Consider the following 71021-nt stretch of genomic DNA (forward strand, 5'->3'; position numbering starts at 1 on the left):
CACACTTTCAGGTTCCCCTGCGAGCAATAGCCTGAAGGATCCGTCTACTGTGGTTACTACTGCGCACACACTATTCAGCAGTTCATCAACGACTTCCAGCCGAAAGGGAAGAAGACCTTCGAAGAAGTGAGGAATTGGTTTCTGGCCAACGCCGAGTTAGGGCGCAACTCAAAAATTCTCGTGTACGAGATCCAGAAGGACATCAGCGAAATCCTCAATAAGGAGGTCCTTAAATTGAGCGGGGATTGTCGCCAAAAGTGGTTAAATTGTGTGGAACACTTCTATTTGTGCCTCATTATTTTAAACACTTTGTATACATGCATGTGACTGGAATGTTTAACTCATGTGAAACTTTGTAATATATTTGCTGCTATTCTGTTTCTTTGGTGCTGTATACTGTGCTGTTGTATTCCTTCTATTGTCTGTGCTGTGCTGTATTTCTGCTATTTCTGTGCTACAGGAATATTTATTTTTATAAATAATTCATTTATTTTTTTCGAAAAAAAATAGTACTAGCGGCGGTTATAAACCACCGCCACTGAACATATAGTAGCGGCGGTTAGACACCACCGCCACTGGAAAAGGTTCCAGTGACGGTGGCCACAGACCACCACTGGAAATGTCGAGTGGCGGGTATTTTGCCCCCCACTGATGTACTCCACGCACTTTTCAGGTGGTGCCAGAGGGATTTACAGTGGCGGTTTGTAGGTCTTCGGTGAAATACCCGCCATTGGTGATATCAGTGCAGTAATGGCAGGTATTTTACCTGCCACCGGTGCTAAAACCTCCAGTGACGTAGAATTGGTGGCGGGCGTGATCACCGCCACCAACCCCATTTTTTGACCGCCACTGGAGGGGTTTTCTGGAGTAATGAACTTTAAAAGAATTAGGATCCAAATATGCACTTTAATACAACTAGGACTGCACACCTCACATAGTTATAGGATTTGCAATGCATTTTGCTTCAAATGAAATTATTTTTAACAAGATTAGAGTCGCTCGTTCTTTTTTCGTGTTATCTATGTCTTACCTCCTAGTTCTGCAGACCAGCGGGAGAATATGAAATCCGAAGGCAATCCTCTAAAGATGGTTTCACGAGATATCTGATGTTTGTCCACTAATAGATTGCACAATGAAGACAATTATTATTTTTGTATAGCGAAGACAATTTATATTTGATTCTGTTTCGCTGGTTGATTTTCATATCAACGTTCTGCGATCTATGAATTGTTTGAACTTGAACTTTAAAATGAAGATGATCGTCTGCATCAACTATACACTTTTTCAAAGAACAAAAAAATATTTGGGAACTTACCCAGATGTGTCCCTGGCGAGCCGAGGAAGCAGCTGGGGTGGACACGGGGTTTGGCAGGACAGGAGAGCCTGCTGCCCTGCCTCTGCCCTGCTCGGTTCGTTTCCATAGCGGCCAAAGCTCGGTTAGCTGCCTAGAGACCAGGGCGACAAACGCCACAACAGGTGTTGACGGCAAGCTGGGTACGGGGCTACCGAGTAGAGCACGTCATCAATCAATATGGTTTTGCAAGTACACATAATCAATCAATACAATTTGGCATCATTCAGAAGAGATGGACCAAAATTTTGAGGAGTAAAGGGGGCAAAATTTTCTTGACGCGGAGTTCAGGGAGTATACAATATGCTTGGCAGGTGAGAACCATAATATGCAGCGCGCATTTCATCTTTGAACTGAAACTATTACGTACGCATGCAAGGGATAAGCTATACCCACACCGGCACACCGTCAACTATCTTTACAAGCAAATGTGCTCATGGAGTGATACAGAGAACGCGATGTCATTACATACAGCGGTTGCATTCATCCTGTACGTACTGGAGGCCATCTTCAGATGATGACGATCCATGAGAACTTGAGAAGCTTCACTCACCATTTTTGTGGCAAATATGGACATGGATGTGTATGTTCGAATGGGAAAGAATCACCCAGTGGAAGCGTATGTTCTAGTGCAGTTTAGGTTTTCTTTGCCTGTACCTGTGAAATGAACAAATGCAAAATATTCAGGTCAGAAGCCACAGAAAGTGCATGAAATAAATAGTTTTGTAGTACTACATCGGGATAAATAATACTATATATCTAATCATATGCCACTACACTTATTCGATTTATTACTAAGGAAACTAAGAAGAATGGCTAGTTGCTTGTACCTTTTTGAGGTATTTCTTGTGAAGTTTCAGAGCTCCAGCACAAGCTTTTTTCGCATCTAAATTCCCATTTACATCATTCAATATCTGAAAGGGAACAAATGCAGGAGTTATGCTACAGCTTTGCGGATGGACGACACGTGCATATATACATATGACAATGCAAGTCCTAACACAAGATTGACTAATTTAATTTGAATTGAGATTTTTGGTCAAAATTGGCTTTGTTTGACTTGAGCGAGTTCAAGTCAATGACTAGTTGCTTGTGAACATTTTCGCCCCTAACATGACGTCTCTAAATTTAATTTGAATTGGCATTCTTGGTGCTAGTAAAAGAAATTAGAAAGTGGACTAGTTTTTTGTGGTTAGGGTTTCAGCCAATGAAAGATTGAGCCTTCTGAAAAAAAGGACAAAATTTCAGATTTAGTCTTTACCCTAATAAGATCATCCAGCCCTCTAGCTTCTTGTAATAGCTTTTCTCTCTTTTCCTTGAGCACACTTGCAACCATGAAAACAGAAATTGGAACAGGACCATCACCATCTTCAGAGACATTCTTTGTATCCTTATCCTTATCCCACTTGGCAAAGTGGCGTACTCCTTTTAATTTCGATTTGGATACCTTTTTTTGTGCACCACTTGCTTCCTCACATGCTGCAAAGAAGATATCGGGATCGTATTCTAGAGCCCACATCATCTGTTTATATGTTTTAAATCAGACAAAAGAATCAGAAGGAACGAAACAAAGACTTGCTAAAATATAAAGGTATTACTGAATGTTTTACTAATACCAAAAAATATACTCCTTCCGTCCCATATTAAGTGACTCAAGTTTGCCCAAATATGGATGTATCTATACTCAAAAAGCGTCTAGATACATGTAATATTTCGTCACTTAATATGGGATGGAGGGACTATACGTATTAAACCTAATACTTCTTAAAATTTTGTGAGACAAGTGTTCATACAAGCACACAAACAACACCACTATGCAAATAAATGGAAATATGTTGCTCTAAAGTTTTCGGTTTTGAGTAAAGCTATTGTAACACCTATTTTAATAAAGTACTTTCAGCAAACGAGAGATATCAAAAGGAAAGAATCCAAAACAAGTTATAGTTGTACACTATAGTCCTCAGTTTACAAAAACAAGTGTAATATTGGAGCTCGAATCGAATTCAATATATGTCAAGAGTAATAGAAATGAGAAAGTTCTGACTAAGTTATAATTGAAAGGAAATATGATAAAATAACAAAAGTTACTATTCAGGGGGAAACAGTCTCTTTTGTTTTTTTACACATTTTCATTTCAAGTTGAAATTTAACAGGATGCCACAACCAGAACATTCCACAGAATAGAACTTCCAAAAACTAAGTATCTGTGTGATTCCTCCAAGAGAAACTTTCCACTAGATGTGTCCCGTTCTGTAGAGTAGTATGACTTGCAATAATTTAGACTAAGCATCAATCAAAAAAATGAGATGCCAAAATCAATGTTCTGGTTCTAGCAATATCCACCATATTCTGTTGTTAGGGTATTTACATACCTCCCAGAGGTACAAGGAGTCCCCAAATGACACTTCACGTCGAAATAATACCATGAACATACGGAATGCAAACAGATAGTCACCTCCACCAAGCGTTTCTGTGTTTAGGATTCGGACAAAATTAAAACTGTTCATTGATCTAAAAAATTAAAACTGCACGTAAAATTTTACAAAAGAAGATCGAATGTTTGACAATATGGCTGGTCTTCAAACTTTTACCTAGGTGGTCATGTAGCTTTGGGTCTAGCACCTGAATAATAGATGCAAGGTGCTGAAGCTGGTTAGCTACCCCAACTGATTGATCCGTGCATCTGAAATTTCCTCGCTTTAAATGTCAAAAATCAGAGTAGTTGTTAATAGGATGTCAAAGATAAACAAGAAAGTAATACTCCCTCTGGCCAGAATTACTTGTCACTGATTTAGTACAACTTTGTACTAAATCCGGGACAAGTAATATGGGTCGGAGGGAGTAGTAGGAAATTTGCAGCACAACGGATGTACGATTGTGCTTTTATGATTAGAAGAAAGACATCATGAAAAAAAATAAAGTATACCAGTCTACGCATCAATTTCTCAAAGCACCAGAATGCATCCGCTTCATCGTTGAGTAACACTATCATTGGTGAACATAAATCACTCATTCCTGTTTCATATACAAAAGTTACATCTGTAAGCTTATGGACGGTAAATAAGGTTTGTCTCTAAGTCAGGTGTCACCCACCTTGACAGTAACCAACATCTTTGTCAATCCATGCATACACGGCTAGAATATCCCATAACTTGGAAAGATTTTCTTTGTTCTCATAAAATACCATGGTGCGGTCAGTACGTAGCACGTCAAGTCCTAACATTATTTCAGAATTTCATAAGCAATGATATGAAAACAGTCAACATAGAAACCAGAAGGAAAGGTAAAATATACCAATTTGATGTAACGTAAGCTTCCAGTCAATAATCTGCTTGTCAGTAATTCGATCTGCAGAATCATCTACATTGTTTCCACTGTTGCTGCTTGTTGAAGCAGCGTCTGAAGTGTTTTGGTTTGCAGTAGCCTCAAGTAAAACCAAAGGATCTTTAATTGGTCTTCCATCCTCAGTGATAAGTGGCGCTGTGATAACTTTACCACTACCAACATGAGAATCCATCTCTCGGCATTCTTCCTTCCATCTAGCATATTGTAGTCTACATAGTTCATCGGGTAAAATACTTCAGATTAAGTTGATATATATTTACAAATATATTTTTGGAAATCATAAGAATAATATATATAATGTTATATTTACGGTTATTAGAGACGTCATGGGTAATGGAATTGTAAAGTTTGGACACTGCAAGGGGATTGCCACTACATGATTACCATTTATGGGTACTCTTGTTACCAACCCAATGGGTAAGAAACACTGACATGCTTCTGATGATACCCATAATTGCCTCCCTTTTCCTTACAATATAATAAGCTTGTGATTGTTTCCCGAAGGTGGTAAAGTTTTCACAACAATGTGACCGAATTAGACAAGGAAGAACTTCATGCTTACTTTTGAAAACATCTATAGGAATCCAACTTGTAGCATGTGATAGAAGAATAAAAGTGAGTTACACACCAATATGGTAAAATGAGTAGTAAACTTCCCATGTGGTGCTCTAATATTTATTAGAGAAATCAAGAAAACGAAAAGCTATGGCCGAATATGAATGTTCGCACGTGAAAGATTGGATCGGAACAGAGTGATAAGGTGCAAGTAAAAGAGGCTAGATACCAACTAAATTCAGAATAAATAGTTTGAGGGGACAATTGTATAACTGATGTCGGATCTATGATTAAGATGTCGGCATTGCTCTTGAATGTAGTAAATAACTAAGTACTGATATATTTATTTAGGAGAAGCAATAATGCACACCAGATGCTCTTAGGAAGACAAGTACCTTCTTATTTCCCTGATCTCCTCCCTCTCATCAAAGGTACTCCTTGGATCAAAACAGCCAAGTAAGAACTCCCAAACCTCTCCCCTAACTGTCGGATGAACACCCTAAAAGAACAAGATAAACCATTATAATTTGTACATTATTAGCTTCACACAACACATATAGGAGAAACAACGAAAGGACAAAGAACATGTTTCAAAATTGCAATATTCGACCATAGGAGAATCTTACTCCTTTTTGTATCCGGCTTAGGACTGAGGCAATGTCAAGGATGCCATCTGGGTTAAATGCAGCCTGCCATTTCCGAACACTTAGTGTTTTGCCAGCCTGAAACAAAGAGACAAAACATCTTGCTCAGAACAAAAAAGGTATGCTTTCTAAAAAACTCTAGAAAGGTACATATTGTGTACGTAAGCAACAAGAGTGGCATAACCACCTTTCAAATCATGATAGGGATGTTCCTCAATGATCTTGCAAGAAGTGAAAAAACTGAAAACACAAAATTTAAAGCACATCGATGCGCTGGTTCACAACCACCAACCACTCAACTACTCCCTCCGTTCCATATTAATTGGCACGGATTTAGTACAACGTGCCAATTAATATGGAACGGAGGGACTACATATAGTGTAGAAAATTAGTAAAACTGAGTTTGAAGGATAGTAGAAGCACTAGCCAATTAAAACATATATGAGCTTCCAAAGCAACTATGATTATAAGAATAATTAACCCAAGCGCCAATTTCTATTCTCTTTGATTTAACCTGATGATTAATGCTTCAGGAATTGCATTCATTTCATCCAAATTAGAATGGACGAATGCCACAGAACAAATGCACCACACATTTTTCATTGATAAAGTTGAGCAAGTTAACTGCTGCGGCAGAAAGTAACCTACAAAACAAATATGACCAGAAAATTGCTCAAAATAGTTCACTTCTTAGCTGCTAGGCTTCGAAACAAAATATGGGGTTTTTCTGACAAGTATCCAGCACTGAGATGCAGAAGTTTACCTCTATCTGTCAACATTGAGATATGCATAATAGACTACATGCACATACAAAAAGAAGTTATTCTGTTAATTTATAGCTCAACACAAACACAATAGATAAATGCGCTGCAAAAATATGCTTGTCTGAAAATTTCTTGTCTCAGTCACCTCAAGTTGCATGCTCAAGTCCTTGTCACAAAGTTGCAGGTCACCCAAAGTTTTCTTAATCGTCAGTACCTAATTTCCATGGTACTGCAATTTTAACAGTTTATTCTACATTTTTGTTTACTTGCTATTCTGTAGGTTTGGCTAAACATAACATAATTTTTGTAGATCATATGAAGATTGATCATCATAAAATCACAAGGATACACATTTTTAGATTCCAGGTCCCCAATTTAAATTTTGAGTAAACCATCGTAGATTTATGCATTCATATATAAAAAATATGGCAGTTTGACAGGTTCAAACGTATCACCACATTTAACATAAATCAGCATATGCTCACCAAAAAACGAGGAAAATTAAATTGTGGACAATGTATTTGTAAAAGAAATGAATGGTTGAACCAGATTGGAAAGTATCACCACATTCAGCAGGTGAAAATTCCACAATTTGACAGGCTCTACCAGATTCAAATAAAGATGCTAGCTGTAAAATTTGGTGCAATGTGGGTGAATTTTTATGAAGTGCAGTTCAGCCTGTCATTTAAGAAATTAGTGATCCAGAAAGGAATATTCCTAAAGTTATTAGGTATATGGAAAATATATTGTTCTTGCACACCCATAGATTCTCCATATTTACGGTAAAACAGTGTTCTTACTCAAGAGTCGTTTCCATTTTCCTTCATGTCATCAATACTATAATTCCAATGCCAACGATATACAATTTTATCTACAACCACTACATTACGTACAGTAGACCCATAAGTATGCATGTTACTATGTTAGACAACAATCACCAAACATAGAAAGCAAAATGAAACAAAAGGAAATAAAAGCAAACCTTGATCTTGAACTTGCTCTTGGGCACATCATCCGTGCAATCTGACCGGACCTCGTAGTACGAATCCGCGGGCGTCCCGCTGCTGATACCCCACTTGATCATCTTCCAAGTCAATCAAGAACGCACCAGCAGCCGGAACCCAACCAAGAAGCCAAGAAAGGCAGCAGCACCTTTAGGGAGAAGAGGACGCGGGCTCTATTTGACCTCAAGAACCAAGAAATGGCAAAAGCAAACCGCAAAGAGAAAATTGAATCACCCGCAATGGAGCCGATCCCCCCTTGGACCTTCTCCTCCTGAAGGAAAGGATGCGAGTGGAATCGCAGGAGGAGGGGAGGTTAAGGGGGGATGAGGTCAGGGAAAATCGGGGAGGCCCGGTGGGGTTAAATTAGAGAAGTCGGAGGCGAGGGGCGTGGGAGGGCGAGGACGACCGGTTCCAAAGCTCTGCCGAGCTCGAGCTTGCCGGCTTCTCCGGGCATTTTCGCCCTTCTTGGTGGTGATTTGTGTGGCTGCTCGAGTACTCGCGCCTTCCTTGTGCTTTAATTAGTAAAGATCGGCGAGGGAGCAGGGGGCAGCTGCTACTAAAGCGACTGCGAGGGCGACCTGAGCGGCCGGGGGCGAGGTCATCGTGAGCGGCACCCGCCCGACGTGCGCCTTGAGAAGACGGCATCTGCTCTCTCCTGACGGCGCAGCGGGGGACCCAGGAAGTGGCCGGAGAAGAAGGTCCCTGTTTCTCTTTTTTACTCTCTCCGTTTTGTTTATTGAAGTATCCCCTCATTTTTCAGTTTGTAAAGCCTCTCCTCCCTCTCCAACGAGGACGTCTCTGTAGAAGTACCTTAAAAACCAAAGAGCATAATGCAATATCCGTTGACATTTTATTTCCTTCATTGTCTCTGTTCTTTAAGTTTAAGTTAGGACGTATATCGTTTTTCTTTGACAGATTCTTGACCAAATTTTAGTATATGTCCCAAATTAAGTGACTTAAATTTGTCCAAATATGCATGTATCTATACCGAAAAACCGTCTAAATACATGTAATATTTCGCATTTGATATGGGACGGAGAGAGTATATTTAAATAAAACTGGTACCATTTCATTTGTATTCTAAAGTACTTGTCTATAGTTACGATTTGGATCGCTATTGATGGAATAATCCTTGCTCAAAGGTTCGGTCAAAGAAAAGCAATATACGTTCTAATTTAACAAACGGAGAGAGTATGTTTGTTGATTGCACATTAAAAACTAAAATTACACATCATTCAATGTAGATATAATCAATTTTACTATTCCCAAAGTAAATATACTTGGGTGCTGATATTTTATTTTTATATAGACCTTCTTGCAAACTGAAAAAAGAATAACTCCTATAGATCATAAGAAATCGGTGGAGGCGTCTTTCCCTTTTTTGCTTTCTTAAGGAAGGGACGGCTATTCCCACAGGTTGAACTCGATAAAATCTGCAGCTGTAGGCAACTAATACAGCATGCATATAACTGCCTCTCACCTATGCTTACTCATCTATTCCAAGTTTAGGAATCTAGGTTATAGTATCCCTATCAAAGAGCTGATGAAGGGAATGAGCGGAAGAGTGGACACGGTTCAACTAGCGAAAACATGTTAAACCATTTTTCTTAATTATCTATGCATAGAACTCCGAAGCATGACAAATTATTTTATTTTATAATTATTCATGTTTATTTTTCTATGCAAAGTTTAACGGAGCCACGAAATCTTATATATCTAAGAGAGAGAAACCCACTACCCGATTTCTTGGACTTCCGGTGAAGCCAGGTCACCTCCTTTCCTTTCCTCGTGCGCAGCTTCGTCGTTCGATCCCTTTGGTCCTGCGCATGGCTAGCCCACGTTGTGTCCGATCCTGTTCGTCTCCCCCATATAATGCCAACGCCTGAGTCTTTCTTTTTCCCTTGGGCCGCACGCCCACACCAGCTGGCCCATCTTAGCGAGACACCCAGTTCAGCACGAGCGCGCCTGGCCATCTTCCCTCCTCCGTTCGGTCGCTATTCCAGAACAGGCATAGCCACTGCCGCCAGTTAAATCTCCCTTCGATTCGCTTGATTCAAACCGTTTGTATCCGAAGTAAAACTAGAAAATTAATCCTATCTCCCCATAGGTACCGATTCTGCACGTAAATCTTCCGTTTTCCCTCTTCATCGTCCAATTCCAACCACGCGCTCTGAATGCCGGCCGTCGGCATCCGCCCCTCGATCTCCCTCCTTGCTGATAAAAGTAGATTCTGATCGCGTCACTTTGAGTCTTTAATTACCACTCCTCTCTCATTTTCCATATTGAAAGTCCCTCCTGTAAACCTTTGTCAAGGTGACGGTGCCGGAGCCCCGCGTCTCCAAAGACGTCCCTCTGGCAGAGAGGTGGATGGATACCGCCACCAGATTCTTCAGCAGCAGGGGCATTGGCATTGTGGCGGGGGGAGGGGGGAGCAGCCAAGGAAGCAGGAGGGAGAGACGGGGGCGGGGGAGGAGAATGTGGGAGATCGAGCCGCACAGGATATACAACAGCGGCAAGGCGTCGAGGTGGTGGTGGAAGGAAAGTGGGGAAGAGGGACTAGCTGACATGGTTATGACTAACCACTACGACTCCAGAAGTACATATGCCCAACTTGCGGCTTAAGACAAAGAAGGCTAAACATATTATGTCTTAATGATATAATCGACTTGGACTCTACCTGGACCTGGTCTCCTGCATATATAAAGGGACTAGGAGGGGGAGCCAAGATGAACGAATCTAACATACAAGCCGTCTAGACGCACTCGCTGGATCGAATCTGTGCATCTAATCCGCGCGGCTCCCTTATAATCGACTTATCAATACAATCTAGACAAGCAGAACGTAGGGTCTTACCTTCCGATGGCCCTGAACCTGGGTAAATCATGTTCACTCTGTCCTTATTAGCCGACGAGATCGCCAACACATACACTCAAAACTTTCCTAGATACAAGTCCAGTAATATGGACATTATTGAAGTCACCCCTTCATCACTAACGGAAGGAGCAGGAGGAAGTCACGAGAGAGGAGAAGGCGGGAGACTGGGCCGAGGTGTCTGGGGTGGCAGCAAGGAGGCCTCGTGGGAGTCACGAACAAGGCCATTAAAAAAGTTTCAATTACCAATTATTTGGTTTGCAATTTTGATTTATGAACATTGAAATCAGCCCCAAGATTTATCTTATTTACTTTATCAGTTCTTTTCATTCGTGCAGATAAAAGTTTCTCGGATAAAATTCAACAACCTTATTTAAATCAAAATCAGATGGTGCATGTACATATAGATAAGCTCCCTCCGTACCTATGGTAAATATGATATGAAGAGGTATGTCTTACAACTTCCAGTTTCTGCCTTAGCAAACATTGGTTATATTTCAGTCGTGTGAGCCTAAAGTGCGTCTCTTAAAACATACGGAGTATATCATAAAGGATTAAAAGGCCTAAAAGTCCCGCCTCAACGCGCAGGGTATCATCTAGTTGGATGGAACGAGACGGAGACCATGCAGAAAGAAAAATTAAGTGAATGATGTAATTCATTGGATGGAACGAGACGGAGACGGAGACGGAGACGCGCAGGGTATCATCTAGTTTGATTGCGAGGCAGAAGTCGAGGCTCTTGTGGCTTAAAGAGGGAGATGCAAATACCAAGTTCTTCCATCTCAGTGCAAGTCACAGAAAGAGAAATAATTTTATAGCCTCAATTGAGTGTGGTGGAATTCAGGTGGCCGAGCGTGAGAGGATGGCGGATACTGTGGATGGATTCTTCCAGGATCTGCTGGGCTCGGGCATGGATAGGGCTTTCGGCCTTGACCCGAGTTTACTGGATATGGAGCTTTTCCCAGCTTTGGGACTTGAGGAGGACTTTTCGACTGAGGAGGTGTGGAAGGTGATTAGTGGGCTGCCCCCAGACAAATGCCCTGGGCCGGATGGCTTTACTGGGCGCTTTTTTACTTCTTGTTGGGCCATTATCAAACCTGACATCATGGAGTGCTTCCGGACCTTTTCGGACTTGGATTGCCGTGGGTTTGAGGAACCAAGCATATATTTGTTTGCTACCGAAGAAGCAGGGCGTGGAGACTGTCCGTGATTATCGCCCTATTAGTTTGATTCACGGGATCGGAAAAACCTTCTCCAAGGTGCTGGTAAATAGGCTTGGTCTGGAGTTGCCTCGCCTGGTGGGGGCGCATCAGGGCGCGTTTGTTAGAGGTCGTTGCTTACAGGACAACTTCCTCCTTGTACAAGGTACCGCTAGACGGCTCCACTGCTTAGGCCGCCCATCGGTATTGTTGAAGCTTGATATCACCAAAGCTTTCAACTCGCTTCATTGGGCGTTCTCCTTTTTGATGCTCTTGGTTGGCTTGGTTTTGGTGACAAGTGGCTGGGTTGGATCGGTGTCGTACCAGTGGCCCACGGGGTCCCAGTGATACAGGACGCGTGGGTCGCCAGTAACAAAACCCCGTCAAGTTGGCCTCTCGGGAAGCGATAGGTCCGGGAAGCCTGCCTCAAGGAGATGGTCCTTGGTGAAGGCAAAGCTAAGGGCCAAAATAGAAGAGGTGCCCGGGAACCCTGGTCCCGGGAAGTGGAAGGAGCGCCTCCCCAGCAACTAGCCGGGTGCGCTAGCCGGGAAGGGGCTCTCCAGCAACCCGCATGCGGGCATGCGGGCGGGGCCCGCAGAACGGTGGAGACAGGACGAGACAATGGACGCAGTGCATTTAATGCACCGACAGGAGTCACATCGGCAGGGCTAGTCTTGCTCAGCAAGGCTAGGGCGTCTACTCTACAAATCATTTTTTCTACCGCGTACAGTGGACCGGACGCTGCATGGCGCCCAGCGTGGATCAACCTCCCCTCCACCTCCCCGGCCGTCGGCGGACAACCGACTGAGGGGCCCTGCGGCGCCTAGCGCAAGAGACAGCCGCGCGAGCGACCTCAACGTCACGCGCGCCAGCCAGCGAGCCCACTCGAGGGCTGAATACGCGCAGCAACAGCTGCGCCACAACCACAATGCGTCGCGTGCGACGCCAACGGAGTCTCGGCCCACACATCCGAGGGCGCCGGGTGACAGGGCGTGGTCGGAGAACCGGCAACCTCCTGCCGAAACCCCGGCGGAAGCCATCATCGTCGCGCGTGTCATGGTGCGCCACGAGCCACCGCAAGGCACGCCAGCGCGTGACGTGTGGAGTGCGGACCTGGACGCGCTCCTCGCGCTCGCTGCCCAAAAGCCGCAAGGCGAGGGCGGCCTGGACGGTTCGAGCCGGGGACAGAACCCAGGACGCGGAGACGTGCCCCGCGTCTCGGGGCATGGAGAGCACCCTCCCCCGTCGGGAGGGCAAGCAGACGAGGATCCCGAGGGATACTCGGACTCGTCACCGACCATCACGCCAGGTGACACGCGAGGCGTCTTGAACGCCCGCCAGCAGGAAGACCTCCGCCAGCGCTTCCAGCGCCGACACCGACGCGAGGCAGAGCGCCAACGCCAACAGGAGCAGGAAGACGCTCCCATGGGCGCCGATGACGGCTGCGCCACATTTACTCGCGAGCTGCGTCGGGTGACATGGCCCCGCAAGTTCCGAGCGCCAACGCTCGTGACGTACGACGGGACCGTGAATCCCAAGGACTTTCTCCTGACCTACACGTTGGGCATGCATGCTATCGGTGTCGACGACAAGGTCAGGGCCAAGTGGTTCCCGATGGTCCTCAAGGGATCAGCGAGGACTTGATTGCTCAACCTGCCCGCCAGGTCCATAGCCTCATAGGCTGACCTACGCAAGCAGTTTGTAAACGTGTTCCAGGGCGGCTACAAGCGCCCAGGAACCATGGCGGAACTGCACACGGTAGTGCAGAAACCGGGGGAGACATTGCAGGACTTCACCAACAGGTTCTCCAACCTCTCCTACTCCATCCTAGAGGCGGAAGCGGCCGCCATCAACGTCCGCGACCCGAAGATGCGTGAGAAGCATCGGGTAGCAAGCCGGCGGTGGCCGCGCGCTGCCCCATCCACACCAACGCCACCCACTACTCAAAGGATTGCCGCACTCTCCAGACCATCAAGGAGAAGCGCGAGCAGCGCCCCGAGGAGCGCCGTGCTGCCGGGGCTTGCTTCAACTGCGGGCACATCGGGCACCTCTCCTGGGACTGCCCGAACAACCCCCGCAGCGGAGCAGGCCGGGGTGCAGCCGGCGGCGATGAAGCGATCCCCCTTCCCCAAGGGTTCGATCTCTGTGCTTACTTGTGCTAGTCCCTGGATCGACTCACTAGCACACACAGTTCAAGATGTAATACCAAGATACAAAGGTCAAAAGTACTTTATTACATCGTATCATCCAGAACTTAAATTGTACTTACAAACTTGCATGACCTCCTAGGCCAGCATAAACAAATAATGTTCAAAATCATGATAACAAAGTATCACGAAGCTGCAGCGGAAAAGTAGAGAAAAAGGGCCTCATCTACTCCCAGAGGAGAGAGCATGTTGGAATGTAAGCACATAACCCAGAGAAAATATCGACGAACCTCACTCTTCGTCAGTTTCACCTGCATTATTAATTGCAGCCACTACGTGGTCAATACATTTGAATGTATTGGCAAGCTCACTAGAGTTATAAAGGACCTACCAAGTACATGCATAGTTTGGCTAGGTGGGGTTTGGCTATTTTGCATAAAAACATCATTATTCAAATCCTATCATTTTTAGACAAATAGTTTTGAATTCTATTGGACACGAGGTAGAAACACCCATGCTCCTATTAACCTAGGCACATTGAGTAGAAACATCAATGCTCCTACCCAGTTCAAACCATTCATTTTATTAGGAAATTGGAATGAGTGAGACTTTCCTTACAGCTCCAATATCTAGTTGCTCATAATTGTCCGTAACCGGGGACACGGCTAAGTACTTAGTTTGACACTCTCGAGAGGTGGTACACTTTACCCACAAGAAATCGACGTGTTAATCCCTTGCTGTCCTCAGGGTAAAGTAGCAACGGCATCGATTACAGGAATTTTCAGAACATATTCCCCCAGACCACCTGAGGGACGCGTTCCAACCTACACTGCTACATACCGATGTCACCTCGGATCCAGGTTCATATTTCTTACATCCATCCTGGCAGAGCCCATAATACCATGTGGTTGTACTGGAAGCTACTAAACAGGAAACTAGTCCAGTCTCTGGTTATCCCGGGTGGCATCCCACATTGTGACGCAGGCGCTCCCCGAATCGCACGGGGAGGCGACCATGGACGCTCCCGAATCACACGGAGAGATGACTCAGCGGGCCCCATAGAAATGGACCTAACGTCACGACATCCGAAAACTCAAAGCAGCCCACCCAGGACGGTTCATTGAATTACTTGTTTTGCCATACACTAGGAAAAACTATGTTTGTAATTCAATAGTATCACATTGTAATAATACCACCCTCGTATATTATCATAGCATAGCATTTTACTACTACGATGGCATTTGGTGGTAAGGTCATGGCAAAGGGTATCCTATACTATTAGGACAGATCATAGCTAGCATAGATAAAATATTAATCCTGACAATGCAACTAATGAAAACTAGTGCATAATAAAATAATGGGATGATGGTCAAAGTGAACTTGCCTTGATAGTAGTTGGTATTCAGACACTCTTCAAGTCACATAGTTCGCTCTCCGAGAAAACTATACAATCAGGCAAACATACACATACATAAACACACCATACAAGCAAAAGTATATGTATGTCATGATGCAATGCAAAACATGTGACATGAGTTTGGTTTATTTCATTTGGGTGATCTGCTGATCCAATGCCTTGAGAATTAAACACATGTAATTAGGGTTTTTAAGCAAAAGCAAAAGTTAGGGTTTAAATCCTAAAATGAGGTTTTATTTGCATCTGCAAAACAATTTAATTCAAAATATTTATTTCTCTGCCCCATTGGACAGAGGACATTAAAACAAAATTTTGGGCACTGGTTTCATTCAAAAAGGACTTCTAAATAATTAGTTATGATTTAAATGGCATAAAACCCTAATCTGTAATTTGAATGTGATTCAAATATTCAAATTTGAAATTGGACAGTGCCAAAAGATTCTACACTTCCTAAGGATTCCAAAAAGGTGTGGATCACTAAATTTGGCCAAACAGATTTAAAGTTATGATCATTTGAAGTTACAGGGGCCTATCTGCAAAAGTGTCTTTTAATTAAGCCGGGGAAATAAAATTACATTTTTTTATTTTATAACTCGGGTGCCACGTGGCGCATTCCTATTCGTTGGTACCGGTTCGGTTTAAGTGAATAAAGACAATCTAATCTACACCGTTGGAGATGGATGGACAGACGAGATCGATCGGGGGAAGCTCACCAGCGGGTTAGGGTTTCGGCAACGGAAACCGGCAGCGGCGCGGCGCGGGCGGGGCGGCGCGGGGGTGCTCCGGTGTTGGGGCGCGACGGGGAAGTGACGGGCGATGACGGCGCGGCATGGCGGAGACGGGGCCGCGGTCGGCGTGGGCTCGGGCGGCGCGGGTCGGCGCCTAGGACGGGACGAGCGGGCGGCGCGGTCGAACTCCGGCGAGAAATCGGGGCAGCCTGGCGGCGCAATTGGATGGGGAAACAAGGGGGAAAGAGAGAGGGGGTCGCGGGGATTATAAAGGCGTGCTCGGGCATGAAAATGGAAGGCCAGAAGAGGAGATTGTGGCGGCGGGCGCGCGGGGACGGCGGCCAGAAATCGCGCGCGTGACCGGTGGCGCTTTCCTTCGGGGAAGACGCAGCTGACAGGTGGACCCCACCTGTCAGCGACTGCGGGCGCGCGCGCGCGGACCGGGCGGTCTGGGCCGGTCGGGCGCGGTCGGACTGGGCCGGTTCGGCCCATTTTGGCCGGGCCGGTCCGGTTTACCCTTTTTTTTTCTTTTAGGCCTTTTCTTTTTCTGTTTTTCTCATTTCTTTGATATCTTTTGTGTTTGAACTCCAAATTGGTCCAAACCAATTCTAGAAAATTTGTAAAATCATGTTCTACCAAGATACAACTTTTGGAAGTAGTTTCTCTTCAAAATAAAATATGTAAAAATACATTTTCCCTATAAATGCCTTTAGGGCCGTATATCTGTTTAAATAAAATACTTTTTCAACTCCAAACAATTATCCAAAAATTATGGGATAGCTCATATGTGCACTAAACCCCTTTTATATATAAACTTTAATGGTTTGAAGATCCAAAGCTCAAATGGGTGTAAACCCTAGGGTTTAAAATGAAATAAAGAATCTTTCCAAAGCCTTTTGAGATTCAAAATTTGAATTCAAATATGCAATTGTGGCATGATGCTTATGAATGCAATGCTCATGTAAAGGTTTGAAATTTTGGGATGTTACAGGCGACAAAGGAGAACCCGCGGGGGGCCGCGGTCAAGCCCGCGGCGGCAAGGACCAGCCTCCCCGGGGACGCGACAAGCCTCGAGTCGAACAGCGCGAGCATGACTGCAGCGGTGACGCCGACGAGCCCGGCTTCCAGGAGCCCTGTGACGTCGCCTGCATCCACGGGGAAGCGTACGCTCTCACGTCTCACGCTGCCGTGAAGCGGTTTACGCGTGAGGTCTGCGCCCTCCTCCCCAACATGGAGGCGCAGTAGCCGTTGAGGTGGTCGCATGTGCCGATCACCTTCAACTCGGACGATCACCCAATCAGTCCCTTGGGGTCAGGGGTACTCCCCCTCGTGGTGTCACCGATCATAAACAACGTGACGGTGACCAAGGTGCTGGTGGACAGTGGGGCGAGCCTCAACCTCCTGTCCGCCAAGCTGGTGGAGAAGCTTTAGCTGCCCCTGGAGCTGATGAAGCCCACCGACCCATTCCGGGGGATCAACCCCGGAGCGGTGCAGCCCATGGGGCAAATTACGCTCCTGGTGACCTTCGGGTCCCGGGAAGCGTTTCGGACTGAGCACATCGCTTTCGATGTAGCTCACACCCCGTTGCCATACAACGGGATCATTGGTCGGCTCGCGCTGATCAAGTTCATGGCGACAAACCATTGCGCCTATGGCGTGATAAAGATGCCATCAACATACGGCGTACTCTCCATCTAGTGAGACCTGAAGGACGCTGCTTGGTGCGTGGGCGAGGTCGTGAAGACCTCCACGGTGGCGGATCCCGGCGATTATGACGTTGCCGGGAACGAGGATCCACTTGCGGGTGAACAACCCGCACAGAAGAAGGCACGAGCCGCTCCTGGACAGGACACCGGGGGCCGCTCCAGCTCCAGCCTGCGCGTTAGCAAGGACGCGAAGATGAAGGAGGAGGGAGCCAAGGTCAAGAAGGTGCCCCTGCATGCCGGCAACGAGTCGCGCACCGTCACTATCGGTGCGAGCCTCGGCGACAAATAGGAAAACGCCCTCATCGCCGTCCTCCGGGAGAACTCTGACGTGTTCGCTTGGGAGCCGTCAGATTTTCCCGGAGTCCCCAGGGAGGTGATCGAGCATCGGCTGGCGGTGCGGCCAGATGCGCGGCCCGTCAAGCAGAATGTTCGCCGGCAAGTACACGAACGCAAGGACTTCATCCAACAAGAAGTGGAGAAGCTCAAGAACGCCGGGGCGATCAGGGAAGTGTTGTACCCTACTTGGTTAGCAAACCCTGTTGTAGTCCCTAAGGCTGGAAATAAATTGCACATGTGTGTAGATTTCACTGATCTTAGTCGTGCATGCCCTAAAGACCCCTTCCCTTTACCCCGAATCGATCAAATCGTAGATTCTACAGTAGGTTGTGAGTCTTTGTGCTTTCTGGATGCCTTCTCTGGATACCATCAGATTAAGATGGCAGTCAAAGATGAGAAGAACACAGCGTTTATCACCCCGGTTGGCTGCTACTGTTACACGTGCATGCCTTTTGGGCTGAAGAATGCGGGCTCAACATTTCAGCACGCCTTGTGCGAGTGTCTGGGGCCCTAGCTAGGCCAGAATATCGAGGCCTACATGGACGATATTGTCGTCAAGTCGCGGGGTAGGGACTCGCTCGTCGACGACCTGCGGGAGACGTTCAACAACCTCCGCAGGATCAAGCTCAAGCTTAACCCCGAGAAGTGCATGTTCAGTGTGGACTCGGGGCACTTGCTGGGCTTCCTGGTGTCTCACAGGTGAATCGAAGCCAACCCAAAGAAGATCGAGGCGATCGAGATGATGGAGGCACCCCGCAAGGTTAGAGACGTCCAGCGCCTCAATGGGTGCGTTGCGGTGCTTGGGCGTTTCATCTCAAGGCTGGGCGAGCGAGCCCTACCTTTCTTCAAGGTGATGAAGAAGAAGGGTCCGATCAATTGGACCCCCGAGGCGGAAGCGGCGTTCTAGGACTTGAAGCAGTACCTGAAATCGCCGCCAGTCCTCGTCGCCCCCAAGCCGGGCGAGCCGTTGTTCCTATACTTGGCAGCGACGGACCAGGTGGTGAGCTCCGTGCTCGTTGCCGAGAGGGAAGAGCAAGTCCCGGGGGCTGAGGCCGAAGGGCCGGGGGCTCCCGGCGAGCCAAAAGAACCCCTGGCTACTACCTCTGCCCCTGGACCCGAGGGACAACCCATGCAGGTTGCCCCCACAAGCGGCTAGTGCAGCATCCCGTGTACTTCGTTAGCACGGTGTTGCGCGATGCCCGGGTACGGTACCCGCAGGTCCAGAAGCTTCTGCTTGGGATCCTGCTCACTTCAAGGAAGTTGCACCATTTCTTTCAGGCGCACAGCGTCACGGTGGTGTCGGGGTTCGGCCTAGAGCGGGCCCTCGTTAACCGTGAAGCCACCGGGAGGGTGGCCGAGTGGAGGATGGAGCTGGCGGAGTTCAGGCTGCGTTTTGCAAACACCAAGAGCATCAAGAGCGCCGCTCTCGCCGACTTCGTCCCGGAGTGGACATCGACGGGTGTAGAGGAAGAAGAGCCGGAAGCGAGCCTTCCCGGCAGATTGGACGAAGGGTGCTAGGTCATGTACTTCGACGGCGCCTTCTGCCTGCAGGGCGCCGGTGCCGGAGTGGTGATCGAGTCGCCCACTGGAGATCAGCTCAAGTTCGTAATACAACTCGACTTCGCCAACTCCACCAACAACACAGCAGAGTACAAGGAACTGCTGGCCGGGCTGCACGCGGCGATCGCACTCAACATCAAGCGCCTGGTTGTTCGCGGGGACTCCCAACTCATGATCAACCAGGTAAACAAGGACTACGACTGCCCCCAAATGGCAGCGTACGTGGAGGAAGTGCAAAAACTGGAGTCCAAGTTCAAGGGGCTCCGGTTTGAGCACGTGAAGTGCAAGGACAAGTTTGTTGCGGATGAACTGTCCAAATGGGCTGCGGAACGCAGCAAGGTGCCTCCTGGGTTGTTCGTATAGAGGCAATCAAAGCCCTCTATCGATCCCAAGACGGTTACCGGGGAAACCCCTCCGGCAACTCAAGAAGACCCCACAGCTGCGGGGGACCATGCCACCAAGCTTGTGGCATGCACGAGCCGAGAACCGCCACCCTGGGGGACGGATATTATTCGTTACCTCAGAGATGGGACCCTCCCGGAGGAAGACATTGCCGTGGAGCGAGTAGCCCGGCAAGCCAAAATGTACGCCCTGGTGGACGGGGAACTCTACCGGAGGCGTCCTAACAGAGTCATGCTCCTCTGCGTACCCCAGGAAGAAGGGCGCACGTTGCTGGAGGATATACATCAAGGCACATGCTCGCACCATGTGGCCTCCAGGGCGCTAGTTGGGAAAGCATTCCGGCACGGCTTTTACTGGCCGACAGCATTAGCCGACGCCGAGCAATTAGTCAAGACCTGTGAAGCATGTCAGTTTCATGCCAAGAAGAGCAACCAGCCAACGCAAGTCATCACGTCCTCTTGGCCGTTCGCGGTCTGGGGGCTAGACATCGTCGGCAAGTTGCCGAGAGCAGTGGGCGGCTACGAGTACTTGCTCGTGGCCATCGACAAGTTCTCGAAGTGGATCGAGGTGGAGCCTGTCTGAGCCGTCACGACGCATGCGGCCATCAAGTTTTTCAAGGGCATTGTGTGCCGGTTTGGTGTGCCTAACGGCATCATCACCGACAATGGCACACAATTCACTAGTGCAGTGTTCCAAGCTTACTGCAAGGACATGCGCAGCAAGATAGGAGTCTGTCCCCGGGGGCTCGAGGTTGGAGACCTCGTCCTGCGTCGGATACAAGGAACGAAGGCCGAGAACAAGTTGACTCCAATCTGGGAAGGCCCTTTCCGGGTAGTGCAGGTGACCAGACCGGGGGTGTCCGGCTGGAAACCGAAGAAGGCTTGCCGGTGCCCAATAGTTGGAACATTGAGCACCTGCGTAAGTTCTACCCGTGAAAAGGTGGCGCCTTACCCACAGGTGACGTTGCAGCACTGTGCCTCTTTAAGCTAGTGTAGCCGGGCAAGGCCCGATTGTAATCTGCTAGCACAAAGTTAAATAAAGATAAGTGTTGTTTCAGTGAATTCTAGGTGCACAGAATTGTCTCCTAATACTTGGCTGTGAGCAGGGGGCTGCCGGAACCCCGAAAACCAAGCTCGTTGCCGGGGCGTCCCGGAACGAGGCCTAGCAGTTGCCGGACCCGTCCGCAATGTGCTACGTGCCAGCAAGGCACTATGAAAGTACGAAAATGCTCACACCCAAGTTTGAGGTCGACTCTTCTGTGCCCGAGGGCTAGGAGGCAGGAGGTTATCCAGTTTGTGCTGATTTTCGTGCATTTTGAAATTTTTTGCTATGCACCTTGGGCACTGCAAGAATATGACATGCAGGGTAAAGATGGGGCGAAGGCACACTGTGATGCTCGTGTGGTGGTCACGGGTGTCATTGTCTTGCGAGTAAGTTGTACATATATGGCAATTACTTCGAGGCTTGATGCAGGAAACTGAGACAGGGCTAGTGCCTCCACGCGGCAACCGGTGGTCCCACGCCTGTGGAGGCAAGGGCAGCGCTTCGGCTATTTAAAGAGACCGGGGCAAGAGCAGCACCAGCAATGGGCAAGAAAGCAAGAGATGTCGCAGAGAGGCGATGGTGGTGCATCCCTCTGCGCTTGTCACTGAGGGTGTTCCCACCATCGCGGCCCTGCCACATCTCTTATGAAACGACACCAGAAATGGCGATGCAGCGGGCGAGGAGCGTTGCAAAGACGCTGTGGGGGTGCATGCCTCCGCGCATGCCGCTAGAGGGTGCACGGCCACAGCGTCCTTGCCACGGCTCTCAACAAGGTGCTCCAAGAGCAAAGAGAACGGAAAGCTAAGTACTTTGTTTTGGGTCCTTGGCTCTTCCTTTAGTAGCGCTGGTTTGCCAAGGTAAGCTCGGTCCCCGTGTTGCCAGAGCGTAGGAAGGACGCTTGCGGGGGGAGGACACCCCCCACATGTGGCTCGTGGGTCCATCCTGGAGGCATGCGTGCTGGGGTATTCAACTGGCAGGCAGAGTGACTAGCCGCTACTGTCTGGTTCTAGGTCGGCACTGCGGGTTCGTCCCGGGTCCCTAGTCTGACCAGGCGTGTAGTTGGCGAGTCCCCGGGTACGCAAGGATAAAACACGAGAAGGACAGAGCCCCTAACCGGCAAGCTAGTTTTAGACGAAGAAGCAAGTAAAATTAGCATTGGATATAATAAAGCTTGAGCAAGCGAGTTCACAAATAGCATTTGGAATGACAAGGAAAGGCTAACACCAAAAAGTGCATCCTCGGCGTCGGGGGCTTCTCCTGCAACCTCCTTGTCAGCGGCTTCAGCTTCGTCTACCTTGCCTTGCATCCGTGCCACCATCTCATCCACCACGCCCTGCACCGCTTCCCGGTGGGTCTTGGCCTCTTCCTCGTTCGACCAGGCGTCGAAGACCGACTCGAACAGGAAGTCGGGGTGGGCGGTGTGGACCCGGGTAAGGATTTGCCCGGCGACCTGCTTGGCCGAAGGGCCGACCTGCCGGTCCCCGAAGGCCGTGACGCAATTCTGCAGGCCGCTCATCCGGCCAACGAAGTCTGCGAAGAAGGAGGTGAAGCTGCCCATGTTCGCCCCGTCGAACCGTCGAAGGAGGTCACCGAGATGTCGAACCCTTGAAGCGCCTCCACAGCCGAGTCCGCCAACTTCTTCAGCCTGGCTACCTCCCCCGTCCTGCGGGCCCGCAGCGCGGTGCACGCACCTCGAGCATCCTGGGCCTGCAGCTTGTGCGTGCGGCACTCGAACTTCAGCCTGCCGATCTCGGACGCCTTCTTTGTGTTGTCCTCATCGACGAGCCGGAGTTCCTGCCGCGCCATGTCAAGCTCGCCCTGGAGGGACGAGCTGGCATCTTGGGCGGCCTTGAGCTGCCCCGCAAGGTCGCGCTCCCGGGAGCGAGCCTGGTCCTCCACCTCATTCTCCCGGCGCGCCAAGGCTTCGGCTGTTGTTGCAGCCGTCCTCTCCAGCTCAACGACCTCGCGGCGGAGGCACTGGATCTCCAGGGAGTAGTTCGACAATAAGTCCGTCTTCTCCCAGAGACACCCCTGGAACGAGTCCAGAGCCGCCTAGTGCTCCTCCTCGCTCTTGGCATGCGTGGCCTTCACCAGCTCAAGCTCCCGTTAGTGCTCTTGCTAGAGGTCCCACAGTTGCACGGCAGGCACTGCCCGGGCTTGCTGCGCCCGCTGGAGCTCCCCCCGCAGCCGTTGCAGCTCGGTGCGCTGCTCCTCCGCCTCCCGTCGCGCTGCGCCCAGCTCCGCCACCCCGCGGGCATGGTGCTGCTGCGCGTCGTTGAAGAAACCGATGAACATCCGCTGCTGCTGTTGGATGCTATCGATCACTTGGTGCCCTTGTTGGAACACACTGGGGTCGAAAGTAATCCGACCCCATGACCGCCCAACGAGTTTTCCTGCTCCCGGGCTGAAGGCGGCTCCGGTGGAGGAGGAGGACCCTGCCGCAACCGTCTGAGATCCCAAGGGCGTGTTGGGATTCGACGAAGCGCCCCCGGCCTGGCCAAGCCCCGCCGCCCCTTCCTCATCCAAAGGGGCAGGCTGGGGACTCGAGGGCTCCTCCAGAGCATCGCTTCCTGCTCCGGCTGGCGGAGGCTGCTCCGCGTCACTTGCCACAGATGGCGCCGCCTGCGTGGCATCGCCTGCGGTAGCAGTCGCGGCCCAGGCAGGCGGCAGGGCAAATTGTTGAAGAGCTTCGACGGGGGCAACCTCCGCCGGAGCATTGTCGTCGACCTCGTTAGTGAGGTTGATTACCCGCACCTCGGTGGGCACGGGTGCGGCCGGAGCGTCCCTAGCAACTGTGTGAAGAGCAGCTGCGTTAGTCTGGTAGATGGCGCAGATAAGTAAAAGAAATATTGAGGCTTGCACGTACCTGCCGCTGGGTCGGTGCCCTGTGAGCTCGAATCGGGGACCGTTGAGTCCCCAGCGGCGTCTTGATCACTGCCGCCCGATGCCGGGCGGGGCTTCTTGGTCGGGGCTGCCGGCGACGTAATGGTCTGCCCCCTCTTCCTCGAAGACCTGGGAAACGTAAAAATAAGCTAAGCAGACATGTAAAATTTGCAAAATCTAGAGTGTTCAGAACAACATCGAACTCACCCCGCCGGTTTGAGCCTTAGCACCCTGTCCGCCAGGATGCTCCTCGTCGGGTTAGCCGGAGCGGCTGCTGCTGCCGCATCGCTGCCGCCGGAGGCCCCAGCCCCCACGTCGGTGTGAGGCTCCTGAGGCTGCGGACTGGCCTGCTCACCCGCTCCGCCGCAGACCGCCTCACCAGGGGGACGTCGTCTTCCTCGTCGTCCTCTTCCGGCCAGCCCCGTTGGCTGCCGGGGGAGCGTCGTCGTCGTTGTCGTCGTCAGAGTCTCCTCCGACGCACAGCGAGGAGTCGTCGGAGTCCGAGTCCTCCGGCCTGGCGAAGCCCTGGCCTTGGCCCCCCTTCCCTGAATCGGCAGCCGGCTCCTTGCCCTTGCAGGGCCTAGGCTGTGGGGGGGAGGGCGGCGCCTAGGGGTCCTCCACAATCCCCCACTCATCGCAGAGTGGGAGATCCCAGGCTCCTGGGTTTGGGATCCCGGCGTGAAGCGGGTGCGCTCCGAGCAGAATTGCACCTCCTCCGGCAGGAGCTCTGTGCGCTGCAGCCGGGATCGGTCGCCCGACCCAGCGGACAGCCACGCCGGGTGTGAGCGCCGCTGCAGGGGAGCCACGCGCCTCCGATGAATTGGCACGCCACATTCGTGTCGGTGAGCCCAGCCTCACGGAGCGCCTTGATCTTGGCACAGATTGGGGCCTGCTCCTCGTCCTTCTGGTCGCGGAGCATCCAGTCGTCAGAGCCCTTCGGGGGCCCGAGGGGCTCCTCGTGGAACTCCTGAAGCTCGTCGGTGCGCACCCAGCACCAGTCGCGGCACCACTCGTGTTCGATCTTCTTCTTCCCCAGCCGGATGAACTCCAACTTGATCCTGTCGCGGAACTAGAACACCACTCCCGAGGACAGGGGAGCCTTCGCCTCCACCCTCGGGTAGTAGTAGTGGCGAAACAGAGCCACCGATGGCATCACCCCCACGAACGCTTCACAGAGGTGTTGGAAGACAGCCAATGTGAAGAACGACGTGTGGTGAATTTGTGCCTTGATGAGCCCGTAGGTCTCCATGATGGCGGAAAGGAAAAAAGAATGCAGCAGCACGAACCCGGCTAGGATGAATCTCCCGAAGATCCGGAAGTACTGCCGGTCGCGCTCCGCGCCGACGGGGAGAATCCGCGTTGGCCCGTACACGTTGTGCTTAGTGGCGAGCGCCAAGACCAACTTGTCCACCCCCTTGCCGTTGTACCCGGGGGGGGGGGGGGGGGGAAGGCAAACTTGGCCCACATTTCCTCATACTTCCGAGCTCGGTCCGACAGCTCCTTCTTGCTAGCCTTGTCACGCTTCTCCCCTTTTCTGGTGCTCCCCTTGGGTCGGTTCTGGCCCTTGGAAGACATCAGCGGGAGAGGGGGTGTGATTTGGTTGGAGTGGAGCGCGGAGAGCTTGCGGGGCAATGGCAGAAGCAAGAGACAATGGGGGGTGCCCGCCGCTAGCCTCAGGTATTTATCAGGGCTGGCGGGCTACAATGGACACCCCCACGATCGGCAATAAAGTGCCTTAAAGAATCGGGGATTAAGATGGGGGTGCGCGACGTGGCCTTAACTCTCTTGTGGGATTAGGCACGAAATCGTGCGCCCGACCGTTTCGCTCGAAAGAGTGGAGCTGTAAATGCGGCCCATAAGGACGGGTACCAGGGGGACTCCCCTCGGGACCCACGCGTCGGATAGGGCGTAGCCCGGCAACCGATCGAGGATAGCACTTACTGGGAGCCTCGAGGCTGCCATCCCACGCCCGGGGGCTACTGTCGTACCAGTGGCCCACGAGGTCCCACTGATACGGGACGCGTGGGTCGCCAGTAACAAAGCCCCGTCAGGTTGGCCTCTCGGGAAGCGATAGGTCCGGGAAGCCTGCCTCAAGGAGACGGTACTTGGTGAAGGCAAAGCTAAGGGCGAAAATAGAAGAGGCGCCCGGGAACCCTGGTCCTGGAAAGTCGAAGGAGCGCCTCCCCAGCTACTAGCCGGGTGCGCTAGTCGGGAAGGGGCGCCCCAACAACCCGCATGCGGGCATGCAGGCGGGGCCCGCAGAACAGAGGAGACAGGACGAGAGAGCGGACATAGTGCATTTAATGCACCGACAGGAGTCACATCGGCAGGGCTAGTCTTGCTCAGCAAGGCTAGGGCGTCTACTCTACAAATTATTTTTTCTACTGCATACAGTGGACCTGGCGCTGCATGGCGCCCAGCATGGATCAACGGCAGTGTAACTCTTGTGGCTGTGACACGCGTCTAGGAGACGTGTCACGCTGCATGCATTGGCACCTGTGGTATCCCCTTGTCTATCAAAGGAGGACCAATGCCACCGGTCAAAGGGTTCCGATTAGTTCTGCTCTAGCTCTAGTTAGATTCGTAGCCAAGTAGCTCCCCGGGAACTCCCAGGGCACCCTGTAAGCCACACGCATATTCGTGAATAACACTCCAAGTAGGACGTAGGATGTTACATCTCCGGGTGGTCCGAACCTGGGTAAATTCACGTGTCGATACCTCGTGTCTTTCGCCACGCCGGCGATCGCCGGAGCAATCGCCTCGCCCTCCATCGAACCAAAAAGGGGGTGTTCGGCATCCCCGCTGCCGGAGATCCGTGCTCCGACAATCGGTGCTCTTTTGGGGACGGTTTCCACCAGGGTGCTGGTTAATGGAATCCCCGGTGAGATTATCACGCACCGTCGTTGCTTGCGGCAGGGGGACCCTCTCTCTCCGATGTTGTTTATTCTCGCTATGGACATGTTGAATTTGATTTTGTTGAAGGCGGAGTCTGTTGGTCTGCTTGAGAGGCTTGCTTCACGTGGTTTGACTCAGAGGGTCTCCTTTTTTGCGGATGATGCGGTGATTTTTCTGAGGCCAGTGGAGTGTGAGCTTCAGACTTGTTTGGCACTGTTGGCAGATTTTGGGGAGGCGTCAGGACTTAAAGTGAATATTCAGAAGACATCTGCCCATCTTATTCGTTGTTCCGACGAGAAGAGTTTGTTGGTGAGTCAAGCTCTGGGTTGTGTGGTTACGCCATTCCCCTGCACTTATTTGGGCCTTCCTCTCGGCTTGCGAAAGCCGACTTCCGGTCAGTTGCGGCCTCTTGTGGACGGTGTGGCCAAGAAGCTCCAGACATGGTCTGCCCCTCTTCTTTCTTCGGGTGGTCGACTTACCTTGGTCAAATCTACACTCTCTGCCATGCCAGTTAATGTGATGATGTCACTTGACCTCCCGGCGAAGGTGATTGAGGGCGTCGACAAAATTTGCCGTGGTTTTCTGTGGAAAGGTCGTAAGGATGTGCGAGGTGGTCATTGCCTGGTGGCTTGGAAGGCTGTGTGCACACCTCGGGAGCTCGGTGGGCTGGGCATTCCCAACATGAGGCTCCTTAATGTGGCGTTAAGGGCACGTGTTGGCGCTGGTTGCAAAAGGTTGACTTGGCGAGGCCGTGGGCTGAGTTCAACCTTCGAATTCCGGCTACTGCTGGTGAGCTATGCGAGGCGGCAATTGACATGGGGCTGGGCAATGGTCGGAGCATACATTTTCGGATTGATCCATGGCTTTCTGGTTGGAGTATATGCGAGCTGGCGTCGGCCCTTTTTGAGGGAATTTCGAGGCGTGCGGCACGAGCTTCTGTGGCTGACGCCCTTCTGAACTTGTCTTGGGTGCATGCCGTCGGACCGGAGCTTTCTGAGCAGGCCATCGAGGAGTTCTTGTTGATCTGGGATCTGGTGAGTGCGACCGAGTTGTCTATGGATGATGATTCCTTTCGATGGAGGTGGAGTGTGTCCGGGCAGTACACGGCTGCGTCGGCTTATGTGGCCCTGTTTGGCGGCCGGGAGTTGATGGCAGGGGCGACTGAGATTTGGGATTCGCGGGCTCTGAGCAAGTGTCAATTCTTTATGTGGTTGGCGATGAGGAATCGTTGCTGGACTGCGGACCGGCTGAGTAGGCGTGGTTTGTCGCATCCCCCACGTTACCCGTTGTGTGATCAAGATCAGGAGAGCATCTCTCACCTGCTTCTTGGCTGTGTTGTCTCAAGGCAAGTTTGGGATGGTGTCCTGCGAGCTTGGCAGCGACTGGAGTGGGCACCGGCACCGCAAGAGGAGATTATGGACTGGTGGCCGAGGTTGGAGGCTCCAAGCAAGAAGGACTGGCGTGATCTGAACACTGCAGTCACTCTTATTTGTTGGTCTATTTGGTGGCATCGCAACTCCGTGGTTTTTGATGGTGCTACTCCTAGCGTCGGCTCCATTCTCCATTCCATCAAGGGGGAAGGTAGAATTTGGAGTAGAGCAGGTTTACTCAAGGGGATCTTGTTTAGTAGCTTTGGATCGTGGGGCTCACTGTGGATTGTAAGCGAGTAGTCACTATAAACTTGGGCTATGGGCTTGTAAACCGCATCGCGGTACTATTCTTCTTCAATATATGATACACCTATCTAGGTGTATTTTAGAAAAAAAATATGATGAAAATAGAGCAATAGGAGTACTAGGTAAAAAGGTTGTACTTACAGTTATTTAGAAAGACAGTGAGTACTAAACTTGAATTGCTTAAAAAAAAAGTAGTCCAAGAGTAGACCGTTTCAAGGAGTGAAAGGGCATTTCTCTCCTAAGTGGTTTTGGTGGTGATGATAACATGTTGTGTATCTAATCGAATGTCAAGTATTTCAGATTTTATAAAGGAATTGGCACAAGACGATGGTGTGGACCCTCAAGATGCTAAGAAGCGTAGCGGTGTTAGCAGTCTTTTCAATTTGATTTGAGTCGTAGGACATCCGTACTATTAAGAGGGAATCCACAAGGGAGGTAATGGGTGAATCGATTTCACGTACACAACTACATAAATTGCACGCACTAAAAAGTCTACCCCAAAAAGAGTGAGAGAGATAAACGAAATTCAAACTTGTTTTTGGACTACTGCAGTACAGGTGGCGGAAGTTCTGACCGGAACTTCCGCCCCAACTTCCGGGTGCTCTCTGTTGATTCCGGGAAAAATTCGGAAGTTCCGGTTATTCAGTGGAACTTCCGGTAATATGCGGAAGTTCCAGTGAATAACCGGAAGTTCCGGCCTGTCTCTGCGTAGTGCATAACGGTTCGATTTTGGGAACCCATATAAATACCCCTTCGTCCCCAACAGGTCTTTTGCCCGAGTTTTAGCCAAGAACACCCACTCTCTCTCCTCAAGAACACAAGAACTTCATTTCCCTCGATCTCCCTCCATAGTTGTTCACCCAAGCCAATACTTTGACATTTGGAGAAAAAGATTGAAATCTAGGGTTTCACCAAGTCAAAAAGTTGATTCTCCTTGTTTTCTTTGTGGATTTCATTTCTCTTGGGTTGTTGGGAATCCTAGACAGAAGTGGTCACCTCGAACTCTCCCTTGATGATTGAGAAGCTCGGGGCTTGGATTGGGAGCTTCCGATTGAGTTGTGGAGATTGCCCCGGTCAAGTTTGTAAGGGTTCGACGTTCGCCCTCACGGAAGCCATTAGTGAAACTCACCTCACCTTTGTGGTGTTGTGTGAGCTCACCCCACCTTTGTGGTATGGTGAGTTGGAGAATAGAGTGAGTTTTTGTGGCGCTCTACCTTTGTGGTAGAGCACTCATCCAAACGAAGACTCACACCGATCCCAATAGGTGGAACTCCGGTGAAATCTTCGTCTCCGCGTGTGGTATCTTTTCCCCTTTACACTCTTCCTATCTCTTGTTGCTTCGGCTATTGCATTTCATACTAGGGTTGCATTCACTTTAGAAAATCTAGTAAACCCTATGATTAAGTGCTTTGTAACTTTCAAGAAAAGAAAAGCAAAAAGTAAAATTTGTTAGTCGCCTATTCACCCATCCATCTAGCCGACCATACCGATCTTTCGAGGAGTCCAAGTGTACCTGGCCGGTATTGCCAGTGCAAGCATCGGTGATACCAGTTATTGCCCAAGGGCTGGACATTTGGACCAACATCGCTCCAGCACTGAAAAACAGCCGTTCCCAGGACCCCTTTCAGTGGTAGCTCGGTACAAGTACACGAATCGAGGGTGAACACTCTTGGGACGGCTTTTATGCGTGCAAATATGGTTTGTGTACGTGAATCCGAATCCGCTCATATCTTCCTCAGTGGACCCACTATTGATAGTACGAAAATCTTACGAGTCAAATGAAACGAAAAAACCGCTAACACCGTCTTCGCGCATATCCTTTTTCAGAATCAATGAATCAACTTGTGCCACATCTAAATATGCTCGAGTATCTTAAGCATAGGAATATGCCACCAAATTATGTTGTCATGTACACCAAACCTATTAGGAGGGAACTGCCCTTTCACAACTGCATTAACGATGTTGAATTGGTATAAAAATGAGATCGACAATTGTGACACTAGTAAGAATACCATTGTATTTTGGTTGTGCCATCAAGCATTCCATATATTTATAGAAACTATCAATATATTTGTAGAAATAGAAGGATGTGGCAACGTGAGCCATCATGGTCTAGTAATCATTACAATCACACCCAACAAGCTCCGACATAGGTCGGTACTAAACCATGCAACACACACACCATTATTTGAAATCTATCTACTAAACTGGCAAGTGCGAGCAGACTCTTTTTCCATGCCAATGACATCGAAGCATAAAATTGGAGATCCAAATGGAAGTAACAAAGTAACATCTCAACCTCTATTGAGCAATTTGTTTTTTGACTGGTCTGTCCAGCAATATTTATAACCATTACAATTGGAACATTGAAATTATTCCATAGACCATTTATTAGAATGGCATTAATTATATTGGGGATAACTTTGCATGATCCAAAGTCCTCTTTCCATCTCGTTTGTTTGACATATAAAGTTTTGCATACTCTTCTACCCTCATTGTCTTGTATAACACCTCCTCTGTTCTCCCCAAAATTGGTGAAACTATTCCATCGTACTTTGGTAGTTGAAATGCAGATATGGATAGCCGTTCCTTGTGAGCATTTATGGTGACCCGATGCTCAATACTCTTATACTTCCCATTCGTCATGATCTATATAGAATAACAAACTGAAATCAGAACAAATATCATATTCTTCATCTATATCTATACTGCTATTAAAAGCACGTGAGTCGTGGCATATCTAAAATATTTGAGTTATCCAACCAGCTAAATCTAATGTCCCACTTTGTTTCAATGGTATATGGTATATAAAATGTTTTAATTACGCACGAATACCACTGGTATACCTAGTCATACTCACCCAACAATTATGGAAACTCAATTTAATTACATACCAGTATCATTAATTTTAAGTCATGACTGATTTGGAAATATTTCAGGCAATTATGGAAACTCTTGGTTAACTAAAAACAACCACAACTAATTTAAAATCTCTCTAGTTATTTGGACAACTTCTCTACCAATAATGTTCCATTTATTAGTTCACACGCCACGCATGCAGTTACTAGTGGTCCCATAGATCAACTAATTTTAAAAGCCAACCAAAAGGCAACCAAAGTACTCCTGTTGAAAATCTTCCACTAAAAAAGTGAATTACGCATAGCTATTAATTGGCACGTGGATTGCTCATACATAGTTACTGGTTGGTGTTATATTGAACAGAGTACTTGAAGTATGGATAGTTTAGAAAGAGTCCTTGTGTGGCCTCGACTTAGCTACTTAGTTTCCACCGGCAAACGCTCAGACATGTTGGAAACCCTTACATCTCGTTTGGATGTAGACATTGGGGCTTGACATTAGACATTTTCATTATGAAAGTCTCGAATGCCAAGATTTAAGGTGTTTGGCTGATGTAAATATTCATAAATAATATTCAGTCTCAATATTGAGTAATAGTTCAGCAGGCAAATTTGGGTCTCGCCCAATGACGAGCAAAATAGCTCGATATCACGAGGTATTCGGGATTTGCAGTTCGTTCGACCGAAGACCCGCGCTCGACTCCAGCCGAAGCATTTCTTTTCTCGCCTTTTTCCCCTCCTCGCCAATAGCGTACAGGCACAGAGGGACTCATGCGCATCTCTCCTGGTGGTGCCGACGGCGCAGATACACCCCGCCTCCCGCCCGCCTCCGGCGCCGGTGGTCAACTACGCCCGGCAGCCAAACTTCGTGTGGTCCTCTCCCGCCCCGTCCAGTAGCTTGGCCGCCCTTGTCCACGCCGCAATCAAGGCCGATTCCGGCCGGAATCGAGGCAGCGAGGCGGGACGACGAGCTCGGGGACACGAGGCCGATCCCGTCCAATCCCTCGGCCGTGCCGATTCGATTTTTGAATTGGGGACTGAGCCTGCCTCCTTAAGGAGCTGAACCGGCGGCGCCTCGTGCCTGCAGGCCATGGCGCTGCGTGGACCGGAGCACATGGTCGCTAGCTGAGCCACGATGGATCGATGGATTCCCGGATGGATGCGAGACTCGATTCAGTCTAAGACTCGGTAAGTAAGCAAGCAAGGAAGAGGGTGAGGTGCTGCCAGCCTGCCAGTGCTGGTGGAGTGGATTTGCTGCTGGATAATGTAGCCCGCAGAAGCAGATTGTGGCTGTCGGAACTCGGAATCGGGTGGATGAAGAGGAAGCTGCTTTCCTCCTCGTGCGTGCGCGGTACAAATGCAATTTATCATTTTCACCGTCCAAAAATGATTTGGCATTCGGTCTCAATATCAAGTTTGTGTTTCGAATAACTAAACATCCAAACAGAAATATTGGCATTTAATATCAATATCTATATCTTGTGATATTGGCATTGAAGGCAATGCAATGCCAAACCTCATAATATCTACATCCAAACAAAGCCTTATTGATATCAAAACCATGGTTGTATTGATAGATTTGGCATTAAAATTTGTAAGATTAGTAGATACACACATTAGTTGTTTATGTCATCATATTTTGTACTCCCTCCGTTGCGAAATAAGTAACGTGGATTTATATAAATTCTTAGACAAATTTACGTCATTTATTTTAATACGGAGGGAGTATCAGCTTTTCCATATCATCTTTTCATTCTCCTCCCTCTTCGTAGGATGCTGGATCATTAGTTTGTAATGTAATCCCTTTAAAGTGACAGGAGATAAAGTCAAACTATGTTTTGTTAAGTCGGGCTGTAATTGGACAACATGGTATCAGAGTCTAAGTTAATTTTTTTTATATAACCCTCATCTGTCGCAAGAGTCAAGATTTGTTTAGGATATATGCTTTATAAACCTCATCTGTTTGGCTGATTTTTGCATGGAGTACAAGTAAATTTGTGAATCCACATGATAAACATACTTTTATTCTAAAATAATACCTCAAGAAAGTCTCCCACGTTCACCAATAATGCATCTGCACGTGGTTTCACCGGGATCCATGCACCGCCCCTTCTAATTTGTAGGCCTTGAACTGAATTAATTTCTAGCAGGATGGTTAGGAAAGACCCATCAGAATGCGGGGAGAAGCCTATAACCTTTTCTGGCGTTGACGTGCACGGAGGGTAGTAGTTCATCCTCAAAAATTGCCCAACATGTTTGTCTGCCACCAATTCAAGATCAACATCAAGTGTTTTTGCAATGAAGGTGACAACAGAACGAGCTAGTTTTGTTAATTCGGACGAGTATTCTTCAATAGAATTCCTGCGATCATGAAGAATAACAATATGTGTGTTAGTAAATACTTTCTTTGACTGAACCAATGCTATGTTAGTATGAAAGTAAAGGGAAATAGTACTATAGTACTAGCTCATTCCAATTATATACTCACTCCGTGCCATACCAGTGACGGAATATTACAAGTATATATACGTTTTTTGAGTATAAATACATTCGTATTTGAGCAAATTTGGGTCATTTAATATGTGACGGAGGAAGTATATAACTAAATCCAACACAGAATCTTTATGATAAACTTTGGCCAACAACTATAGAACTAATATTTAACATATGTGCATTAAAGTTATAACATTGAAAAAAAGTATTTTACAATTTCAATGGTATCACTTTTGGATTAGGAACTTTAGATGACTCCTATTAAATCTCTTGTTTACAGGACATAACATTTTATTTCATTAAAATAATTGCAGTAGATCTGTGGTCTACTGTATTTTCCTCAAAAGAGTCGACTGAGCCCCGGTCGTTCCCGGCCATTGCTTAATCTGCTTCGCGCAAAGGAAAATACGATCTAACCTGAATGTAGGAGGTTGACTGGGCCAGTAACTCATATCTCGCGCCTGAGGTGGTTGAGAGAAGAGTCCGAACATGTCGGCCCAGTCAAGCTTTTGCTCATCTGATAGAATAAACGCTTGCCCATAACCTTGAAGATCACCTACGCGCTGCGCGTAAGCATTCTTCACGTCAAGGGGGAGCTGAAAGAACTTCTGAATGTCGCTCTTTATATTCGCGATGACCCCTTCTGGTATCCCATGATTTACAAGCTGCACACAAATGTTTGACAAATAGTCATGCTTTGGAGAAAGTTAGTTGTCGTGTGATCGAATATGGTCAAAGGCAGATTTTACAGTACCTAATACTCCATTAAACTAAACGGAGTATTAGGGAGGTCATATATAGTCTTTTCACATTTTAAAAAAATAAAACATAAAATTATACTTCTCAACAGCACAGCTTGCTCGCGCTGCCGTCCTCCACATTCCAGGCCACCGCTGTGCCATCCTCGTCTCCTCTCCGCTCCTGCGCCATCCTCGACCTCACCGCACGCCGTCGCGGCCCTCCTCGCGGCGCGCCGCGTGCCGCCGCTGCCGCGATCTCCTCGCCACGTGCCGCCGCCGCCGCCCTCCCCGCGCTCTACCTTCCGACACGTCGCTGCCGCGGCCCTCCTTGACGTACGCTCGCCGCCACACCCTCCTGACGCGCTGCCATCGCCCTCCTTGACGCGCCGCTGTCGTGCCGCTGCTGCTCTCCTCGCTGTGCGCCGCCGTGCGCTCCTCCCCGCGCCGCCGTGACCTCCTTGCAGGGCCGCCGCCGCCTCCTCCGGCGCGCCCGTCCTCCTCCCAGCCCACGCTATCGCCTTGCTCCTGGCGTGCTGCCCCTACCGTCCTCCGCGCGTCCACTCTCGTCTCAGTCTGCTCCGTTGGATTTTGTTAGATTACATTTTTGCCCTACCTGATCAATACTCCGACTGGATACTCATAAACCTGACTTGGAGTAATAAGGAGTATCAGTTAATCTGCGTCATTGGATTAAGAAAATAGACAGTTCATATTAATTTTGGGGTACTATAGAAGAGCTCTCAAAATTAAAAACCAAGAGTATATTGTTTCCTCAAAACTGCATCACAATGTTCACATTTTTTAATGACATCTGTCACACTGTGACATGTTAAATCAGCTTTAAGTTTAATACGATTTATTGGAATGAAACCGACGTGCAAACAATCTAAATTGCTCTACGTGATCCAAATGATCTGTTTCAAGTGAAATCTACTGTGTATTTGGGTTACGGACAAACCTGAAAGAAGCCCCAGTCCTCACAGGCAAATCTGAGTTTTGCAGCCTCCGTTTCAGCGGACTCGGGTTTCAGGAGCTTGCCGAGGTCGATCACCGGAACCTCGCCGGAATGCTCAGAGAGAACCTCGTAAGCGTCGATGTCCGGCCGGATGTACCTTTTGATCTTATCAGCCGTCAACTTGCCTGCGGACGACGCCAGAGCCTGCACGTTGCTGACGGGAAGCGTTGTTCCCGCCTGCGACCATCGGCCCTCGCCGGCGCTTGCAACGATAATCGGCGCCTCAATCTCCATCACTCTGGGTTCTCTTCTCTATTCCGTGCTCTAGCTGCTCGAGTTACTTTGCCACCTTATTTGTCCAAGGATTCATTCATCCTTTCAGGCCATTATATAGGACTGTTAACTAGCGCTGCAGCTTGCTAATCCTTTTTGTTGGATTCGATCCAACGGAACTGAAGTGTTAATTATTAAACTGTCATATGTTAACAGATGATGCGAATGATTCCTCGATCACCACGCCCAGAAGGTGCTCCGAGATCCATGTGCATGTCTGGGTCGATGGTAAATTTTTTGCCGGCGGCTAATAGCCAAATTTCATAAGGATATAATACTTCTGCTGTTCTGCGCTGGTACACTTGGAGTATAGAGGAAGGAGTTTTTACAGAGAGGTGATTTTCTAAACCCCAACTCACTGCACCTCTTCTTCCCTCCACGTGTTCTACTCAGAGATCTGCGCCCAAAACAAACACAAAAATCCATCTCTTCCGTCTCCTTCGCCACACCACCTTTTCTCCCGGCCTCCTCCAACCACCTCAGGCAGCATCAAAGCAGCAGGGAGGCGGGGTGGAGCGGTTTGTGGCATCCATATGCCTCCTCTCTCTCTCCCCTATTCGTCGCTCGATGAGGATCGGAGGCGACGATGGTGATATATGAGACGCACTATGCTCGGGTTCAACTTGAACTTTTCGGTTTTTTATACTCCCTCCGGCCTCACTACATGATGGACCAAACATAGGGGCATATTTTCTGCCGGCAAAGAGCACTAAAGAGGGCAAAAAAACTGCCGTACGCAGCGGCGCCGTAGAGAAAGGAGCGGCGGAGCTAGAGATGAGGTTTGGAGGCGATGGGCGGTGGCGGCCACCGTGGGGAAGGCAGGCAGCGGCCGAAACCCTAGATCGGGCGCTGGGGGAGAGCGAATGAGAAGAGAAAAGAGAGGGAGTCGGGAGATGTGGGCATGTGGCTGGGTCAGTGCCTCAGTGGGTTCGGGTGGAGGGTAGGCCACGCTGGCCATAAAACAAAGGGGGGCCAGAAAATTCTGGACCGCACCCCACGTGGTCATGTGCCGGCAGATCGTCTGCCCTGTACTGTTTATGCCGGCAGACCATTTGCCACTAGAGTTGAATATCATTGCCGGCAGTTAATTGCCCCTGTTTGTCAATTCACTTCTCATTCTATACGGACCCCGACGGACGAGCGAAAACACAAGGACGGCTAGAATTGATGCGTACCCCTTTGCCCGCCGCGGCAATTTTGTAAATATCGCCGCGTAGAACCCAACGTATGGCCCTAGAAAGCCTATACAGGCCGCAAGGGGTTGTACGCCGCTGTATTCGTTGGCGTCGACGTGTATACGTACTCGGCGTACTCGGACGGCATACGCCCGTTATGGAATAATACCCGCGTCGTCCGCATAGATTTGCCCCACTATTCCCTCTAATCTAGGGAAAGAAATAACGTCCCGGACGCACCCGTTATGGAATAAAACCCGCGTCGTCCGCATCGACTTGCCCTCGTAACTCCCTCTAATCTAGCGAAGAAGAAAAAAATGCCCCGGACGCACAACCACCTCCGACGATGAAGCGAACGCGCGGAGCAGACGACGCCGTGGCTGTTGTCAAGGAAGCTACCGTCGTGACAGATCCTGTGGAGGAGGAGGAGGAGGAGGAGGAGGCCGTGATCGTGGCAGATGCAGGGGAAGAGAAGGAAGGCGTGACCGCGTTGGGTAAAGCGCCGGCAGGTTAGGTGACGTCTTCGCCATCCGAGATCGCCGTGGGGTCCAATACCCGCCAACACGAGGAGGACGTCGTCGACCCCATTAATCTGGCGCATGACTGGGACTTCTTCGATGACTCGGCCAACTACGGCGTGGCTCCAATCCATAACGGGTCGGTGTTTGATGAAGTCCTCAGCGACTTGGAACCAAAGGTAAGAACAAACTAGTTAGTCCATGAGGTCGATGCAATGTTATTCTAGGGTTTCTCGATGCAATCTAGTTTGTCACCAGTATGCTAAGTCGATGCGAGTTAGGGTTAGTCGGATACACTATTGATGTTAAGTTTCATGTTAAGTTAAGTTTAGTATGCATGATCGGCGCCAATTTGTAGGTGATGTAAATTATGGCTGAATTTATGTCGGAATCATTATCTCCGTCGTACAAACGGTGATTTGGATATTCTTGATGATCCGTCGTGAATTAATTTTTGTGTAACGTCGATCTTCAGTAGTAACATATGCTTGTTGATGTTATGCAGGAAAAGGATTCGGACGAAGGCAGTGAGGAGGAATTGATTCATGCGAAAAGCCGTCACGTCCTCAATGCACTGGAGTATGGTGCGTACAAATACCGTTACGGTGACAAATGGGTGTGCCCGTTCTATCACAAGAGGAGCCTCACAAACGACTTCAAAAGCATGGTGCAGCATGCCGAAGACACTGGGCGTGTGTCTAAGAAGGCGCCTCACATTGTGGCAAAACACAAGGCGTTTGGCGTGTTCTTAAGGAAGCTCGAAGCCCAGGAGGTGGATGCGGACGCCGAGCCTTCCAAGAAGAAGGCGAGGAGGGGGAGGAAGAAGGGGAGGAAGTGAGAATCGAACCATAAAGTTTTCGTCATATTTTATTTGCTATTACTGAATTGTGGTGGTTTGAAACAGTTTAGTAGTTTGATTGAAGAACATAAGTATCGTTAAGTTGGTTGCATGAACTATTTATGATGTAGACGTTTCTATGAATGTGGTGTTCATTGAACCGACATTATCCAAATCATATCATAAGTGGTGTTCTATTTGCTGTGTAATTGTTATGTTATTGGAAACCCTGTTGCCGAAATAAATATCAAACAAATGTTTAGCAATACTCATGGTTTAGCCGTTTGGTAGTAAATATGAAACAAAGTTTTAGCACTAGCCAGACAAATATATAACCACTGATATATGCTACTGGTAAAGATCAACTTGTTAGTAAATAGGGTTGTTCGTGCCAAAACACAATACTCTGCACCTCAACACACATATTACCCCAGTGCATGAAAAAAGGACAAAAACACAAAAAATCCACACTTGTTTTTGTCTTGGAAACACAAACTCATGGTAGAAGGTCTATATAATAGGAATCTGACAAAAGAGGACACCGGCAGTCTTCAGAGCTTGACAATGTAAACTTGAACAAACAATCTTGCTGCATTGCCCTCCTCGAACATAAGGACGCTGCCGCTCCTGATCCCGTGGCAAATGCAGAAATCCTCCCACCCCCGGTGGATCACAGTGTCGCATGCGTTCATCATTGAGCACGCCAGTGCCATGAATTTGTTGCTTAGCCTTTCAGAACTGAAATTGCCATACCCAGAAGTGGGAATCCTCATCACATGCTTGCTCTTGCATGGGATAACCTGCGTTATAACAGATACACTTATGAAAACTTGGAAAAAGTCCTAGCTAGTCGTAATGGCAAAAAGGGAAATGACAATAAACTTACAAGTACTCGGGAAGCCAAATCAAGATCAGTCATCTTCTGAACGATGATGTCACGTTCGAAAAACTCGGGTTCATCCAATCCATCTAATATTTTCAGAACCCTTCGTACTTCACGATCGGTTAGGTCGGCGATGTTCTTGAATACAGTGGAGTGGAAGAGATTGCGCACATCACCACTGACCTCACGTAGCCCTGTGAAAACAGAAGCAAGAAGTTATAGAAAAAAGTAAGCAAAATAAAAAAACAAATAAAGAAAGAAAGAAAACAAGCTACTAACCAAAAAGGGTAGCATGCAGCACAACATCATTGGGCTGCCCCACTAACACAGCACTGAAAGCATCCCCGTCCTCCACGGCAGAGAAGTGCACACTAGCACCATGTTTGACGAAAACAAAACAAATAGATGACAAACACACACAGTATATACGGAAACACTGTATCTTTATTGATCATTGTATTGAATACAAAGTACATGGTACATGCTCCCGCAGGAGTTTGCCATCTGCGACTATGCTTAAGGAGTATCTGACTAGAAGATTGCGTGTGGTCCGCCGATTCCTGGCACGTTTGCAAGCGACCGGTTAATTACATCTGCAGGATCAAGCCTGCAGAATACCTCCGATTAAGCTACGCTGATGGTCGTCGTTGAATTTGCATTGCTCAATGCATATGATTTTTTTTATGAATATGGTACGGATGTCCGTCTTTGTTTTGCCGATACCCGGTCACGTGTATATATTGGCATGTTGCCAATAGGATTTGTCGTCGATGAAGGGGATGACTTTCGCCTCGTCGGTGCCCAGTCGTGTATCCACCTTGACTTCATCGAGTCCGGACATGTGTATGTTGCTTTTGCCTCGTCGGTGCCTAGCAATGGAGTGTCCAATCCTATGGATTCATGACATGTCGATATATTCGTGACCTGGCCTCGACGGGTCATAATCTCATCCAGCCTCGTCGGTACGAGATGTGATCGATTATTTTGTAGCTTAGGCGCTTGATGAAGCATGCCTTTGATATCCATGGCCAACATGAGAAGGCAATTGGTCCATGGTCGTATTAGCGTGTAGCTGGTTCAATCTAGCATCCGTTTTTGGATGATCTTGATTAATAGCTTTGCACGCTATATCCTTTTCATAAATTCTGCATGGCCGACGTGATGAAGCGGTCGCGCCATGGTCATAGGTATTGAGATACTTTTAATACTTGGTGTATTGTTTTTCATATGCTTCGCACAGCCGACGTTGATGAGGTTGTCGCGCTGCGGTTGTATAGATGTATAGCTGACTCTAGCACCCATCTTGGATGATCTAGAGAAGCAGCCATGTATGCTATTACTTTTCTCTTCCATCAAGCAAAAGCGTGATTTGATCTGATCTATAATATCTTACCATGAACGGACACGAGCGGGATCACCATCTTGATGAAACGTAGCCTTGTTGGAGATGTGTCGTTGTTGCCGCCGCCGGCTCTCCGCTGGCCGATCTTGTTAGGACCTTGGTGGATTTTTAATGGCTAGATGAAAGATAAGGATGAGGCAGGGGCTTGCGTGCGCGTCTGAGCGTCCGCCTCCTCTCTCCAACCTCCAAAACCTTCTCCTGGCCGAGAGCTCGCCTGGTCTTTTATAGGCTCTCCTCTGCATCTTGTTTCGCACGGCAGCTGTTTAAATCGAAGACGCGTTTATCTGCCAGATACGCGTACGCGAACAAGAGTTTGTTTCGATCTGAGCTTATCCGATTTGTTAGCTGCGCGCGAGGCTTCCGAAACCAGCCAGGTGCACAGGTACACGTTGATTAATCAGCCTTTACCAAGATACATGGAAAAGCTATACCCAGCCAGTCATTGCTCAATGTGTCGTGGGCCCGTGCTAAGCATAGATATATAGGCATTAGTACCTTGGCTTCTGCCATCGAATATGCAAAGGTTGCATGCAGCCATGAACTTTGCTAGCTCTTTTATACACGTTCATGATTCAATCCTTGTGAAGATCATTTTCTTTAAACAGGGCATTTAAATTATCTGTTTGCTTCACTGGAATCCACGTGATGAACTCTACACAAGGAGTCTAATATAGAATATATATTTTCATTTCGAATATTTAGTAATCAGCGGGACCCACATGTCGTAGGGTAACACATCGCTAACTTTATTATATTTTGGTACAAAAAATCATCAAACACACCAGGTTTCAACTTGTGGGTCTTTGGAAACAGTTTCCAATGAGCACCGCATAGCAAGGTGGCGTTAGTCCCAATTTGGATGTGGAAGTCGTACTCGAACCCATGACATTCCACAACAACAAGGAAGTTCTCCGCAAAATCGTTCAGGCGATCCTTGAAGAACTGGGGAACAACCTGCTTAAACATAAAGCATTGGTAAAAATAATAATTAAAAAGCATCCAAAATAAAAATGTGAACACTTAACTATTCCCATTACCGCAAAATTGCCACACCCTTCAACCACGTGATTGTGAAGGCTGAATGGCAAGCCTCCGGGCATTTGCACAGTACATTGAACTTGTTACACTCATTGCAAGGGCACGCCATGAACTCCACAAGGAAAACACATAGGTTAAGTGCAGAACACTCAGAGGAAAAAACAATAAAAATGGCACGTATACTTCAATGATACTTTCTGGAAAAACACAAAGAAACCTGTGATCCGGCGATCTAAAAACGGCGTGTATATCTTATTTAGGGTGGTATCTGCAACACGTAAACATTAATCAAACAAAGCAACCTACGATCTAACAACCCCTCTACCGAATCATAGATGCAAACAAAAAAAACGACCAAACCCTAGACACACATCCCTGCACAGACAGAGCGGTGCTGGGGCGGAAGAAACTTTACCACGATCCGGGAGCTGGCAGAGCAATCTGGCAAGACAGGCGCAACACACAGGAACTCCAGCGACAGTTCTCCCTCTTCCCACACCCCGTCCCCAAACTCGAAAGCGAGATAAAGAAGGAAACAACACGTCTTACCCGTCAATCAACCACCACCCCCCCCCCCCCGCCCTCCCCCGAGGCCCCACAAAAAGCCTAGAACAACGTGTCTCCGAAGCCCAAACAGAACACAAACCGCATACTAGCCCGGCCAGAGGGAAAAAAAACAAGCGCACGAGTCTCCGCGCGACCAAAAGCGTCCGCGCACATCGCTTGCGCCAGGGGAGGGGGTGGTTTAGTCCCACCTTGCCCGTTTAGAGGCGCCGTCACCGGCATAAAGGGTTCGGCCACCCTCACAAATCAATAGCAGCGGCTCTTCCTCTGTTGCATCACCTTCATCTAGTACCTTCTGAGACCTTCAGTGCTGATGCTTGAGAACCTCAGTGGGTACTATGTGAGGGTGGTGCGTCTATGTGGAGGCCGAACTTCTTTTCACTACTACAGAAAACCCCATCTGTGATCCCCCTCCAGTGGCAGTTAAAACGGACCAAAAAACACACCGCCACTGGAGGCCTCTCGAGGCATCCATGAGGGCTACCAGTGGCGGTGATAGTCACCGCCACTGGTGCTACACTAGCAGTGGCGGTGATTTTGTTCACCGAAAACAAATCACCGCCACTGATGCTGTAGCACCAGTGACGGTGACTATCATCGCCACTGGCGCTGCTCGTGGATGCCCCATATGATAGCAATGGCAGGCACCTGAAAAAACCGCCATTGGTGAGTCCGCACCTGATGGGTTAACTAATCGGCCAACCGTGACCTTTCCTTGACCGCTGCAGCACCAAACTGATCGCGTTTCGTACTCCAGCGGCCTGGGAAGTCACTATTGACTGGTTAGCCACCGATAGGATGGGTGGCCGAATCCATTTTATGTTGATCAGATCGTTTGTAAACAAGCGAGGTGGGACTAAATTTCTCAACAGTGGCGGTTGTTTCTTTGTCACCGCCACTGGCTGTCTTCCAGTGGCGGGTCCAATGAAATGACCGCCACCGGTGAGTCGGCACGTTATGGGACTACCCAGTCAACAGTGATCTTCCCTTAGCCGCTGGAGCACCAAACTGATCGCGTTTGGTCCTCCAGCGCAAGGGGAAGACATTGTTGATTGGGTAGCCACCGATAGGATGGGCGCCCGAATCCCTTTTATGCTGGTCAGATCGTTTGTAAACAAGCGAGGTGGGACTAAAGTTGGGGAACTGGTGGGAGATCACCAGTGGCGGTTATAATCTTACCCGCCACTGGTGAGACCTCCAATGGCGGTTTATTTCTCCGCCCGCCGCTGGAGGTCACTAGTGGTGGTTATTCAGTTTGCCCGCCACTGGAGACCTCACTATATATAACCCCTATGCGAACCCGAAGCTGTTCGAGCTCGCGCGTCTGTCTTCGACCAGCTGCGGCTCTGTTTCTCACCGGCGGCGAAGCCCTGCCAAAATTTGATGGCGGCGGCCGGAAGGTAGCTCTCCCCCCTTCTCCTCCTTCTTCCTCTCCCTTCTTCGTCCTCCTATTCTTCTCCAATTTTGCAAAATGGCCATTAATGGTGCCTTGGCCGCCGGCAGGAAATTCGTCCCCGATCTCTCTCTGGCGGCTCTCCCGGGCTGCCCCCACTGTCACTGGAGCTCCCCCTCACCCTAGTGATGATCCTCCCTCTCTCTCTCACTCTAATTTTGCTCGGATGAGCTCCCTCTCTCTCTCTAGATCTCTCTCTCTAGCTCTCTCTCTATATATAGCTGGTATGGGGGAGCTTAGCCCCTGGGGGTTAGCCCTAGGGTTAAGCTTAACCTCGGGACCGGTGTACGTGCATGTTCAAACATATTAAATGTGTGTTGACACCGGCCTTCGTGCCGTGTATTTCTTATGTGATGTGATATCGGTCGTTGTGCCGATGTGGGTGGGGGTAATTTGTTTTTGATGCAGGCATCGAATTTCATAGTGCAAAATGCTGTTTTTTTAGCAAAGGTCATGCCGAAATTTTCCACTTTTGTCGAGCAAGCTGATTTGTTTATTTAAAAAAAATTTGTGTTGTAGCTCGATGGGCCGTGCTTGGATGTACGAGGACAGGTTACGTGTTGAGTGGATAGAGCGGCTGAAGACTTTTGTCGATGCCGGCGTGGAAGATATGCATACGAAAGGGGGTGATAAGATGTGTTGTCCCTGTGTGAGATGTCGGAACAGCAAGCTGTACGAGGCAGAGGATGTGGAGATGCACTTGCTCATGCGGGAATTTGTGTCAGGTTATTCAAGGTGGACTTCTCACGGGGAGGATGGCATTGAAGCCGATGGCGGCATTGAGATGGAAAACATGGAGTCTGACGACCAGCCTGGTGAAAAAGCATGAAGATCATAGGTTCACAACAATGATTCTGCCAAAAAAGATTCCCCGTCATCAGGTGAACGTCAAAAGAATCTTGGCACTGCATGAACCATGGCAGTTTGCTTCCAAACAATATTACTAGAGCCACTGGAAGAAGACCAGTGGCGGTTATTACCAGGAAAACCGCCACTGGAAGGAACAACAGTGGCGGTGATTTTCGTAAAACCCGCCACTGTTGCGTTCTACCAGAAAAGGAGGCAAAAAAGTTTTTTAGCCTGCCGGTCAACTAGGCTGTTTCGGGTTCGGGCCTAGCCAGGCGAACCCGGGAGCTGCCTAGTACCTACTAGGCCAGAAGAGCACGGGCCCATAGGGCTATAATCTGAGCCAACCAGTGCACACCGAGGGTACCGGGCCCACAGGCCAGGCGAACGGGAGTAGAGGAGAGAGCGGCATTTGTTTTTATTCGGAATCTGCAAAGGTAAGGGGAGGAAGCTATTTATGCTGATCGAACCGCTCGTAAACTAGCGAGGTGGGACTAAACTCCCACCTTGCCTCTTCCAGCAGCCCACAAAAGGGGAACCAGTGGCGGTGATTACAGGTAAACCCGCCACCGGAAGCATCCACCAGTGGCGGTGATTACAGGTAAACCCGCCACCGGAAGCATCCACCAGTGGCGGTGATTTTTCTCAAACCCGCCACTGGTGTCTGCTACAGGACTTGGGATTTCCCAAATCTTCTCGAACTCACCAGTGGCGGTTATTTTCTTGAAACCCGCCACCGGTAATTATTTCAGAATGCACTATTATAATCCTATTATATTCTGTACGTTCCCAAAAAATATAGCAGTTGTACTTGTGGGTGTATAGTAATATTGTTTGTTCCCAATACTAGTTTTAGACATTAATTCATAGTATTTCATACAAATTTAGGTGATTATGTGTGGCTTTGGTGCAAATTTAATTCCATAAAATTCAATTTTCCTCAAAATGAGCTGAAACTTGGCATGGGAACACCTCTAAGTCTAATTAATCCACATGGAAAAAATCAAGTCCAAAGTTGTTATAATGTTACCATGTGGATGTTGGCTTAAAAGGTATCAGAGATATCTACCTAGATGATCCCAATATGTTATTCTTATGGGCTTCATTTGGAATTTTGACACCGAACTTCATATACAGGCATATTGTTGTGTGAGCAGCCTCCATGCCAAATATCAGATCATTCTGAGCAATTTTATAATTTATAACAATTTTTAACCATAGTAAACACTACAAAAACATAAATATTTGAATTTCAGCAATGTATTTAGCATTAAAATATTTAGTGAGACAAGAAATAATAATTATACACTTGAAAGTACATGTGGCATAATTTTCAGAGAGACACAGAATATGATAAGAATATAATACTAGAGCCAAGATAATAGCCAATGGCGGGTATATCCAATACCACCGCCACTGGTGCGTGTAACAGGGATGTGGCTAACCCTCACTCCTGTTCCAATTACCAGTGGTGGGTGTGTGAAATACCCGCCACTGGTGGGTATCCGGACATACCCGCCACAGGTGGTCTCCCGCACCGGTAACCCTAGGAAGGGTCTCCAGTCGCGGGTATCCGCAAAATACTCGTCACTGGAGACCCTTCCTATATATATTACAGGGCGAGACTTCACGAAATATTTGTATCCGAGACGCGCGTCTTTCTCACAGACCAGCAGCGCTCATCCCTGAAACCCTAGGCGAAGCCCTGCCAAATTCCGCCGCCGCAGCCGCCGCCCTTCCCCGCCGCCGCCATGTCGCAGCTCGACAAATCCGGGGCCGGGGCAACGGACGACGAGGAGCGGGAAGCCCCTCGCCCCGCAGGCCGCCGGATCCGGCAGCCGCGCCTTGTCGCCGCCTGGCCCGCATCGCTGGGGGCGCGGCCGGGCCGCCTCGACGCCGCCGCCTCCCCCGGCCGCCTCCGCCCCGGCCGCCCCCGCCCCCGCCCCGGCCACCCCCGCACCCGGCCGCCCCCGCCTCTGCCATGGCCGCCCCCGCCCCCGCCCCGGTCTCTGTCGCCCTGACCGTCTCCGTCGCCGCGACCCCCGCTCCTGCCGACCCCACTGCCGCGACCCCCGCGGCTGCCGACCCCGCCACGATCGACGCCGCCACCACCATGCCCGCTGCCCTGACTCCTCCGCCGGCTGACGAAGCCCCTGTCCCGGTGAGTCAAATTAGTTCTATAGTTAATTAGGGTTGAATCTTGTTGTTTTCTTAATTAGGGTTGAATCTTATTGTTTATGTTTAGTTAGGATTTAAATATTGTTGTTTATGTTGAGTTCTATAGTTAGTTAGGGTTGAATCTTGCTGTTTTTTTTAATTAGGGTTGCTGTTTATGTTTAGTAGCCGTTTAAATATTGTTGTTTATGGTTAAGTATTGATGTTATTGTTGTTTATGGTTTAATGATACGTGCATGTGATCCCAACCATCATGTCAGTTGATATGAGGAATGTGGGCCCGGCATCGTGTCGGGTCATTGAGAAGGGTCCGGCCATCGTGCCGAGGGGGTATATGTGGGTGGGAGTCTTTTTATGCACGTATAACATTCGGGTAGACTCATTTGTTGTTTTACAGCAATGGTCATGCCGAAATTTTCTTGTTTTACAGCGTAGGTCATGCCGAATTTTTCCGTTTTATTAAATTACTTTTATAAGTGTTGGATAGGAAGCTCAGGCTTGCGTTGAAGCGGGGGCATCTTCCTCGGGCTCGGAAATTGCCATGAACGAGGAGCAGCTGTTCCTTGAAGGAGCCGAGGAGCAGCTAACGAGGAGGAAGCCCAGGCTACGGAGGCGACTACTCAGTCGAAGTCCAAGCGGGGGGTGAACAAGGTGCCGACGGAGTCGTGGGTCGTCACCAAGCTGAGCAAAGAAAACTACCCGGAGGAACCGGTGGAGGCCGCAGAAAAATTCTCCAACACATGCAACGCCATCGTACGGGTACGCGCTCGGATCTATCAAAGAGGGAGCGACGTCCCGGAAGCTGTGAAGCAGGACTGTTACGAGGCGGCATGGAAGCGGTTCGTGCTTGCCAATGATGAGATCAGGAGACAGTTGGAGTGGCGGATGCACCAAGTCATGAGGAAGGGCCAGAGCACGTGGCAGTATAACTGTCGGAAGCTCATCGGCAAAGACTGGAAGACAGAGGTGAACAAGCACTGGAAGGGGATCTCGGAGGAGGACTGGGAGAGGTTCAAGGAGTGGGTTGGCTCAGATGAATTCAAGGCCAGCCAAAAATGGTACAAGGAGCTTCGTGAGAAAAGGCCCTTCGACCACCGCCTCGGCAGTTGTGGACGCCCCAGAAAGGAGAAGGTGTGGGCGAAGGAGGACACCACATTGGACCAAGCCGGTATACAGCCGAGTGTCGCAACTTTGCTTCGCGGTGAGCGCTCCAGCAAATGGATGCGGTCATCCATGACCGCAAATTAGTGGGGGGGCCTGGAGCCTACGTCAGAGAAGCAAGAGGCTGCACTCGTAAGGCCTCATCCTGACATCTTCTTTTATCGGTTGGGCTTCTTATACTCACATATAACATTAACACTGAGCATGTTGTTTTTTGTATACAGGGTGCAATGGCATAGTGGGAGTCGGATGGCTCCCACTCGTCTATCAACCAACAGTGGGATGATGCCATTAGCTACGCTCTGCAACAAAATGAGCACGGGGGCCATAGGCGAGGTGTCGGTTCCGGGCCCTTTCGCAGGCAGATGGCGAAAGAGCAAGGTTCCCGCAAACGCAGAAGGGCGTCCAGCAAAGAACAGAGCTCAGAGGACCTAGATGAGAAGATCTGGGTGTTGGCGAGGGAGGAGCTCAGGAAGCTGATGCGGCTTGCAAGGGACCAGCGTGACGTCGACAACTTCATCGATCACGGTGTTTTCCCGGAGGCGCCCATCCAACCAACCCCACCCGCATCGGATCTGTCCCCGCGAGGGAACAAGAGCACCTCATGCTCCGGCACCGAGTGCCAGCTTGACCCGCTTGGGCCAGCCGACGGGAACCTCACGGTAAGCGTCTTCGCCCGCTACGAAAAATTGAGAAATACCACTATCATGCTCCAATTCGAATGATGTTGCCATGTTTGTCATGCGCAGAAGGGCGTCAAATGCCGGCTACACATGCCGATGGTGGGGAACCCTCTGGGCGCGCGCGGGTTGCTGATGCCACGTGCGGCCATGGTGCACCACGTGACCCTACGAGATGACATGGTCAGGGTGCAGGTGGACTCCGTGCTCAGGGGCTTCGAGGACGAACCGGTCCCTTATCCTCTGCACGAAGAGGCGACGACCCTAAGGGATTGCGTCAACTCCTACCTCATCTGGCCTAGGAGGTTGGTGGTCCTCGCTATGGATCCATCTCCATCTCCATCCCCGCCTCGGTCCGTCTCCACCCGCCCGGCGCATGACGTCTCCGTCGCCGCTTCGCGCCTCACCCGGTCCATTCGACTACGAGCCAGCGGAACGAGACTTCTCACCTGCGGCGGAGTGCAGCGACGACAATGCAGGCGAAAATCCTCCGTCGCCTCCCAAACCCGAAGCCCCGAAGCCATCCGCACCAAGACCTGTCCCTCGGAGAGCCGCAGCACAATCGGCCCCGTTGGAGAGCCGTCCAAGTGCCCTTGCTGGGATGCAGGTCCCCCAAAAACCGGACAGTTCCGATTTCCTGAGACGCAGGATAAACAAAAGGGGGACAGGCGGCAAGGCAAGCAAGGGCTCCTCCAGGGAGGCGAAAGAGTCGTCTTCTACGGGAAGATAACCAAAGACCGCGCCGCAGATAGAAGGGATTTGGGAAGAGCGGCCAGACATTCTGAAGATGCCCACCCACCCCCGTGTTGGAGATAGATTGCCTGATGGGTCTTATTTCGTGGACAGGCGATTCTCCCAATTTTTGTTGTTCCACCCCGGACAACCGATGGTGACCCAGGATGACCTGTATCGCCTGCCACGGAGATGCAAGAGCTCCATGATAAATATATGAATGTGGCATCATTAGACGCAAACCTCTAGAATCTGGAAATCAGGGTTCGAGTGCCAAAGCATTATGGCTTGTTCGACTCCAATACGGGGGAAATCCAGATGGAAAACGACGTTACCTTCGGCATTGACTTCCTCGACTTGTTTCACCTCTTAAACCGCAAGTGCCTCGACAACGCCATATTAAGACTGTGGTGTGTACACTACCCGAGGGAGGCCTATAGGGTGAAGCAATATGGGATGGCCGTTGCCGACCCCCTACTCTTCAACGCCACTTTGCTTGGTCCAGACCCATTGTTGGCCGAAAGTAAAAGGTTGGCGATTGAATACCTCACTCAATTCATCTTGAAGCACAGAGACCGCCATTTCGTATTGATATTGTACCATCTACAGTAAGTTGTTTTCAATTCGCGTGAATACATATCTTTTTCGGTCGGAAGACTTGCTTGTTATATTATTTGGCTAATACAATGTGCGTCTTTTTGTGAAATAGGGGCCATTGGGTGACAATTGCCATCTGCCTCGATATGGGAGGGGTCACATATTTTGATCCACTAAGACGCAAGGGGAATGAACCACAACGCGACTTTGGGCCCATCAAATATGTCATCGACTCAGCCTATCGCGACGCGATGAAATGGTACGGGATGACTGGCTTTAGCCGCAATCCTGACGCTCCCCTCAGGCACAATTTCAACTTCCCCTGCGAGCAACAGCCTAAAGGATCCATCTACTGCGGTTACTACTGCGCGCACACTATTCAGCAGATGATCAACGACTTCCAACCGAAGGGGAAGAAAACCTTCGAAGAAGTGAGGAATTGGTTTCTAGCCAACGCCGAGTTAGGGCACAACTCTGAAATTCTCGTGTACGAGATTCAGAAGGACATCGGTGAAATCCTCAACAAGGAGGTCCTCAAATCGAGCGGGGATTACTACGGCGGCGGGATTGTCGCCAAAAGTGGCTAAATTGTGTGGAATACTTTTATTTGTGGCTCATTCTTTCAAACACTTTGTATACACATGCATGTGACTTGAATGTCTAACTCGTGTGGAACTTTGTAATATATTTGCTACTATTTCTGTTTCTTTGGTGTTGTATATTGTGCTGCTGTTATTATCTGTGCTGTGCTGTATTCCTGCTATTTCTGTGCTACACGAATATTTATTTTTATAAATAACTCATTTATTTTTTTTGGGAAAAAATTGTACCAGTGGCAGTTAAGAACCACCGCCACTGAACACATAGTAGTGGCGGTGAGGCAGGACCGCCACTGCAAATTGTCCAGTGGTGGGTACTTTGCCCACCACTGATGTACTCCACGCACTTTTCGGGTGGTGCCGGAGGGATTTACAGTGGCGGTTTGTGGGTATTCGGTGGCGGGTTTTTTGCCCGCCATTGTTGATCTCGGAGTGGCAATGGCGGGTATTTTACCCGCCACCGGTGCCGAAATCTTCACTGACGCAGAGTTGGTGGCGGGCATGATCACCGCCACCAACCCCATTTTTTGACCGCCACTGGAGGGGTTTTCTGGAGTAGTGTTTTTTTGCAATTATTTTCAATTATTCGTCGTGAATTAATTTTTGTGTAACGCCGATCTTCGGTAGTAACATATGCTTGTTGATGTTATGCAGGAAAAGGATTCGGATGTTGGCAGTGAGGAGGGATCGATTCGTGTGAAAAGCCGTCACGTCCTCAATGCACTGGAGTATGGTGCGTACGAATACCGTTATAAGAGGAGCGTCGCAAACGACTTCAAAAGCATGGTGCAGCACTGCCAAAGACACTGGACGTGTGTCTAAGAAGGCGCCTCACATTGTGGCAAAACACAAGGTGTTCGGCGTGTTCTTAAGGAAGCTCGAAGCCTAGGAGGTGGATGCGGACGGCGAGCCTTCCAAGAAGAAGGCGAGGAGGGGGAGGAAGAAGGGGAGGAAGTGAGAATCGAACCATAAAGTTTTTGTCGTAATTTATTTGCTATTACTAAATTGTGGTGGTTTGAAATAGTTTAGTAGTTTGATTGAAGAACATAAGTATCGTTAAGTTGGTTGCATGAACTATTTATGCTGTACACATTTCTACGAATGTGGTGTTCATTGAACCGACGTTATCCGAATCATATCATAAGTGTTGTTCTATTTGTTGTGTAATTGCTATGTTATTGGAAGCCCCGTTGCGGAAATAAAGGCAGTTCAATGCGTAAAACTACCGTTGTAGCCTGTCATGCGTGGAGCCTGCTGCTAACCAAAAAAAGAAGTTTGGCCTCCCCATAGGCGCACCACCCTCACCTAGTACCCACTGAGGTGCTCAAGCATCAGCGTTGAAGGTCTCAGAAGGTACTAGATGAAGGAGATGCGACAGAGGAAGAGCCGCTGCTATTGATTTGTGAGGGTGGCCGAACTCTTTTATGCCGGTGACGGCGCCTCTAAACGGGTGATGTGGGACTAAAACACCGCCTCCCCTGGCGCTTTTGGGCCGAGACGAGGTAAAATGCGAGCGTCACTGCCCAAAAGCGTCCGCGACCATCGCTTGCGCCGGGGGAAGGGGTGTTTTAGTCCCACATCGCTCGTTTAGAGGCGTCGTCACCGGCATAAAAGGGTTCGGCCGAACGCAAAAAAACAATAGCAGCGCCTCTTCCACTCTCGCATCACCCTCACCTTGTAGTACCTAGGGGGAGGCCGAACTTTTTTTGGGGGGGGTGGGGGGGTTAGCCGTTCGGCTTGTTGGCATTTTACCTCGTCTGATTGCATGAATCATGGTTAAGGCAATACGACCTAACCCCGACGGGGTAAGATTAAAAGCAGAAATAATATCCCGGCACAGTTACGGCCACATGGGGTGCAGTTTAACGTGCGTATAATCAAGTAAACACTTGCAAGTATTTAAATCGACGTAACGTTGAACTAATACACAAAAAGTTTCAATTATTTAAATCGACGTAATTATAACTAATACGCAAACACTTGCAATTATTTAAAAGGGGGAATAATATCCCAGCAGTTACGGCCAACGGTGCGGAGAGCATTTTACACAGGAATTACGAGGACTAGTTAATCTATTATTTTAAACTTTGTAAAATAATAATACTCAACTACTTGGACGCATCGGCGCCGTCACTGTCCACAGCGGCTCCGTCTTGCGGGCGGGAGGCCCGTTGCTGCGTCGAGCGGGCACTCTCCGCCGCCTCCCGCGCCGGTGTGCTCTCCGAGATATTCTCCGACGCTTCCCGTCTCGCTTCCCGCGGAGCATTCTCCGACGCTCTCCAAGAAGTTCTCCTGGTGGTAGGGATTGCCGCGCCCCTGAAATCCTCGGCGGCCTTGGTTACGCTCGGGCGGGAAGATTCCGCGCCTCGGAATTGAACGAGTCCGGCGTCCCCCGCGGGGGAGTGGATCCGGCCGGAGTTGCATTTCTTGCAACATTCTTTGGCTGGACCAACGTGGCACGGGTACCGTGGGTGAGTTCGGCGGCGGCTGAGGCGATGCCGGCGGAGGCGGCGGCGTGGTATCCATGGGTTCTCATCGGGGAAGGAAGGAGGGAGAGGAAGAGGGGATGCAAGGCGGCTTGTATGTGGTGGAGGCGTTGATTTACGCTTGCAGCCTGCTTTTAATGGGTAGGGAGGCGTACCGGGGTTGGTTGGGGCCTTAATGCACGGGTAACAACCAATCATCGGGAGACGCGACTGCAAACGGCGCGGAAACGGCGGTCCGTCAAGACGCGTGATTCCGTTGGCATTGGAAACCGCCGCGATGACCGCGCGACTCGACCGTTAGCATACGTGACAGGCTCATTTAATAAGAAGGACCAAAAAAAAATGAGTAATATACGTTTTGTAAATTTGGCTGTAAATTGATTTGGTCAATTTGAACCAAATTTCCTCATATTCTATAGCTAAGATTTTTTGTACGGTCTTATGAATACTGTATATATTCAATTTGCTTTATTTCGTACACCATTTTAATTATTTCAATTTCAGGTGGTAAATGGAAAATCTTGTCCGAAATTAAAATATTCTTAATAATGTGAAATACTTGTAAGAAAATTGTGAAGATTTTCAAGAATCAATATTTAGTGACACATTGATCACATAAAAAAAAATCAAAACATTATAAATACGTGACAATGCACTTCATGTAGAAAACCCAAGAAGCCTCCAAGGTGTTTCTGAAACACCTCTTAGAGATGTTGGAGATATGAAGGCATTTTGAGATTTTAACTTCATGACTTTATCCAAATCTTGTGAAATTTGGTGCACTTACCATATTCGGTGTGTATTGCGTGAATGCAAAAGCATTTTCAATATGAATATGTTTTCATTTTTTTGAATTTCAAATTCATTTAAATTTGATGAGTCAAATTAAAATAATGTTACAAAATTGTGAATTCTTTGCCTGAGTGTCAATATATAGTGATTTATTAATGACATAATTAAATTTCGTAATGCACAATTTGACAATGCACTTCATGTAGAAAACACAACAAGCCTTCGAGTTGTTTCTGAAACACCTCTTGGAGATGTTTGAGACATGAAGGCATTTTCAGATTTTGACTTCTCAACTTTATCCAAATCTGGTGAAATTTGGTGCACTTACCATATTCAGTGTGTATTGCGTGAATGCAAAAGCATTTTCAATTTGAAGATGTTTTCTTATTTTTCAAATTTCAAATTCATTTAATTTGATGTGTCAAATTAAAATAAAGTTACAAAATTGTGAATTCTTTGCCAGAGTGTCAATAGATAGTGATTTATTAATCACATATTTAAATTTCTTAATGCACAATTTCAAATTCATTTAAATTTGATGGTAATCATAGCTGTGCCGGTTCGCCCAGTAGCTGACACACAATGGGTTCTTTTCTATTATCGTAGCTGGCCCGGTCCGCCTAGTACGGGCCGGCTACTTTGGTCCAAACCGGCATCCATCATCACACCGTACGTGCGAGCATTAAGGTAACTACCACGACGTAAATTACGGAGTGCTTATTATCAGCTCGGGAAATCCGTAGGCCCGACGATCCGCTTCTTACCTGTTTCACCGGCCACATTTGAGATCTACGTACTTCGGCGCCCATCAACGCTCACAGCCAGAAAGGATCTGCTTGCTGCGGCGTCGATGGTTGAATCCTCCTTCGTTGTTTCGTACGCCAGCACCCCGATTGGTATGTTCCGTCGCATCTATGGCGTCATCATGTTCTCATATGCTGATCTCCTCGGTTCCATCTAGGGTTTGATCACCGGCGATTTTTCTTTTTCTCTTCCATACTATATGGAGGAGTGTGGCGAGATCAGATGCTCCGTTGAGAAGTGGTTGCTCTTCGTCAACAGATGGACACCCGCGCAACGGCAAAAATTCATAACCGATACCAACCTAGGGTGCATGCTCAAGCGCCGTCCGTGAAGATGTGCAGGGGTCTCTTAAGGTACAAGATTGAAAGATTTGATACCAGCTCTAAAAAATTTGTGATAGAAAAATCTGAGTACGACTCAATTGCACTGGATCACCGGGATGTCACAAGCATTTTAGGTTTAGTTAACACCGGCCTTAGTGTAGCTGACGTTTTAGTTGAAGAAGGTTTAGACGTACGAGTGTCGTCACTCGGTGCTCCGACACCGGGAGCGTGCAGCCACGTCCCCCTTTTAGGTTCGGTAGGGGCGTCTGGGGCGGAGACCCGGTTATCGCCGGCATGGCCGATGAGGCCTTATGGGGCCGGTGAGACAAAGTGCTAAGAGTGCGCGCTAGTACAAGAACAAATGCACACCCGTTTTTTACCCAGGTTTGGGCCTCCCGGAGGGGTAAAACCCTACGTCCTGCCTGTCTGAACTGATATTGATTGCGGATCAAGCATTTACAAGTTTGCCGGGCCAGTTCCCGGGCTTCCTCTCAATGTCTAAGTAATCCTTACTACTCTCTGCTGGCTGTCTACCGGAACCAACTGACCAACTCACTAACGTACCAATTGTCTAACCCGCCAACCATCTAACCCCTTTGACCGTTGGCATGGGTCCTCCTTTTATACACAAGGGGATGCCACATGTGCCATGGTGCATGGGCTACAAGTGTCCAACAGGGAGGCATGCAACTCCCCCCGGTGAGCTGGTGGCATGCATGGGTGCCACCTCCGCTACTAAGGGCCTAAGACCCTAGGGTAGAATTAGACAACCACTGTTCCTTGGATCGGACGGGTAACTACCCGTCGGTCGGCTCGTTTACTGAGCCGCGCGTCTTACTCCTTGCCTTGGTGGGACCATGCGTCCCGCGCTTGCCACGCGCCCGCGCGGCGCTGTCCACGCACCCGGGAACCTCCAGTCCCCGCAAGTCGACCCCGGGAAGCACCCGGGCCCAGCGCACCCGGGAACCTCCTCCCGGAAAGCAGCTTCCCGGGAGGTGCCCAAGCGGGAATATTCCCCGAAGCCCCGCTAGACCCTTTCGGGCTGGTAGCTTGTCGGGAAGCTCATCGGCGCTCCCCGGGATGAGACCTTCCCGGGGACCCGAGGGAGGGGCCCACGCGTCGCGCAACGGTGGTACCCCTGGTGCGACTGGTGTGACAGTAGCCCCCGGGCGTGGGCCGGCATCACCTATTCCCGGAAGGGTCTCCCTCTAGTCGGTTTCCGGGCTACGCCCTTAATCGCTGCCCCGTGTACGGCGCCGTTAAAAGCGGAGCAGTGGACGCGCGATTTCCGCCCTAACCCCCGCCCCCCCCAGATAGGATAGTTAAGGCCACTCCGCGCATTACTCCCAGTGATTAGGAGTTATCCCCGCGCACCCGTATGGTACGGAACCGGCCGTTACCAAACGGCCGGGCGCCATAAAGCCTCCACTGTTGCCAACAGGGGAACAACACTTTGCCCTTTCGCCTCCATCCTCTTCCGCATCTCGTATCCCTGCGCTCCTGCCAGCTTCCGCCCTCGTTCCCCATGGCGCCCCCCACCACCAAGAGGGGCAGGAGGTCCAATCTTCGAAGAAGCCCGCGACCAGCAAGACCGAGGCGGCACTCAAAGCGGTCGCCGCCAAGGACCAGAAGAGGCGGGAGATGCACGCCACAGTCGCCTTCTTCCGCCCCGGCTATAACGGCGAGGCGCTGGGGAAGCTCCGGCACGCCGTCGCCTCCAACTTCAACGAGCACGGGGAGACGTGGATCTTCCCGGCGGGCGTCGAACACCAGGACAACGACTTCCGGGTGTTCGCGCGCTTCCTCCTTTGCGGCATGGTGCCGCCCTTCTCTCTGTTCCTCCACGCGCTGATGGAGTCCTATCAGTTGCGGGTGGCGCAGCTCCACCCCACCTCGCTCTTCCTCCTCGCCACCTTCCAGTTCCTCTGCGAGGCGTTCGTGGGGGTGATGCCATCGGTGGGGCTCTTCCGCCATTACTTCTACCCGCGCATCGACAACGCGAAGGCGATGTCATCGGGGGTGGTCTTCCGCGCCCGCGACCAGATGAAGTCGGAGTTCATCGTCCGGTCGGGGAAGAAGATCGAAAAAGAGTGGCGGGGCGACTGGTGCTGGGTCCGAGTGGAGGAACCCCAGGAGTTCATCCAGCCGCCGACGGAGTTGCCGGTGCCCCAGAACGGCTGGCGGGATAGGTACCACCATGACGCCGACCTCCTCCCCATCGTGGAGAAGATCAAGGCGCTGCGGCTAGCGGGCCTCACTGATGTCGACGTGGTGCGCACCTTCGTCCATCGACGCATAGCCCCGCTGCAGCTACGTTCCCGGCCCGCGTGGATGTACACGGGCTCCGGGGACAGGACACGCCTCCAGCCTCCAGGCGGACGGCATGGACTTGGAGTCCCTCAGGACATGGGTGCGGGGATCTCCGGTGAGATCTTTCAGTCGACGGAGTTCCCGCCGAGGGTCTCCGCTCTCCATGCCAGCCAGGGTGCTCAGCGACATCGTCGGCGCCTTCCCGCCCTGCAACGAGTGGGGGCTGATGGACGACACCCCCACTTGGGTCCCGCACGCTCCCCCGCAAGCACCCCGCGGGAAGCAGGTGCTCGAGGAGAGCGAGGGCGGGTCCGAGCCCAGCGGGCCCTCCCTCCGGTCGCTGGACGACGAGGCGGGCCAGGTGGCTACGTCCCCGGAAGTCGTCACCGTGGAGGACGACGACGACGAGGAAAGCAGCGACAGCGCGCCCCTGATCGTGAGAAGGTCGAGGTCATTCACGGCAGCCGCAGCCACCTCCTCAACAGCGACGTCCTCCCCGGCAGCGGCCCCCAACTTGGCAGCGGCCGTCGCTCCTGGGGCGCCCGTTGGTACCCCGACTGTTGGGAATATGCCCTAGAGGCAATCATGTATGATGTAATTCCCAATGTATTCATAAATATTATTAAGTTGTCCTTGTTTGAACATCTGATATGTATCATTGAATATGTGATTTGATTGTGGAACTATGTATTCATGTTGTTCATACTAAATTGTCCTTAGTCATTGAGGTTGTGCTGGACACATAACCTAGACTAATGTGAAAGTTGGCTGATGACTCGGTTCCACTTGTCATGCGCATGGTGATGTCATTCCAGCTTACACGGACTCGGCTAAAGAGTTTAGCGAGTCGGACTGACCCATATTGAGATGCAACAAGTAGGTCGTCATTTGCATGTCTCAATCAATGTAATCCTTAGACCTGAGGTTATCGCACAATCTGAGTTGTGGATCACCAACTTAGGTTCTGTCAAACGTTGTTCCGTAACAGGGCAGTTATAAAGGCAGAGTTCGGGTTGACTGAAAATCAAGCTGTGTGATGTGGATAACCAAGATGGGATTTTGCCCCTCCGACTGGAGAGATATTCTCTGGGCCCTCTCGAGTGATATGATTCGGGAAGCATGGCCATGCGCGACTTGGTTAACTGTTAACCGGGTCGATCGACTAAGAGTTAGTCGGATGAATCGTATATCACAGATCGAGAAGAGAGTTGAACTATTAAAAGGATGACGATTAATCGCTTATAGTTTGACAAATTATATCGTGAGGCAAAAGGGACTAAGACGTATGTCACATTGGAAGGTACGTCGTCACGACTCGATGGTACTTGGGAGTCGGCACGTTCTGCTAGGAGCCGCTACCGATTGATCGATTGAGAGTCGGACTCCAATCGTGTCCAAGTCGCCATGAGCCTGCGGGGTCACACACTTAAGAGCGGGAGCAAGTATTTGGTCGGGTTGGACCCAAACTGGAATTGGGCTGACAATGCGAGTTGGACTCGCAGAGTGGATGGGCCACAAGTGCTGGAGCCCACTTCCACTCGGTATATAAGCAGGGGCGTGGGATGTCTAAGGGTAACGGTTTTTTTCCACTCTCATGCGTCGAGAACCCTAGCCCGATTCAGTTCAACCGTCGCACCGGACCTAGCAGTCCGCCGCCGGAGCTCCTCCTCGCACGTGTGGATACCGGCAGAGGTGCTGTACGTTCAGCACTTCGACGATCGCAGGATTGGATCCGCTGGATCGGATCGAGGGACTGCACTGCATCAAGGCACCGCATCGATAATCCGCAACTGCGTGTCTAGTGGTAATCCTCGTGGCCTTCTACCTCGGCTAGATCTTGGGAGTTCGCGTAGGAAAAGTTTTTTGTTTATCTCTACGCGCCCCTTCACCGACGGCATCCGCGGCAACAGGGGCCGCGAGTGCCTCGCCCGGCGGCCGCCAGCTCCGCGGCGGGAACCGGTCCCGGAGTGCCCGCCGGTACCCCGGCAACGCCAGCACCTGTGGGGGTCACCGGCGCCCCGGCGACGGCCTTCGCTCCGGTAGCGGGGGCCTCCGCGAGCTTGGTGCCCGGCGCCGCGGCGGCATCGCCAACACCCGGAGCTCTCCGGGTCACGACGACACCACGGGCGCCCACGGCGCCGCCTGCTCGGGGGGTCTTCCGAGGCTTCGCGCTCCGGCGCAACCCTCCGAAGTCCTCCTCACCGGCGGGCGCCAGCATGAGGGCGAGGAGCGATTCCCCGCCCGGCACGCCAAGCAAGAGGACGCACGCTAACACCGGCGGCGCCACCGATCCCGCTGCCGCGGGGGCCAGCAGCAGCGCGGGCGCGTCCCTTGGCGACCCAGCCCCAACGGAGACAGGGCCGGCACCGGGTATGTCTTTGTTGATTCTCTGCAACTGCAATTCCTGTTAGCCAAACTCACAAACATACCTTCTCTTTCTGCAGCAAGCGGCAGCTCGCCCGTGGCAAGACCCTTGGATGCTCCCGCCGGCGTAGGCGAGGTAGAGGGGGCTTCCCCGGCAAGCCCGTCGGCCGCACAAGGGAACCGCCCCGGTCGCCCTTGTTCGCCTTCGATAGCACCAGCCATCGCCGACCCTCATGCTTCTTCATGGTTGCAGGCACAAGTGCGCCCGCGCCCAGAACAAGTGCGGCCGTGGTCAACCCCGACTCGGTCGTCGAGGCCGCGGGGGCGGAGGTGGAGGCGGAACCGGCTCCCACGTCTGGCCTCGCTGCGACGGACATAGCGGCAGCCGTGGAGACTGCCGCCGCCGTGGCGGCACCTGGCGACGCGCCCAAAGCCACGAATGTGGCCGGCTCGGGCTCACCCGTCGTCCAACAGGGGGCAACCCCCGCCGGAAGCAGGGAGCCCTCTCCAACCCCGGTGTCCCGGAGCCTAGGCGCGGGGGAAGTTGCCGGGGAAGGACGGCAAGACCCCCGTGAGCAAGTTGGCGACCCCGCGCCTAGCTCCACTTCGGCAGCAGGGGCTTCATCATCCTCGGGGGCTCTCCCCGGCACCGACCTCGGCACCCTTGCCGGGGTCGCTTGGAACCCTCTTACCTGGGATCCGAGCGTGTTCGAGCGGGGGCACCGGTTCATGGACGCCGTCCAGCACAAGCAGTTCGCCTTCGTCACCTCCTACAACGAGGTGAGGGAGTGCCACACCGCCGCCAAGAATCAACTCGGCGAGGTGCGGGAGGCCGTGGAGAGAGAGCGGCGCGAACTCTCCCGGCTGCGTGAGGAGGCGCCTCGCCGAAGAGGAGGCGCGGCTGGCCCGGCATGCCCTGGAGGCTGCTCGGGAGCCGGTAGTCTCGGAGACCGAGCTCCGTCGGCAACTGGAGGTCCAGCGCACGGAGCTCCAAGGAAGGCTCGACACGATGGCGGCAACTCTAGAAGCGTCCCGGAAGGAGCATGCCGAGGTGCTCGCGACAGCCCAGGCGCGGCTAGACGAGAAGAGCGAGCTGATCGCCAACTACCGCGGCGAAATCTAAGGCCTCCGCGTCCTGCTGGAGGTGCAGGTCAAGGCTGCCGAGGACGCGGCGAGAGCGGCGGCTCAGCACGAGGCCGAGCTCAACTGGGTCAAAGGCAAAGCGGCCGGGCTTGAGGACGAGTTGGCCGCAATCTGGGAAGAGCTCGCCAAAGCTGGCGAGGCCAACGCGACCCAGGCCTTAGAGCTTGCAAAGCTGGAGGGCCGCGTCAGCAAGGCCAAGAAGGCCGCACAAGATGCCCGACTCCATCACGGCACACTGATCGGGCAGCGGCAGCTCGAGACGGAGAAGCTGGCGAAGATCGCCCAGTCGCTGCGCGACATGCTGCCCAAGTTCGAGTTGCAGGCGGGGGAGGTGGACGGCACGGATGTCACGACGCTGATCTCTTTCTTCTTCGAATTGGTGGGGAAGCTCGGGGCGCTCGATGTCTAGATCGCAAGGTATGGCGCCAACGAAGTCGCCAACTGCGCTCGGAAGGTTGCCGGAACAATCCTCCCGCGGATCCATCTCTGGGACCCGGAGTTCCCCTTCGAGTCTCTGCTGGATGCCTGGTCCGACAGCGAGGACGAGCCCACGCACACCCAAGCAGTGCGCGAGTTCGTCGACGAGGTCGTCGAGCGGATGCAGATGAAGCCAGAGCCTGATCCCCCCGCCGACCCCCTGGCCGAAGACGGTGACAGCTAGTTGCCGCAGCCCCCAGCTATACTCGTTGCTTCCACTGTACCTTCTTTTGTTTGCTTTCCCTGCAAGTATGGCGCTTAGCGCCGTTTGAACAATCACCTTTTGATTAGTCCATGTAATCGTTCGGTACTTAGTCAATCAAGCTTGTTAATTTGCTCAATTTTTGTCCCTTATTCCCGAGGCTGCCTCGCGGGGTGGTTCCCTTCGCCTTTGCGTGTTCGGCCTTGTGTTGCCGGGGACTCGCGCGCTCCTTCCTTGACCAGACCAAGGACCCGGGACGGACCCGCAGTGCTAACCTGGGGCCAAGCGGTAGGCGGCGAGTCACTCCGCTTGCGTGGTAACCTCTCCAAGCCGTGTCCTCCCGGGGCGGACCCGAGAGCCACACGGGGAGCGCCCTCCCCCTGCAAGCGTCCTACTCACACCCCGGCCACGCGCTGGTTCCGGGACCTCACTTCGTCAAGCAGCGTTAACTCTTAGTTAAGTAAACTTTTTCGACAAGTTCGTTGTTCCTGATGCTGTCTAGCGGGGTGGCCCCTTTTAGCCTTTGCGTATTTTGCCTTGTGTTGCGGGGGACTCGCGCACGCCTCACCCTTGACCAGACCAGGGACCCAGGACGGACCCGCGGTGCCGACCTGGGGCTGAGTGGTAGCGGGGAGCCACTCCACTTACGGGGTAACTACTCCAAGCCGTTCCCCTCCGGGACGGACCCGCGAGGCCACACGGGGAGCGCGCTCCCCCCGCAAGCGTCCCTTTTAACACTCCGGCTACGCGCGGGATCCGGGGCCGCACCCAGCGGGACAGTGCTCAGTTTCGTTCAGCTCTTAGCGAATTCAGCGTTCATGTTCAGATACTTAGCTTTTCCGTTCGGTCAAATGTCTCGCGACGCTCTGCGGTAGAGTGCAGACGGGGCAGTGCCTCGGTAGGAAACCATCTTGGGTACCTGTTCAAGGGAAAGGATCTCTGAGGGATGCGGCAGGAGCGCGGGGGCAGGATCGCCGCCCGCGGCAACTGCCGCCGACGATGCTACCACCACGCTCACGCGGCAACCCTCGCCTTCAGGGGCGGACCCTGGCTTTCAGGGACGAACCCTGGCTTAGGAGGACTCCGCCCCGGGAGCAGCCGCGAGACGGCTATAACGTCCTCGCCGCCGGCTTCGCCCCACCCCGAACAGCGGGCACGGGTGGCGAGGAAGTTATAGCCTCCCAGCGACAGCCCCCGCAACTAGGGAGACCTGGGTTTTTTCTGGGGAACTCATCCCAAGGGAGGTGACGGCCCTTGTTACCCAGGAGAAAAACTGCTCGAAGGCCGCGGCAGGGACGCGGTGATGAGCCGGAACGGGCGACGAGCGCCGGCATTGGCGCCATCACAACGTCCTCGCAACGACCCTCGCCCGAAAAAGGCTCTCTCAAAGGGAATGCGGCCGGGTCTCTATGATAGTGCACCCGTCGGCAGAAGGCACGGATCGCCTGTACTACCATAGAGTCTCCGCGGCAGCCCCTGCTCCTTGCAGAGGTGTCCTACGGAGGGGGGGCGACAAGGGCACTGTGGCAATGCACCCCATCGGCAACGGACGCTGATGGGATGCACCGCCACAGTGCCTCTGCGGCGACCCCCGCCCAGGAGCCGCCCCCTTGAGGAAGCGCAGCAGGGGCACAACGGCAGTGCACCCGTCGGCGCAGGACATCGATGGCATGCACTCCCATCGTGCCTCTGTGGCGCCCCTCTGGGTGGGCTCGATGGGGTGATGCAGCAGGGGCGCGATGGTTGTGCACCCGCCGGCACTAGGCGCCGGCGGGAGGCACCACCTCCGCGCCTCCGTTGCACCACCTGCCTTCACGGCCCCGAACCCGGCTTCGCTCTGAGCCGTTCCATGGTTGGGGCACGCCTTTTATAGACGCGGGAGGGGGGTTTGCCACCGCGCGTGACGGACCCGCGCAGCACCGTGGCACCCTTCCCTCGAACGCGGCGCAGTTTCCGCCGCCAGGTTTACCAGGCAACCGTGGTATACGTGGCAGCAACCTGTCAACTCAGAAGCCTCGGAGTGCGGTGAGCCCCTTGTATTGCGGTCCTCCCTCATCACAAAGCACCGGTGTATGGTGCGACCCGTGGGCAGCTCACAGGCACCACAGTTGTCGCACCAGTGGCACCTGGGGTACCACCGCTGCGTGACGCGTGGCCCCCTCCCCCGGGTTCCTGGGAAGGTCCCATCCCGGGGAGCGCCAACAACCTTCCCGGCAAGCTACCAGCCCCGAAATGGGCTAGCGGGGCCTCCCGGAATATTCCCGATTAGGCACCTCCCGGGAAGCTGCTTCCCGGGAGGAGGTTCCCGGGTGCTTCCCGGGCCGACTTGCGGGGACTGGAGGCTCCCGGACGCGTGCCCCCGCCTCGGGTCGTGGGGCCCGCGGGACAGCGCCACACGGGCGCGTGGCGGGCGCGGAACGTGCGGTCCCACCAAGGCAAGGAGTAAGGTGCGCGGCTCAGTAAACGAGCCGACCGACGGGTAGCTACCCGTCGGGTCGAAGGAACAGTGGTTGTCCAATCCTACCCTAGGGTTTTAGGCCCCTAGCAGCGGAGGTGGCACCCATGCATGCCACCAACTCACCAGGGAGAGTCGCATGCCTCCCCGCTGGACACTTGTAGCCCATGCACCGTGGCACATGTGGCATCCCCTTGTGTATAAAAGGAGGACCCATGCCAACGGTCTGGACGGGGGGGGGGGGGGGTTTGACAGGTTAGTCAGTTGGTCAGTTAATTGGTTCGGACGAAGCTCGCTCGAAAGATGCTTAGTGGCTCCAGCAGGCAGCCAGCAGAGAGCGGTAAGGAGTGCCTAGCCACTAAGAGAAAGCCCGGAAGCTTGCCTGGCAACCTGTAAACATTTGATCCGTAATCAATATCAGCTCAGACAGGCAGGACGTAGGGTTTTAAACCTCCGGGTGGCCCGAACCTGGGTAAAAATCGTGCGTACGTCTGTTCTCGGACTAGCGCGTACCCCTAGCACTTTGCCTCGCTTGCCCAGTAGGGCCTCGTCGGCCGTGCCGGCGATCATCTGGTCTCCACCCCTGACGCCCCTACTGAACCTGAAAGGGGAACGTGGTTGCACGCCCCCGGTGTCGGAGCACCGAGCGACGACATCGGGCGCGCCAGGTAGGGGGCGCGGGAGTGGACGGCGCCGGACATCGCCGGCAGCGGAAGTTCCCATCGGCATCGGCTTCACTCTTCTTCGTCGACGAGCCTTGTCACTATGCCCTCTAAGCGGGCTGGTGATTCACGCATAGACCCGCGTGAGGCCCCAGCGGCGCACACGCGGTCGCACGACGTGCGACCCGAATCGGGAGCTCAAGAGAATCCCGAGCCCTCGAGGGTGCAGCAAACGCAGCTGCCTCCACCGCCTCCCCGACCGTCGACCGACAATCGGCCGAGGGGACCGGCTGGCCCCAGCGCTGGGGGCAGTCGGGCGAGCACGCATGGCGTCGCCCGGGCCAGCCAACGGGTGGAGACGCGACCCGAGGATGCCCCCGGCAGCGGCACCCGGAGCACGCCGCATCCCGAGCGACCCCTGGAGGTTCGCACCCTGCACGCCCGGAGGCGTCCGGGGCTAGGGCGGGAAGCAGCCGTTCAGGAAACCGGTTGCCCCCCGTGCGAACCCCGGCTGAAGCCATCGTCGCCGCGCGCGTCATGGTGCGGTACGAGCCGCAGAAGGGCACCTCGGCGCACGAGACGTGGGGCGAGGAGTTGGAGGCGCTTCTCACCCTGGCCGCCCAACAGCCGCAAGGCGAGGGCGCCCAAGTAGGCTCCGGCCACGGGCCGAACTCAGAGCGCGAAGGCGCGCCGTCCGCCTCATGACAGGGGGAGAACCCGCCCCTACCTCAGCGGGGCCTGGTAGACGGGAGCCCGGAGGGGTCCTCGAATTCATCACCCACCGTCCCAGGGGGCGATGCTCCCCTGGGCCCAGAGGATGGCTGCACTGCGTTCGCGCGCGAGTTGCGGCGGGTGGTGTGGCCTCGTAAGTTCCGAGCGCCTGCGCTCGGTACGTACGACGGGACCGCAAACCCCAAAGATTTTCTCCTGACCTATACGCTGGGCATGCATGCCATCGGCGCTGACGACAAGGTCAGGGCGAACTGGTTCCCGATGGTCCTGAAGGGATCAGCGCGAACCTGGTTGCTCAACCTGCCCGCCGGATCCGTCACCACCTGGGCAGACCTACGCGAGCAGTTCGTGAGCGCGTTGCAGGGCGGCTATAAGCGCCCGGGAACCATGGCGGAGCTGCACACCATCGTGCAAAAACCGGGAGAGACGTTGCGGGCCTTCGTCAACCGATTCTCCAATCTCTCCTATTCTATCCCAGAGGCGGAGGCCGCCGCCATCATAAACACCTTCGCCATCAACGTCCGCGATCCCAAGATGCGTGAGAAGCTGAGCACGCATCGGATCCGGACGACGCAGGACTTGTACGCCTTGGCGCACAAGTGCGCCATGGCCGAGGAGGGGCGCCTAGCGCCCGAGCTGGCAGCCCAGGCTGTCGCGAGCCCGGGTGAGGGCTCGCAGAAGAAGGGTTCCCGTAAGCGCAGCGGGAAGCAAGTCCTCGCTGCGGACTCAGGGGCTCCGGCCGCGAGGCCCACGAAGAAGGCCTCGCCGGGGGGAGAATCTGGCGGGAAGCAGGGCAACACGTCCCGCTGTCCTATCCACAACAACTCCACCCACGACGCGCAGAGTTGCCGCGTCCTGCAAGGGATCAAGCAGCGGCGGGAGCAGCGCCACGAGGAGCGCTGCGCCGCCGGCGCCTGCTTCAATTGCGGCGACATCGGCATCTCTCCCGAGATTGCCCGAACGACCCCGGGGCGCGTCCGAGGCCGGCCGGCGGGGGTGCCGGCAGGGTCGAATCCCAAGGAGGGCGCAGCCAGCCCCTCGCCGTGCGGGAACGCCCTCCTCGCGGGCGCGACAGGGTGCGCGCCGAGGAGCAACGCGAGTCCGACCGTTCCGGCGGCGACGAGCCGGGCTTCCAGGAGCCTCGTGGCGTCGCCTGTATCCATGGGGGATCTTACGCTCTCCCATCCCACGCCGCGGTGAAGCGCCTCACCCGCGACGTGTGCGCGCTGTTGCCGGATGCGGAGCCGCAACAGCCGCTGAGGTGGTCGCACGTGCCGATCACCTTCAGCGCCGACGACCACCCGGTGCGACAATTGGGTTCCGGAGTAATACCCTTCGTCGTCTCGCCAATCATTAGCAATATGACGATGACCAAGGTCCTGGTGGACAACGGAGCGGGGCTTAACCTCCTGTCCGCCAGGCTGGTGGAAAAGCTCCAGCTGCCGATGGAGCAGCTGAAGCCCACAGAACCGTTCCGGGGGGTGAACCCCGGGATCGTGCGCCCGCTGGGACGCATCACACTGCCGGTCACCCTCGGGTCCCAGGAAGCATTCAGGACCGAGCACATAGTGTTCGATGTGGCGCATACCCCGTTGCCCCACAACGGGATCCTTGGCCGTCCGGCGCTGATCAAGTTTATGGCGGCTACGCATTGCGCCTATGGTGTGATGAAGATCCCGTCCGTTTACGGAGTCCTCTCCATCGGGTGCGATCTCAAAGACGCTGCTTGGTGCGTTGGCGAGGTCGTCCGGGCCGCTGCTGCAGCTGACCCTGTAGTGGTGCCCAAAGCGGGGAATAAGCTCCGCATGTGCGTGGATTTTACCGATCTTAATCGTGCATGCCCCAAGGATCCCTTCCCTGTACCCCGTATCGACCAGATAGTTGATTCTACCGCTGGTTGTGACCTGTTGAGTATTTTGGATGCTTTCTCCGGCTACCATCAAATCAAGATGGCGGTCGAGGATGAGGAAAAGACAGCGTTTATCACCCCGGTTGGCTGCTACTGCTATACATGCATGCCTTTCGGGTTGAAGAACGCGGGCTCCACATTCCAGCGCGCCCTGCGAGAATGTTTGGGGCCCCAGCTAGGCCGCAACGGGAAGGCCTACATGGATGACATCGTCATCAAATCGAAGCGTAGGGACTCCCTGATTGATGACCTGCGGGAGACATTTGACAACCTCCGCAAGATCAAGCTCAGACTGAACCCGGATAAGTGCACCTTCGGTGTCAACTCCGGGCAGCTTCTGGGTTTCTTGGTTTCACACCGGGGGATGCAGGCCAACCCGACCAAAATAGAAGCCATCGAGAAGTTGGAGGCCCCCCGCAAGGTGAAAGATGTCCAGCGCCTCAACGGCTGCGTTGCCGCGCTTGGACGCTTCATCTCCAGGTTGGGCGAGCGTGCCCTGCCTTTCTTCCGGGTAATGAAGAAGGGTCCAGTCGACTGAACTGTCGAGGCCGAGACGGCGCTCCAGGAACTCAAGCGATACCTGAGATCACCGCCCATCCTCGTCGCCCCCAAGTTGGGCGAGCCGTTGCTACTCTACCTAGCGGCGACTGACCAGGTGGTCAGCTCGGTGCTGGTTGCCAAGAGGGAGGAAGACGTCCCGGGGATTGGGGTTGCGGGGCAGGTGGCTGAGCAGCCTCCGGCAACCACCACAAGCCCAGGGACCACCCCAGAGCCGGCAATCTCGGCGCCGCGGAAGCGGTTGGTGCAGCGACCGGTGTACTTCGTCAGTACGGTGTTGCGCGACGCGCGGACAAGATACCCGCAAGTACAGAAGCTCTTTCTGGGGATTCTCCTTGCGTCCCGCAAGTTGCGCCACTACTTCCAGGCGCACCGCGTCACGGTGGTGTCTAGGTTTTGCCTCGGGAAGACCCTCACCAACCGTCAAGCCAACGGGAGAGTGGCCGAATGGAGGATGGAGCTATCGGAATTCGACCTCCCCTTCGCCAACTCCAAAAGCATCAAGAGCACGGCCCTGGCGGACTTCGTCGCGGAGTGGATGTCCATGGGCGTAGAAGAAAGTGAGTCGGAGACTGGCCTTCCCGCAATCTGGACGAGGGCCCCTGGGTCCTCTACTTCGACGGTGCGTTCAGTCTCCAGGGAGCGGGAGCCGGGGTCGTCATCGAGTCACCCACAGGGGACCAGCTGCGGTTCGCCGTCCAACTCGACTTCGCTAACTCCACCAACAACACGGCGGAGTACGAAGGCCTGCTTGCCGGGCTGCGGGCAGCGGTCGCCCTCGACATTAAGCGCCTGGTTGTTCGCGGTGATTCCCAGCTTGTGATCAACCAGGTGAACAAGGACTACGATTGCCCTCAAATGGCGCCGTACGTGAAAGAGGTCCGCAAGCTGGAACGGAAGTTCAAGGGTTTGCGCTTCGAACACGTCAAGCGGAAGGACAACTTCGCTGCTGATGAGCTGGCCAAGATGGCAGCAGAGCGCCAGAAGCCTCCGGTGGGGGTGTTCTGTCAGAAGCAACTGGCTCCTTCAGTCACCCCCCAGACGGCTGCCGGGGACGCCCCCCGGCAACCGAGGGAACGCCTGCAGCAGCAGGGGTCCATGCCGCTGATATGGCGGCATGCACGGGCAGAGAAATTCCTCCCTGGGCGGAAGAGATCGCCCGCTATCTGAAATGGGAGGCCCTCCCGGAGGATGACGACGCCGCGGAGCGCGTAGCGCGGCGAGCCAAGATGTACAACGTGATAGACGGCAGCGTCTAGCGCAGGCGTGCGAATGGTGTAAAACTCCTCTGCGTGCCGCAGGAGGAAGGGTGTGCACTGTTGGAGGACATACATCGAGGCACATGTTCACACCATGTGGCCTCCCGAGCTTTAGCCGGCAAGGCTTTCCGGCATGGTTTTTACTGGCCCACGGCCCTGGCCGACGCAGAGCGGATGGTGAGGACGTGCGAAGCATGCCAGTTCCACTCGAACAAGAGCAACCAACCAGCCCAGGCCCTGCATGCCATCCCGTCCTCATGGCCGTTCGCGGTCTGGGGACTAGACATCGTCGGCAAGCTACCAAGGGCGGTTGGCGGTTACGAATACTTGTTTGTGGCCGTCGACAAGTTCTCCAAATGGGTGGAGGTGGAACCAGTGCGCAAGGTGACCGCCCAGGCGGCCATCAAGTTCCTTAAGGGCATTGTGTGCCGGTTCGGGGTTCCCAACAGCATCATCACCGATAATGGCACGCAATTCACGAGCGCAGCATTTCGCGCCTACTGCGAAGACATGGGCACTAAGTTGCGCTTCGCGTCCGTCGCTCACCCGAGGAGCAACGGACAGGCGGAGCGAGCCAACGCAGAGGTTCTGCGGGGGCTCAAGACGAGAACCTTTGACAAGCTCAAAGGCCACGGGAAGCACTGGATCGAAGAACTCCAGCCCGTGCTGTGGTCCGTCCGGACCACACCTAGTCGGGCAACGGGCGAAACTCCTTTCGCCCTTGTCTTCGGGGCAGAAGCGGTGCTGCCCCTCGAGCTCAAGTACGGATCTCCCCGAATACGCGCGTACGGCGACGCCAGCCAACACGAGCAAAGGGTCGACGATCTAAACTTCATCGAAGAGCTTCGGTGCCGGGCTGCTGTGCGAGCCGCGCGCTACCAGCAGGGACTCCGTCGTTATCACGACAGACGAGTCCGTCCCCGGGGGCTCGAGAACAGAGACCTTGCCCTGCGTCGGATACAAGGAACGAAGGCCGGGAACAAGTTGACTCCGAAATGGGAGGGCCCCTTCCGGGTAGTGCTGGTGACCAGGCCGGGGCCTGTCCGCCTGGAAACCGAAGGCGGCTTGCCGGTGCCCAATAGCTGGAATATTGAACACTTGCGCAAGTTCTACCCGTGAAGCGGCGGAGCCCGACCCTCAGGTGATGCCTCCGATGCATACCTCTCGAACTAGTGTAACCGGGCAGCCCCCGTGTGTAAACCGCTAGTTAACTGTGAATAAAGATAGGTGTTTCACCCTTGAGCTTTGTTCTTGCCTTGTTCATTCGCTTGTTTTCCTCCTCTTGCCTCCTGCTTTAAGTGCACAAAGGTGTCTTCCCTACTTGGTTGTGAGCAAGGGGCTGCCGTGGCTCCGAAACGAAAACCTGTTGCCGGATCGTTCCGGCACTGGTCTTGCCGCTGGCGGGCTTCCCGCAACGTGCACCACTAGGCGTGCGGTTGCTCGGCCTCCCGCCGCCCGCACCGCGCAGTCGCTGCGCCCGGGAAGGAAACGCTCACATCCCAGTTTGGCATCGACCCCTTTGTGCCGGGGGCTGGGAAGTAGGAGAAATGAGATTTATCTGATTTACCTTGTTACTTGTTTTCATAAGTTTCGAAATTTTTCAGCACCTCGGATCTGGTAAGAGTCTAACCTGCAGGAAAGGGAGGAATCTTGTACACTGTGGTGCCCGTGAGCTGCCCACGGGACGCACCATACACCGGTGCCTTGTGGTGCGGGAGGACCGCAACACAAGGGGTTCACCGCACTCCGAGGCTTCTGGGTTGTCGGCTGGCCGCCGCGTGTGCCGTGGTTACCCGGTAAGCATGGTGGCGGAAACGGCGCCGCGTTCGGGGAAAAGGCGCCACGGTGCCGCGCGGATCCGTCGCGCGCGGTGGCAAGGCCCCCCCCCCCCCCGTGCCTATAAAAGGTGCGCCCCAACCATGGAATTGCTCAGAGCGAAGCCGGGTTCGGGGCCGTGAAAGCAGATGGTGCGACGGAC

At 52.0% G+C, this 71021-nt stretch overlaps 2 protein-coding genes across 2 annotated transcripts; both read right to left on the bottom strand.

Moving 5' to 3' along the window:
• Positions 1-1553: 1553 nt before the first annotated feature.
• On the bottom strand, positions 1554-8374 carry LOC100822716 (TBC1 domain family member 15). The gene is made up of 11 exons (XM_003581523.4): positions 7642-8374; positions 5878-5973; positions 5647-5750; positions 4646-4905; positions 4445-4567; positions 4278-4366; positions 3943-4048; positions 3724-3821; positions 2613-2873; positions 2182-2265; positions 1554-2008 (listed from the first exon to the last, which is right to left on the bottom strand). The coding sequence occupies exons 1-11, from the start codon at positions 7741-7743 to the stop codon at positions 1988-1990; spliced, it is 1344 nt and encodes a 447-aa protein (XP_003581571.1). The 5' UTR covers positions 7744-8374; the 3' UTR covers positions 1554-1987.
• Positions 8375-30800: 22426 nt separating this feature from the next.
• Positions 30801-35916, bottom strand: LOC100832731 (S-norcoclaurine synthase 1). The gene is made up of 4 exons (XM_024456133.1): positions 35577-35916; positions 34296-34543; positions 33425-33746; positions 30801-31176 (listed from the first exon to the last, which is right to left on the bottom strand). Exons 1-4 carry the CDS (start codon positions 35865-35867, stop codon positions 30934-30936), a joined length of 1104 nt encoding a protein of 367 aa, XP_024311901.1. The 5' UTR covers positions 35868-35916; the 3' UTR covers positions 30801-30933.
• Positions 35917-71021: the final 35105 nt, after the last annotated feature.

The sequence above is a fragment of the Brachypodium distachyon genome, chromosome 5 (assembly GCF_000005505.3).
Source record: "Brachypodium distachyon strain Bd21 chromosome 5, Brachypodium_distachyon_v3.0, whole genome shotgun sequence".
Taxonomy (NCBI): domain Eukaryota; kingdom Viridiplantae; phylum Streptophyta; class Magnoliopsida; order Poales; family Poaceae; genus Brachypodium; species Brachypodium distachyon.

What these genes read in the sequence shown, in the direction of transcription:
- LOC100822716 (XM_003581523.4), bottom strand. Translation starts at nt 7,743, where the DNA reads ATGATCAAGTGGGGTATCAGCAGCGGGACGCCCGCGGATTCGTACTAC. An exon ending in AGAAATTGATGCGTAGACTG is followed by an intron (nt 4,049 to 4,277) that starts GTATACTTTATT and finishes TGACATTTAAAG; the next exon opens with CGAGGAAATTTCAGATGCAC. An exon ending in ACTCCTTGTACCTCTGGGAG is followed by an intron (nt 2,874 to 3,723) that starts GTATGTAAATAC and finishes ACATATAAACAG; the next exon opens with ATGATGTGGGCTCTAGAATA.
- LOC100832731 (XM_024456133.1), bottom strand. Translation starts at nt 35,867, where the DNA reads ATGGAGATTGAGGCGCCGATTATCGTTGCAAGCGCCGGCGAGGGCCGA. An exon ending in AGTCAACCTCCTACATTCAG is followed by an intron (nt 33,747 to 34,295) that starts GTTAGATCGTAT and finishes TCATGATCGCAG; the next exon opens with GAATTCTATTGAAGAATACT. An exon ending in ACGTGGGAGACTTTCTTGAG is followed by an intron (nt 31,177 to 33,424) that starts GTATTATTTTAG and finishes TATTCTATATAG; the next exon opens with ATCATGACGAATGGGAAGTA.